We start from the raw sequence: 70,916 nt of genomic DNA on the forward strand, positions 1-70,916 counted from the left end.
CAACAAATAAATGCAACAATACATAAAAAGAATACATTGTGACCAAATGGGGCTCACTGTAGAAATGTAAAGTGGGTTCAGCTTTTGAAAATTAGTCAATGTAATTAATCATTAAAAGACTAAAAATGTAAAGAAAAAAAAAAAAAACAACTATGATTGTGGTAACCAACATACAAGAGACTCTGAAATCCCTACCTCCTTGTATTCTGTCAAGGGGCCCCCTTCTACTTATACCAGGATTAGTCTGTGTTACCTATAGAATAAGTCACTTCCTGAAAAAGAAAAAAATTACTTCTAGAAAAAGACTAATGAACGACAAAAATAATTATGCAGAGTTAAATAAAGCCATATGCACAAGAGCACATATTAAAGTGTTACCTGTAGACGTATATGTTTCCATATAAAATCCTAGGAAATAAAATCTGCATTGACAGAAAGCAAGATGGGTGGTTGCCTAGGAATGGGTAAGGAGGAGAGGGATTGGAGGGCAAATCAGAAAACTTTGCTTTCACAGATGCAAACATGTTATCAAAACTAACCGAATTGTATACTATAAATAAGTACAGTTTATTGCAGAAAATGTAGGTCGCTGACAGTGACAGTAGCCGTAAGAGACACAAATACGGGAATCCTGAGAATTTCCATAAGCCCTCATACCGAAGCCACAGTGATGGAAACATGTGGATATACCTTTACAAGAGTCACATTCCCTACAGTTTGCTCCCAATTCCCTATTAATCAGTGTCCCCGTACCAATCAGGATTCCTACCTAGTCTTTTTAGGGGACAGGGACATCTTCCTACTAATAGATTTCAGGGCCATTCGCAGGTCTCAAGGGGCCAAGTTCTCCTCAAGAAAATATGGGAACATAAAACATCCCTCTGGAACAAGGGAATCAATTCAAACTGCTCCCAGAACACCAGACTGTCACAACAACTGCCCACTACTCGGGGTGACCTTGATTACACAAATAATCTTGGAACACAGGCCAAAATATTAGACCCACCAAGATCAGTATTCTTTCACAGACAGCCTTGAGCAGTGATGCAAGTTAGACTAAAACTAAAACGAGAGCTGTTCTTTGCCATTCTGCTACCACCACTGAGACGCATTTGGAGTTCTCACAAAACCTGTTCCTCCCTTCATGCCGGCAGAGCCCAATCCTGTTCTCAGTACAACCCACAGAGTGAACAGAGTCCCTAAGACTAAAGGTAGTTGGAAAACTAAGGTATTGCTTGCAAAAACAGAACAGTGTGAGGCAGGCAATTCCCAAAGTAGGTGACTTGGAGACTGGATAAATCCATCGTTAAGTGCAAAATGGGACTAACAAAGTCCATGAAAAACGGAAACCCTCTCTGCAAACAGCCAGCAGAACAAAGCTTGCAAGCTTATGACAAAACTGAGTCATGTCCTTGCTTAAACCAGCTGATGGAGGCAAAGGCAGGAAGGAGTGAGGATTTTTAATGGGCTCTACTACTGAGGATTCCCTCTAGGAAAGGGAGGAGCAGCAGAGATCTGCCTATCAGAGCACGTCGGGGTGACTTGTGCAATGTGGGACTCTGCCCTTCCACACATGGCTGGTTTTTCTTCAGAGACACTGGTGGCCACAGAATTCTGGCAAAGGTCCTGGGCATGTTATAAAGTACAACACTGTACCAGAAAGCTTCTGACTCAACCTCCCCAGGGTGGATGTTTAAACGTATGAGGTTCAACTTCCAGCTGATGGCTACTCACGGAAGGCTAATCTCAGAGCTTCTCTTTAGTGTCAGTTGCTATGTTGCACAAGGAAACGGTATACTCCCTACTATACTAAGGCCTTTCTCCAGTGTGAACTTTCCAATGTCGGATGAGGGAAGCTCTTTGCCTGAAGGCCTTCCCGCACTCACTGCACTTATATGGCCTTTCTCCAGTGTGAATTCTATGATGCTGAACAAGTACATGTTTGTGGCTAAAGGCTTTTCCACAGTCGCTGCACACATAGGGCTTTTCACCATTGTGAACTCTCTGGTGCGCAATAAGGTCAGAGCTCTGGCTAAAGAACTTCCCGCAGGCAATGCACTCATAGGGCCTTGCCCCAGTATGGACGCTCCAGTGTTTAATGAGTCTGTATTTGTGACCGAAGTATTTCCCACATTCGCTGCACTCGTAAGGCCTTTCTCCAGTGTGTATGCTCTCATGCTGAACAAGTGTGGATTTGTGGCTGTAGGCTTTCCCACACTCGCTGCACTTGTAAGGCCTTGCTCCAGTGTGGACTCTCTGGTGTACAATAAGGTTGGAGCTGTGATTGAAAACTTTCCCACATATGCCACACTCATATGGCATTTCTCCAGTGTGGATTCTCTGGTGCTGAGCAAGTATGGGTTTGCGGCTGAAGGTTTTCCCACATTCGCTGCACTCATAAGGCCTTTCTCCAGTGTGGACTCTCTGATGCTGGACAAGTGAGTCTTTGCGGCTGAAGACCTTCCCACATTCGCTGCACTCGTAATGCCTTTGTCCACTGTGAAAGGCCTCCGCACATTTGGCGTTACCGTTTGGCTTCCAATTGCTATGAGGGGCACGGTGCTGGAAAATGCTTGAGCTAGTTGGGAAGTCCTTATAACCCTTCCCGGTCATAAAAGGCATCTCCAATGGTTCGACAGGGCAGCTGTCCACAAGCAAGGTGCCGCCCTCATTCCCTCTGAAGGGTTCCCCTCCACTGTGCTGCTTCTGGTGCTGAAGGTTTGCACTGAACCAGAACTGTTTCCCACATGCCCCACATGTGTATGATTTCTGCCCAGGGTGTGTTCCCTGGGGCTCAGCCAAGTGCAAAATGTCTTTCAAGAGTGGGCCACAAGTCTCACAGGGGTGGGCCTTCTGGGTAGAAGGGCCTGCCTTGGGAGTCCTGACCTGTGACACACCCACAGAAACGTTCTGCTCAACAGCTGTCTCCTCGTCCTCCGTTCCATGCCGAGAACCTGAAAGCAGACAGATGCTGGTGAAGTGCAAACCGACACTGATGGGAAGGGCAGTCTCATTACAAATGTGTGTCTAACAGAAATAAGATCAGGGTCATAGGACGGCTGTCAGAACAAGAGGCCCAAGCTCCAGACGAATAAAGAGCTGCTAACCAGCAGTTAGCATCTAAAGATCATAGGATGGAAGAGGCCTTGGCTGGGGCAGAACACAAATGCAGGGTACAAGCCAGGAAGAGCATTTCAGGGTTTCAGTGAGGCTTTGGCTGCTGGGGACAGTGAGAGCTGTGTAGAAGGTGTGTCTACCGAATAGCTACCACTGAACACCTGATATTTAAGGACTATTTGGCATATGTGCACATCTCATAACCACTAAGTATAGGCCAACGTTGAGGAGCAGTGCAGAGGAACAGGTGAGATATGGAGACACAGGTGGCGAACAGACAGAGGTCAAAGTTCAGAGCATAAGACAAGTGTGTACGTGGGAAACCAAAGACAGAAAGAAACAAACGTGGGAAGAGAGGGTAGGGAATGACCAGAACCCAGCCCTGACACCACATCCTTCCCCGCTCCCACTCCCCAGGGCCACACCCACCCTGAGCCTCTCTGGTCCTGGCTGGAGTAACGTCTGCCCAGTCAGATACCCAGGGCTTGCCGCCCAGCTCCAGTGAGGCAACCCCGAGGGACATGGAAGATTCATATCCTAAGAAGAAGATGAGACAGGTAAATGGCCAGCACTGGTCTGGGTAACCCACCACTCAGAGAAGAAAACTAAATATTATAAAAATAACCTCAAAGTAGGGTCTTACTAAGAATAGCTCAGTGGGCTCGGCTAGTGGTGACCACACTGGTCCCTGCAGTTCCTGGCCCAGGCAGGCTACTGGAAACATCAGCTAGAGGAAGCAGGTAGAAACTGGAACACAGGGGTGCTTGGATCTGGAGAGGGGTACTCAGTCAGAGAGAGGACAATCTCTGATACGGGAAGAGCTAGACGCCCTTGGGGAACAGGGGAGCGGCAGAGCCCAGTCCAGAACACTGGGGTGGGTGTGGGGGGCCTTACCCAGCGAGGCCGTAAGTGCCAAGTTCTCCAGCATCACATCGCGGTACAGGAGCCTCTGAGCCTCATCAAGGAGCCCCCACTCCTCCCGGGAGAAGTACACGGCCACGTCCTCAAAGTTCACCTGCCCCTGCCACAATGGCGAGAGCCAAGTCCATGAGCAGCCTCTCTCCCGAGGACACGCATCTAGGCCCCCACAGATCTCCCCCAAGTTCCTTCCTACCTAATTCCTCAACTCAGAGGAAGTAACGGGGACTGGGTGCCAAAGGTGCCTGCTCTCTCCTAAAGTCCCGTTGAGTCCCCAGGGCAGCAACAGGCAGGTGGTCAGAGAGGCACCATTGAAGCTCTGGGCCTGGTCTGTGGAGCTGCAGTCCCCTCCCCCACCTCCCGCCAGCTAGTTCTCCTGCGGCTGCTACCATCATGCTACCGGACAACCAAAGCTGGACTCACCTTTGTCCTCTAAGTCCCCAGTACCAGGGCCCAGGAGCCAGCGGTTCACACTCCTTTCTACACGCACACTATTCATAGGGTCTCTCACAGCTGTGGCCCCCCACCCAGACACTGGCCTCCACCATTACTTTCCTGGCTCGCTAACCACACTGTTGTGCAAATTCCTCCTCTCAAGCCCACCTACACACCCGCTTCTATTCCTTAGATGTCTCCATCCTAACGCCCTCCACCGAAGTCCAGTCCCGTCTTCAGCAGCTCACCTGACACCTCCACTCAGTGTTCTCTGGCACACGTTAAGCCTCGTCACCAGGCCACAAATAAAATCCTGAAATCTGACCTGAGTTACGTCTATCACTGACATGCCCATCTTGGCTGATGGAACATCTACCCTTCCAGGTGATAAGACCTAAAGCCTCAGGGTTCTCTCTCTCTCACTTCAAAAACTCTGATCCAATACTTGTCCCATCTACACAGCTCCCCCGTGGCCCATCCATTACTACCACTCACCTAGAATGCTGCAGCGCCCTCCTCCCTGGTCTCCTCGTGGCTACCACAGCTCCCTGTACCCTCACCACACACAGTCTGTTCTCCACCTGGCAACCAGAGGGGGCCTGCTAAAACCTGAATGAGATCACCTCCCTCCTCTGCTCCTACCCCACGGCTACACAACCCTCAGAACGGAGGCCCAGCCTGTCAGCGGGCCATCTCAGACCGGACTCCTGCCCACCTGCTCCTGATTCCTACCGCACGTGGTGGAGACCTGCAGTTTCTTGAAACCTGTCATCTCAGTCTCTCCTCCCTGTTGGTTTCCGGTACCTGGAACAATGTTCTAACAGTCACCCAATATAGGAACCCTCCCATATAACCCCTGGCCTGGACCTATAACTCGGGGCTGAGGATTTCTCCAGGGTCCTCAGACTCATGCGCTGGGGCAGTGTAAGCAAAGTGTCGCAGGACACCACAATCCTGGAGACCATGTGGATGGGGTGGGATCGAGAGCACAGACACCCTTCCCTCACCTGCACAGGGTCCATAATTACTTCTGAGTTCGTGGGAACCTGTGGGAAGAGGAGGCTGTGAGAGACAAGAAACCACGAAGGAGCCCCAAAAGCTCACGGCTCCCCCCTACTCCTGCCCCAACACAAAGACCTGGGGCTGACTGTCCCCCCTCTGTGCCTCAGTCTTTAGGGCCACCTAACAGCTGTGTAAACCCGGACTAGGTCTGTCTGTGCCTCACTGTCCTCATCATCTCCTGACCTCCACCCCAAGTTTGTTCCATAATCAGTCTATGAAATACTTTGAAAACCTTCAGATCGCGTCCCTCCCGTTAGAACCTTCCATGGCTCCCGGGGCGCTCAGAATGAAGGCACAGCCCCTCTGAATGTCGCTGCAAGTGTAACTCCTCACACTCCCTGACCCTTTCACAAACCAACGGCCCCAGGTATCCCGCAGCCTCCGGCTGTCGCTCCTCCGAGCCTTCGCACATGCTGGGCCCTCCCTGCATCGTCCTGCCACACCCCACACACCGGCTGTCAGAAACGGGACCCAACCGCCCCTGCTGTCTGGACACAGGGGCCTAACCTGCAGGGACCTGAAGCAGCCCTCATTCGAGCCCGGGTTCAGAAAGGGAAGTCGGGGGAGGGCCCGAGAGCGCAGCACCCACCTGCGCCTCGTCCGTCAGTGGGGCCGCCTCCACCCGAACCTGCGGACCCGAGAAGGCGCAGGGAGAGGAGAGGGTCATTAACGATCGGCGGGTGAGAGGACGCGACCCTCAGGCCCGCCTCAGCTCAGGGGAGACAACGCCTCCTCCAGTGTTTTCCCTCTCGTGTCACCTCTCTGCGAGATGGACCAACCTGGTGGGTTAATCCAAAAGCAAACAAAATGTCCGCTCTGGAAGGGAACGGAAGTCCCACCCTGACGTCTCACGCACCAACGGAAACGCCACTTTCCCAGGCATTCATTGGCCCGGCACCACGGAGGCTCCTGGGTAACGTAGTTTCAGTTTCGGCAGCAGCTACACTGGAAAGGAGCATCCGCGCCACCTCCAAAGCAGAGGCCTCCATAGAGCTGGTGGCGCCTAGAAATTGCGTCATCTTGAGGTCGCTTTCCCTTAAAGGAGCCGTTACCATATTTCCCATCAGTGTAGTCTGCCACACATGTTTGGAGATATTCTCTTTAGGCATAGAATGCTCACCCAAAACTCAGATGGACACCTTGTATGCTAATGTCACTCATATTTTTAGAGCTGGAAGCTAACACTTGTAGCCTGCAGTTCTAGAGTTAGTTTTGTGAGACCCAGCATTTTGGGTCAGAAACAAGGAAAGACTCCAGACAGGGCCAGGATGTGCAACAGGCAGAGGGATATTGGGCGCCGCTGAAGCACGCGGGCAATATTTGTGTCTCTGGTTGCCTCAGAAATCATTCCTCCTGCCTGTATAATCAGTGATTGTGTCGAACACAGGTCTAATACTTTTTTTTTTTTTACAAGGTATTTCTTACTCTGTATACAGAGATGTATTCAATTCCATTTTGGTATCTTACAAATGTCTGAGAGAAAGGCGATTTAGCAAATGTCATTGGCAGTTAGGAGGGCAAGAAGAACAGCTTCTGTGCGTAGGAATTAGCCACAGAACTAAATTTGTATAGGGGCACCTGGGTGGCTCAGTCAGTTAAGCGTCCGTCCGACTTCAGCTCAGGTCATGATCTCACGGTTTGTGAGTTCGAGCCCTGCTTGGGGCTCTGTGCTGACAGCTCAGAGCCTGGAGCCTGCTTCAGATTCTGTGTCTCCCCCTCTCTGTGCCCCTCCCTTGGTCACATTCTGTGTCTCTCTGTGTCTCAATAATAAATAAATGTTAAATTTGGATACACAGTAAAAAATGTCGTTTAAGTGAGTGTGACATAAGAATATTTGAGGCCCAAAGTGATTCATGTAATGGAAAACAAACCCACAGGCAATAAATTTCTAAACAAAATATTCAAGTCCAAAAAAGCTTGATCTCAGATGGAAGGTCTGCAATGAGAGAAGGAACGAGGATCGAGAGAGATGTGCATCTTTTGATTAAAACAAATGCTCAGGGGCGCCTGGGTGGCTCAGTCGGTTAAGCGGTCGACTTGGGCTCAGGTCATGATCTCGCGGTCCATGAGTTTGAGCCCCGCGTTGGGGTCTGTGCTGATGGCTCGGAGCCTGGAGCCTGTTTCGGATTCTGTGTCTCCCTCTCTCTGACCCTCCCCTGTTCATGCTCTATCTCTCCCTGTCTCAAAAATAAAAATAAAACGTTTAAAAAAAATTAAAAAAAAATAAAACAAATGTTCATTATCTATGCAAAATGTGAACATATCCCCCTGTGGAGTTAAAATGATGGGATTCCCATGCATTCCTCCAGATACTCACTGAGAGAAGGCTATTTGCTTAATGTTCTAAATCCCTTATATTTCTAAATGGGAAGAAAATGCATTTGTAATTCTGTTAACTTTAATTTTTTTTTTAACGTTTATTTATTTTTGAGACAGAGAGAGACACAGCATGAACGGGGGAGGGGCGGAGAGAGAGGGAGACACAGAATCGGAAGCTGGCTCCAGGCTCTGAGCCATCAGCCCAGAGCCCGACGCGGGGCCCGAACTCGTGGACCACAAGATCGTGACCTGAGCTGAAGTCGGACGCTTAACCGACTGAGCCACCCAGGCGTCCCATGTTAACTTTAAAAATAGAAGCTGCCAGTTATTTTACCAGCAAAAGATGGGTTGATTTGGGAAAAGAGAATTCCAATCCAGGACAAATAAGCTGCAGTAAAACTGTAGGTGAGTCTGGGGAACGAAGGAGAGACACAATTTCACAGGGCAAAAAGAGGAAAGTTGCGAAGGCTGTTATGAACTACAACTCCATTGGGGTAAACTGGGATTAATAGTATGGTACCTTTATTGGCTGAGCTGTTGCCTGAGGGGATGAGAAAAGTATCTCTACCTTTAGTTGGAGTAGTAGAGTATCAATATGCAAAGTCTAGTCCAGGTAAGGTCAAGTCCATCTCTTCCTTTTGGGTCTGCAATTGACTACAAGTGAGAGAGAGAGTGAGAGCTCCCCCTGTGGAAACCTCTTGACTCCTTTTAGTGAGGTTTCCCATTAACTAATTTTCACAACTCAAATGTATTAATGTATCAAATAGATATTTGTGATTTTTAGCTTAAATATGATAAATAGGATCAGAGCATATATTTTTTTTAGGCTAGAAGAGGAAAAATTTGGAATATAACTTGTTGACCAAGAAAGAAGTCACTGACAATGAAAAACAACAGAGTCTTATTTGGCAATTAGAATTGCAATTCAGGAGACACAGATTCAGGTAGAAACGTGGATAGTGTTCTGAGGAAGACAAGGAAGTGGGCAGAGTTATAGAGAAAAGTTCAAGAGGAGGCACCTGGTGGCTCAGTCAGTTAAGCATCCCACTTGAGCTCAGGTCATGATCTCATGGTTTTTGAACTCGAGACCCATGTTGGGCTCTGCAGTGACAGCTCAGAACCTGGAGCCTGCTTGGATTCTGTGTCTCCCTCTCTCTCTCTCTCTGTCTCTCTCAACAATAAATAAATATTAAAAAAACATTAAAAAAAGATTAAAGTTCAAGAGTATAGTTCCCATTTTCCTCCTGCATATCTTATGTCCCAGTGATTGGCTTTGCTGCGCATCAGGTAAACAGATTTGGATTCGGTCCCACCCCAAAGTCCTGCCCAGCCTACCTGAGGTCGACCGGGACATGTAGCCTATGTTCTCTGCTCTACTGCTCTCCTTGAGGGGAGCGGAGACCTCTTTCTCCTTTTCAAAGTAAACAAAACATTGACAGCTTTCAGGAATGGGACTGTAGATTTCACCCAGAAGGAGTAGCAGCTGTTGAGTCCTACTGACTATATCCCAGAGTCCGCTAAAGTTATTCAAACTATCCAATCCAAGCTTTGCTCAGTGTACCTACCCTGCCTGGCTTGTCCTTCCCATGAGAACCCCAGTAAAGAGTCTGAGCCATCTTTCACCTCTCCTTCTCTGCCTCCTGATCCACCCTGGTGCTTCTCCATGTGGCCCTACATTGCATGGCATGCCTCTTGTTTCTAAGGATTGGAGTGATGGCTTCTTCCTTTCTGAAAATAATTTCTGTGTCTGTATGTCTTACCACAGCTAATTAGATCTAATCCCAGTTACGTTTGGAGACAGTAGATAATCATTTTACCTAAACTAAATGATTAAATTGCCTGTTCTGTCCTCACTGATCCAGTGATCAAATTCCACATCCTTGTGTGGCTGTTTCAGGCTGTTGAGATCATCCATTTGTTTATTCCTGTGACAAAATTAAACTATCTACATAGCCTTTTCTCTTTCTTTACTTTAAAAACTGCTATACATTCAGTTGAGTGTTAATAAGAGATGTACAAATTGTGCTTTTTCTTTTCTTTTCTTTTTTTTTTAGGGAGCAGGGAGAGGGGCAGAGGGGGAGACAATCTTAAGCACACTCCATGTTGAGTGGGAGCTCGATGTGGGGCTCGATCCCATGACCTTGGGATCATCACCTGAGCCAAAATCAAGAGTTGGACAGTCAACCCTCAACAGACTGAGCCACCCAGGTGCCCTTCATGCTTTCTTTTTTAAGTTTATTTATTTATTTTTGCGACAGAGTGTGTGTGTGTGTGTGTGTGTGTGTGTGTGAGAGAGAGAGAGAGAGAGAGAGAGAGAGAGAGAGAGCCACAGAGGGGCAGAGAAAGAGGGAGAATCCCAAGCAGGCTCCATGCTGTTAGCACAGAGCCCAACGTGGGGTTTGATCTCATAAACCATGAGATCATGACCTGAGCCAAGACCAAGAGTTGGATGCTTCATGGACTGAGTCACCCAGGAGCCCCGTGTCTTTTCTTTCATAAAGACCACACCTATAAAACTATCACCCAATGTAAAACAGAATATATAATGTTTCTTAGGCATTCCTTGTCCCTTGCTCCCTTTACATGACCCTGAGGCTCCCTAGAGTTCATCTGACATTTTGATTATCATGCTATTGATATCTTTATAGTTTACCACTTATGTATATTTCCCTAAATGATAGTCTAGAGTCACATGCCACATTGTGGCCTGATTTAATAACTAGTGCCACTTGAGTCTCTATCATTACCTGTTCTCAACTCCGATATTGACTCTAAATTCCTTTCCAGAATCACCTAGCACTTAACACCTACTTCCAGAAAGTCACAGGAAGGAGAGAATGCTTCATCATCTTTTGTTCTCACGAGTGATTCCAAGGCAGTGATGGATTTAGTCACTGCTCAGCCCACAGATAGGGACAGGAGAAGAATTGGGGAAATGAAGACTGGCTCCAAAGAAATGGAACCAGCGGTGAGGGAGGTGCCGGGAGTCCACATACTAAACTGGTGGTGTTTCTTTTACCAGTGCTGCCTGGTGTCAGTAATAGTTCAGCATCCTTCCTACCCGCGGGGAGTTTGCTTTGTCTGTGGAAATGAAAGGGCAGTGGGAACATGGACTAGAAAGGGATGAAGGGGGAAAATCTGGGAGTGAGAGGAGTGTTGGCTTATGGGTTTGAAGCCTATTGTCCTACTTGAACACCAATGTTGGGCCCTTAAAAAGGGAAAGGGCGGGCATCTGGGTGGCTCAGTAGGTTAGGCATCCGGGTTCAGCTTAGGTCATGGTCTCCTGGTTGGTGAGTTCCAGCCCCACATCAAGCTCATGCTGTCAGCTTGTCAGCACAGAGCCCGCTTCGGATGCTCTGTCCCCGCCCCCCCTCTGCCCCTCCCCTGCTTATGCTCTCTCTCTCAATAAATAAATTTTAAAAAACATTACAAAGGGGGGTGGGGTGGGGAGACACACACAGATGTGTGGGGTGAGGCAGGAAGGTGAACACCTGGGATCCCCGACTACCTCCCCACCTACGTTCAGAAGTAAGCCATTTCTCCTCACACAACAGGCGTTGCTTCACCTTCGCTGTCTTTGATATCGGGCATCCCCTTGGCAAGGGAAGTCTGGTAATGTACCATTGGTTCATTCCAAGGAAACCGCTTTACTGTGAGAGTCGCTTTCAGTCCTTCACGAGGAGGAACGCCTGTGGCACCGGATGCTCGGGGAAACTGAAATCCAGGCCCAGCTACAATTTAGGATAGCCTCTGTTGGAGAGTCTGGGACAGTTCTTGACCCAGATTTCTCCAGCCAGCTCTCTGGGCCTTGGCCGCTGCCTCCCCGGTGGGGCGGTGGAAACTACATTACCCAGGAGGCGCTGCGCCCCGCGGCATTCACGCTCGGCCAATGAAAACTGGCGTTTCCCCGCGTGGGGCACGCGCTGGGCGGGACTTGTGGCGCGGCCGCAGGGGCGGGCGTTTCGGGGTGTCTAGGGCCGCTCGGTCTGATCTGAGGCTCCCGGAGGCTGCCCTGGGGCTGGGGCAACGGGAGCGGGAAGCCGCGAGAGTAGGCCGGTCCGAGGCTCGCCAGCTGCGTCCGGGGGTGACCCCGATTCTGGATCGGGGTCGGGGGTGCGCGGGGCCCGTGCTGGTCCTCCTCTCCGGACGCCGTTCCGCCCAGAGTCCGATGGCGGCGGCCGCGCGGAGGGGCCCGGCTCCGGTAAGCGCTGGTCCCCGGGTCCTCCCCGCACATGCCGAAGTACGAAGGGGCGGCCCACGCTCACGACCCTGGGTCGGGTCCCCATTTCTGTCAGCCAGTGTGATGCGGTGTGGGAGGGTCACAGGCAGAGGAGGGTCACAGGCAGAGGGACAGGGCCTGGGGTTTGTCCCCAGGGAACAGCTCGAGAGGGGACGGGTCACGAGTGGAAAGGCAGCCTGAGCGGCTGAGCCTTCGCTCTGAGCCGTTGGTGGCCACGGAACACTGTGCACATAGGAGGGACCCCATCAGTTGCTCAGAGTTTTCAAAGGCGTCTTAGGGAGCACAGAGGGGATGGGGTGAGGAGGGCGGAGCAAGTCCGTTCAGTGGACAGCTAGAGGGTTGTGGCCGGGGCTGGGCCGATGGCAGGGGAGGGGATGCACCGATAGGTCTCAGATGGAGTTTTAAAACTGGACAGAATTTCCTGCTGCATCAGAAGTGGCTGTGAGAGAAAGAAGGGAATGAAGGACCATCAGTGTTTTTGTTTGCTTTTTTCTTTTTTTCCCCTAAATGTTTCCTGAATATCTCGGTAAGGATGGAGATGGGGAAGTTCGTGCAGGAGCACGCTTCAGGGAGAAGAGCAGGAGTTGGATTTGGGACAGGGTAATCCGAGATTACCGAGGTTACCGTGTGGCGTGCAGGTGTCACGTGGGTAGCTTGCTCACTCCCGGCTCAAGTTCTGGGGAGAGGTCTGTGTGAAACCGAGGGCTGGTAGGCATTGTCCTGAACCAGGGCAAGGCCTGGGACTCCTATTTAGGAAGAATTGCCAAGTTCATATTTCAGATGGGCCTGGAGGCGGGGCTGCTTCCAAAGTGGTGGATCCCGTGGTCCCACGTGGTTCTGGTGGGTGTGTGAGTCAGTGGAGGGTTATAGGGTGTAAGGACCCAGGACTGGAAGGGAGACCGAGATGGTTGCCATTCCAGCCTCAGCAGGACCCCCGTGTCCGCTCCTTGTGGAGGAAAGGAAAGGCCAGTCCGGTGCGTGGAGCAGCCCCTCTTGGTGCTTAAGTTTCCGCAGCCTTCAGGGCTGGAGGGCTGAGTCGCTGGAAAGGCCGCATCAGGACTGCCCTTAGGGGAGAGCACAGCAAACAGCCAGGGGCCACCAGGGCTAGTATCTACTCCATTTCCTCTGCCCGAGCTCCCAGTTTATTAACTTGTGACTTTATGTGAGTAAGTGCTTATTTAAACATTAATTGATAAAAATACATACATATGTGTATATATGCATGTGCATACACGTGTACACATACACACGTGTGTATACGCATACATACATCGGCAATTAAAATAAAAATTTAATGAGCTAAGTTGATGTAAGCCCTTAATAACTGAGGGTTTGTTTTTTTTTTAATTTTTAAATATGTTTATTTTTGAGAGTGAGCTAGAGTGCAAGTGGAGGAGGGGCAGAGAGAGAGGGAGACACAGAACCCACAGCAGGCTCCGGGCTCCGAGCTGTCAGCACAGAGCCCGACGTGGGGCTGGAACCCACGAACTGTGAGATTGTGACCTGAGCTGAAGTCAGACATTTAACTGGCTGAGCCACCCAGGCACCCCAATAATTGAGGTTTTAATGTACTGCTAAGCATCTGATTAAAATCAAATGTCTCGAATATCACATTCTATTAGTTAAAAGGCATGTACAAAATACACTTTCAATATTGTCAGTGCATTTTCACTGAAAATGTTGACAAAAGGGGGTTCCTGGGTGGCTCAGTTGGTCAAGCGTCCGACTCTTGGTTTCAGCTCAGATCATGATTTCATGAACCTCAGATCAGGTTCATGAGTTCAAGCCGCAAATCGGGCTCCACACTGACAGCGCAGAGCCTGTTTAGGATTCCCTTTCTCCCTCTGTCTGTCTCTCTGTCTCTTTCTCTCTCTGTCTCTCTCTCTCTCTCTCCCTCCCTTCCTCTCTCTCTGCTCCTCCCCTGTGTGTGTGCTCTCTCTCTCAAAATAAATAAACCTAAAAAATGTTGATAAAAGTGTTAATTATGAGGAGAGTGAGAGTCACTACTCAGTACTTGACACATAGGGATGAGTTTGATATAAACGGTTGCCCCACTGGATGGACACCACTGTTATTCCCATTTCACAGATGCCAACGCTGAGGCACAGGGTGGTTGAGTAGTTGTCCAAAGTCACGCAGCGGGTAAGACGCATCCCTGAGGACCGAGGCCCGGGTGGTGTGAGGCCCTTGAGCGGCCTTTGTGGCCCAACACTGTTGCCTGCCTCTCCCGGCCTTGCTTTTCTGTAGGTTCCTGTTGGCTGCAGATTTGCTTCCAGACCGTGCAGAGGGTCGTGAGGGGTGTCCCTGCTCAGTTCCCATCTACGTGGGCTTCAGGATTCTGTGACTCTTTCCCCACTACTCTCCCCACCCCTCCATCCTAGATCCCTGGACGGTGATCACCTAAGGTCGGGGGCCTGAGTCCAGACTGGGAATTTTACGGATTGGTTCCCATTCCTGGCAACCAGTGGCATTAGGTTTATAAGGCATCACATTCACAGTGAGAAACATTGGAAAGTGCTAGAGGTGAGGCTGGGCCATGAATGCTCACACAACTTTAGGTCTCTGTTGTGTGTGGTGGAAACAGCAGGAAATAGAAATTGGAGCTGGAGTAGTGGCCAGGAGCGGACGTGGGGAGGTGGCAGCCACAATAGTCAGGTGAGTGTTGGTGGCGGCTGCAGAGGCGGGAGATATATTGGAATCTGTGTCCGCTTATCAGTAGGTCTGAGCAGACTTTGTGACGTGGAGGGTGGGAGAAAGAAGTCCAAGAGTCCGCGGTGGCTCCGAGATGTTTGGTCTTAGCAGCTAGAAGCGGGCACGTAGCACCAGGGCCGACTCGGTGGTAAGAGTCATTTTCGGCGGGAATACCGGGAGTCGGGTTTGGGCTGTGTCGAATGGGATGCTTCAGGGACCCTCAGGTGGATGTGTCGAGGGGGCGCCCAGACACGCAAGTCTGGAGCTGAGGTGAAGCGCTCAGATTGGAGACGCCCATGGTACGGACGGTGTGTGGATCAGAATGGAGCCGTGGATCAGATTTGGCAGGAGCATCTTCAGGCCCTGGTGGCGATGCCGTGCGGTAACAAGGGAAGTGGGGTGTGGGGCCAAGGACCAAGCCTTGCTGGACACCTGGGTAGGGGTGGTAGGCTTCACAAAGACTCCTGAGGGAGAACAGTGTCCAAGGGGACCGGGTGTAGGAGTGTGGAGGGTCTGGCTGGTAGCCTGGGGCCATGAGATGGATGTGGAGACGGGGCAGTGAGGTGACAGTGAAGATGGCACCTCTGCTTATTCATCCAGCTCCGGGCTCCCCAGGCTCCTGTTCTGACCTTTGCCGGGACCAGGAGATTAGCTCAAGATCACACGGGGTCTTCGGGGAGAATTGGCCAGCCTTGTGTGAGAGACGGGTGGGCTTCGGCTCACAGAAGTGTCAGAGGAAACTGAGGCGGGTGAGGGGACACCTTTGCAACACGGCAGTGGAGGAGAGCTGAGGGCGTCTGACATCTGTGTGTGGTTCCTGGTGGCTGAGGATGAAGCGAGGACAAGGGCCAGGCAGGAAGGCCTCGAAAGCAGGCCTGGGGGTTGCCTTGGGAAGTCCGGGATAGGATGGGGTTCTGATTACATGTGCTAAGGCATACAGTGGCATTTGGTGAGGCCAGGGAGATGCATGGCATTGGGGGGGGGGGGAGGGGCGGAGATACGAAGGGAGGTGTGGCACAGTGACGTGCGTGTTGGGATGGCTCCAGGCCCTTGTACAGGGGCTGAAGGGAGCACAGTGACCCCAAGTTAGTTGTGTTTGGGAAGCACAATCTGGGGGACTCCAAGTGAATTGTCTGGCAGAAGGGTGACGCTCTGCATGCCAGGCCCAGAACTCAGGTGGCATTTTTCCTGCCCACCTGTTCTTGCTGAGGACTGAACAGTGCTTACTGGGACAGTGAGGAGCAAGCAGGCATCAATGGCTCCTCTGAGGTGAGGACGTTTGTGGGGATGGCTGGAGTCCTGGGAAAGGAGGGTACACATAAACTCAGCTGCCCCGTCTTGACAGGGCTGTGTGACCTTTGAGGACGTGGCTGTCCGCTTCTCCTGGGAAGAGTGGGGTCTCCTTGATGAAGCCCAGAGACTCTTGTACCGTGATGTGATGCTGGAGAACTTTGCACTGATGGCCTCTCTGGGTAAGGTCCTCACAACCCAGTGCCGTGTCCTGGGCTGGGCTCTGCTCTTCCCCTTTCCCTCACGGGCTGGTTTGGCCTTTCCAAAGCCGGACCGTGGGCACTTCTTCCCTGTGTTCTTGAGTAGGTGCTCTGACGGCCTGGGCTCCGTGCACTACCCCTTCTGTTCTTGAGCTGCCTGAATGCTCGCTGCTCCAAAGCCATGCAGGAAAGTTTGGGGATCAGGAGTCTTGCAGTCAGCCTAATGGGTCACACCCTGTCGCCTCTCCCTGGCCCAGGGATGCTGTGAAGGTCCATGGCCGCTCTGTGCCCCAGGCTCTGCCCTGTTCTCTGGCTGACGTGTGGGATGTGCCTATAACAGCAATTGAGGCACCGACAGAGCCACTGCTTGACTGGGCTGTTCCTGCAGGAGTGTCTTCTAAGATTCTTCTGTGATATTTAGTTTTCTTTCCTGTGGTCTGTCATGAGGTGGGTCGCTTTGATCTACCTGTCTTATCTCTCCCTTAGGACTCGCGTCTTCCAGGACTCATGAAATTTCCCAGTTGGAGTGGTGGAGACAGCCCTCCTTGCCTCCCTGTGGAGTCATGACTGCAGCCATGCCCAGAGGTACTTGGAGGGAGGGGCTGGGCAGATGTGAACTCAGGGACGGGCTCAGGTCACACCAGGAGTCCTTGTACGGGACCCTGGTGGTTGGGTGCCGAGGCCCAGGCCACAGCTGAGTTCCAGCTTTTCTTTCTCAGTTGTGCTTTTACCACGTTTACTCTGATTTCTGACTGAGGACCATCCCCTTCCCTCTGCCCGTCCTCCGGATCTCACCTGATCTTCCCCACTGCTCCCTCTGCAGTGTTCCCCAACAGTGGCCTTGTTTTGTGTTTTATGAGATGGTCTGTTGGGCAGGGCCACAAGAGGAGGGTCAAGGGCAGCTCAGGAAAAAGCAAAGTTTATTACGTGCAGCAGGTCCAGAGAGACAGTCACGACACGCTGGGGGTGTGTGGGTGTGTAGGGGGGTCACAAGCAGGTCCAGAGACCGTCACGACACGCTCGGGGTATATGGGGGGGGTCATAAGCAGGTCCAGAGATAGTCACGACACACTGGGGGTGTGTGGGGAGGGGTTCGCGTGGGAGGGAGCACTCGGGGAGTGGGCTCAGCCAAGCAGGGGGAAGCAGAGAGTGAGTGAGGACCCGTGGGTCAGGGGGCGGACGCAAGAACAGGTGTGAGCACATGTCATTTGGAACATTCGAATGTCACCAGGTCACAGGAAAGGTCAAGAAGGGGGACTTGTGACAGGACATCACTTGGGTAGGCTGGTCACCTGGGTGGCGTGCTCACAGCCTGTTTGTGGGGATGTTGAGGCAGCAGGAAAATACAGAAGTTTAAAAGGTTACAATACAATTGAGCCTGTGGTGGCTCAACCCCATCGGCAGGACGAGGTGGGACGGCTCACACTTGCCCCCTGGGGGTGAGGATGTTAGAGGTGCCTGGCGTAGCTTGGTCTAGCCACCCAAGGCAAGCTCTGATGTAGACCGCGGGGAGGGGTCCTAGGCACACGGTGAGGGCTTGAAACCCAGGCCTCAGCCAGACGCTGCACTTAGTGGGGGAAAGCCAGGGGAACAGTTCAGGTACCTCTTGGTTTAAGGGAAGCCGTTGGAAGGTTTTGGTTACATTATGAAAGATTTTTTTTTTTAATGTTTATCATTTATTTTGAGAGACAGAACACGCATAAGTGGAGGGAGGGGCAGAGAGAGAGAGGAGAGAGAGAATCCCAGACAGGCTCCCTGCTGTCAGCAAGGCTCGAGCCCACAAACCCTGAGATCATGACCTGAGCGCAGATCAAGAGTCTGACGCTTAACCGGCTAAGGCGCCCCTGAAAGATTTTTATCTCTTGGCCTAATCTTCAAAGCTTGGCTTATAGCTGTCTAGAATTAGTGATTTACATTCAGCAGGAAGTACCCCGAGGAACACGAACACCTCCTCTCCTGGCCGGTAAACAGTTGTAAGCCAGTCTGTTATCCGTGGCCACGTGGGCTTAGAGACTCGTGGGCTTGTTGCACACGGAACAGTGTTTAGTACAGCCTTTGTCTGTGACCTTGAGAGGCCGCCAGAAGGTGCTGGTAGGCAGTCATGCCGTAATCCCACTTGACAAAGGCTGCTGAACTGGGGCCAGCTCTGGTGTCTCCCGTGGTATGGCCAGGCCTACTCAGATGGGAATAAATGTTGCCTGTTTTGCCTGGGGTCGATAGCAAAGGGGGTGGGTGCCCGGTGGACGAAGAGCTGTGGGGATCCCCAGTGTGAGCACCGCACACTGGCGTACAGACTCCTGGGGTCAGCAGCGGAAAGTACAGAAAGTGGTGTACCCATGAGTTTGGGTTGTAGTGGAATCCAGAGGCGCTGTTACTTGAAGGCTAATGTGCCCCTGAGGAGGCAAGAGCCCTAACGGGGGCATTGGTCAAGCGTGGCTGGTTCCTGGGCACAAGTGGAAGGCCTGTGAGAGTGACGTCACTGTAATGTGCAGCCACTCCCGGGGAGTATAGCTGGGGACAAAGGCAGGTGGTGTAAGCAGACAAGGTGCTTTGGGGGGACCCTTTCTGGGTCCTGAGAGATGGTGGCCGGTGGCCGGGCTAAGCCACTGGTGGACAACTCAGTAAATGTGTGTTGGGTTCCTTGAAAGGCAAAGGCACACGGGCTGTGACTGGTAGTAGGTACTGAATAAAATACACTGCCCAGATCTACCACAGCAAAATAGTCCCTGGGTACCCTTTAGTTCAGTTTTGTTAGGTATTAGAGCCTCGATGGGGGGAACTTAAGCGATAGTTAAGTGGCACTGTTGGTAGAAGCCTTGATGACTGGCCAAACAGGGTTACTGAAAGAGGAAATTAGAAGAATGGCCCCCTCCTTTAGTAGATCTCGAACAGCCCTCTGAAGGCCCCCTTGTTTCAGGTGATACTGTGGTGCATTTACTGCCTTCACCAGCAGGGGCGCCCCCGGCTCTCACTTGGTGATTCTTACTGGCAGGGCCAGGGACTATGGCTTGTCCAGCTTTGTACACGGCTTGCAGTGGTATCTCTGTCTACAGCAGGAAGACTCAAAGCATTAGAGGCCACTGAGACAGGCAGCCGTTTAATGAGGATTGTTGCAGTGTTGACAGCAAGTGCACTTTTGTTGCCATGAATTGTTTTACTGGCATTACCCTGTAGTTTAAAAGGGGCACCTCCTTTAAATCTGAGTTGGGTTGCTTGGAATGATGGTGGCTTGGGCTCCTGTAGTCTGTAAAGTTAGGAAATGTTTATTTTTAGAGTTCCAGTGAACTACCAGAGTTATATGTGGGTGATTGCCCTTGGGGAGTGTGACCGGGCCTGAGGCCCCGCTGAATCCTCACTGGAGAGGCCTTGGCGGCTGCCATTTTCAGAGCTGGAAGCATCCTTGGGTGGTTCCAGAGGAGTGGTTCCCTAAGCCTACAGACCTCTGGGTAATAATGGGTGAGGCTCTTTTAATCTCCTTTAGTTGTTATAATTTGGGGATAGCTTGACTAGTAGTTCATAGGGTGTCTCAGCTGTCAGTAAATGAGGCAAAGCCACATCGCCCAGAAGCAGCATCAGCAAATTGGGAAGGACGGAGCAGGCTGAATAGTGGAGGTGGGGGGGGGGGGGTCTGCATCCTAGGAGGCGGAGTGTGAAAAGTCAGACTTTGTGAGTCATGGCGGGTGGAGCCCTTATGGCCTGTCGGGAAACCCATTCCATCCTGCTTGGCGTGGACATGCCGATAAAATTAAGCAGCTCTGCTGTGAATTGGGAAGGGTGCCTTCCAGAACAACTCCTAGACTCCGTGACAAAGAGGCTCCTCTGGATTGTTCTTGTCTGAATGTTCAAAGCACTGATAGGTCCACTGAACCTTTCTGATTTTTGCGGAGGAGCGTGAGGGCATCCCTGGTAGTGGGATGGTTTTCTGTCAGCCATCTCCAGGCCGTGGAAACCCAAGTCCACGGAGGCAGGGCTTCTGAATCCTGAGGGGTGGGCGAGGTTTCAGATTCCTCACCTGAGGCTTTGGTATAACCTCAAAAAGTTCTAGCCTCTGTCACCCCTGCGCTGACATTGGGGATACCCTATGTCCTCCTTGGGTGCCTTCAGCCCCAAATACCATGTGCGATTGGCCTTGGTGAGCCAGAGGATCCTGAAGTAGATGATGCATCTTCAGCTCTTTGAAGTGATGCCAGCAGCTGCCTCATCTCTGGGGCTCTGTGAACAAGAGCTGCGCGCCCGTAGTAAATACTCTCGGTAACCACTGAGCTCCTTCCCCGCTCCATCTCTTTGCACAGAATCTTTAATAGTTTGGATTTTCAATCTTGTGAAGTTATGAATTTTAGCTTCTAGTTCCCTGTGATCTCCTGTGTTCTTGACCTGCTGGGTCTGAAAGACCTTGGATGCTTCCTTCCTGTGGCCCCATCTCTGTGGGTGACCTCAGCTGGGTTGGAATCCATTGAGGAGAGCTGTGGCGGCCAGATGACCTTTGGGGGTTGGTCCTAGCCCTTGGGAGCAGAGATCGCAGTTGGCAGGCAGCAGCACTAATCGGAACCCAGAAATGTTTCAAAGTTGTTTTACCTTTGTTGAATCATTGGCTCACCTCCTCTGATTATTGGGAGGTGCTAGAATTGAATGTTCCTGCCGAGATCCTGGGCCTAATATTTTGAGCTACTTACCTCCAGGGACGGGACCCATTGATACCCATGGGTTTGGGAGACAAATAGCAACAGCAGCAACACAACACGGTGGAGAAGGGGGGGTGCCCGCAGTACTGACCCTCACGGGGGGCCACGGTAGACTCCCATTGAAGGGGTGCAGATCGGTGGTTGGGTCTGAGGAGGAACATGGACTTGAGTGGGAACGTGAGGAACCTCCCCGTGCTGGTGCCGCAAGCACACGGGAGGCATCTCCCGAAGGTCACCCAGCCCTCCTCTGTTGACAAGCAGCTAATGGCCCACGCCTGACATTCAGTGTCTTTGCTGGCTGCGGGGAGCCTGCCCTTCCACCCGCACCCTCAATCCCCGCGGAGACTTCATAGGTGTTTAGCCAACTATACCAGTCTGCCCCTTAATCAGGGAGCACTGGACACTCGCCCAGCCCCCATCCCCACCACCCTGTTGAGTCAGGCCTGGCAAGAAGTGAAGTCTCGGGGTATTTTAGGAGAATGAACTCCACAATTTAGTGTGGAAAGCCTTGGCAGTGCCTGAGAGGCGACACAACAGCTCAGACCAGCACGTAGGAGCACTGCACTGCCGCCCCAGGTGGTGGAGCCCGTCTGGGACAGCGGGTTAATAAACCGAGCAGTTCCAGACATTTCCTAAATCTTCGCCCTGTGACCAGACCCTCCTGTTTGTGACGCCAACCATTTTGTATTCGCTTGTGGGGCAGGCGCAGGAATAAACAAAATTTATACTCCGCTGGTAGGGAGAGCACAGGGAGGGAGCTCAGCCAGGCTGGGACGTAGAGGCGACCTCTGGGCAAGTGCTTGAACTGGGAGGCAGGGGGGGTGCACAAGAAAAGGAGTGAGGGAATTTCATTGGTGCGTTTGAATGGCACCAGGTCCCAGTCAGGGGCGGGCAGGAAGGGGGACTTGTGGCAGGGCCCTACCTAGTCACACTAGTGCACGTGGTCACATAGCTCACAGCCTGTTTGTGGGGATGTAGAGGCAGTGGGAGAATATGTTTTCAAGGTTACAGTACAGGCGTTCACCGAGTGTGTCATGAGGCATGCACGTATCCTTAATGGTCCTTGAACACCAGCTGTTCAATTGCATTTGATTTCTTCTGGGCCTGGACACACCCTTCCGCACGGTGTTCCCGTGCCCTCAGTGGCCTTGCTGAAGGCCATTTGCAGAGGAATGTGTTGGAGACCCAGCCTACACCCCGTCCTTGTGTCCTTGCTGCTCATAAGGCCCCTCGCCAGTGTGCGAGCCCACCAGGCCCGGCACTGCACAGCAGGCCCTCCCTGGCCCCGAACCCCAGGCCCGATTCTGCCGGCAATACTGTGGACTGATTCCTGGGTGGGTCGGACACGTCTGTAAGCGTGCTCCCCCCTCCCCTGCACGGAAGTGCACACACACTTCACCAGCATCTCTTTGCTTTCAGGTTTGTGGCGTAGAGCAGAGGTCGAGGAAGCGCCTTCTGGGCAGAGCGTTTATGTAGAAGGAGTGTTCAGAGCAAAACTTCAACAGCAGAAGCCGCACTGTGGAGAGAGATCTTTAAGGAGAGAAGAGGGCAGGGAGGGTGGGAAGGACTTCCCAGTTAGTGCTGGTTTTCTTAACCATCAGGTGACCCACAGTGGAGGGAAGCCACATAGGAGCACCGAAGGTGGGGAGGCCTTCCAGCCTGGAAAAAGGCATTATGAATGCAGTGAATGTGGGAAAGCCTTTGGTCAGAAATACTTACTTGTTCAGCACCAGAGACTACATACTGGAGAAAAGCCTTATGAGTGCAGTGAATGCGGGAAGTTATTTAGCCATAAATCAAACCTTTTTATACACCAAATAGTTCACACTGGAGAAAGGCCTTACGGGTGTAGGGAGTGTGGAAAATCCTTTAGCCGCAATGCCGACCTCATTCAACACCAGAGAGTCCACACTGGAGAAAAGCCTTTTACATGCAGTGAATGTGGAAAAGCCTTCAGGCATAATTCCACGCTGGTTCAGCATCACAGGATCCACACTGGAGTGAGGCCTTATGAGTGCAGCCAATGTGGGAAATTCTTTAGCTTTAACTCAAGCCTCATGAAACACCAGAGAGTTCACACTGGAGAAAGACCTTATAAGTGCAGTGAATGTGGGAAATTCTATAGCCACAAGTCAAGCCTTATTAATCACTGGAGGGTTCACACTGGAGAAAGGCCTTACGAGTGCAGCGAATGTGGGAAATTTTTTAGCCAAAGCTCTAGCCTCATGCAACATCGAAAAGTTCACACTGGAGAGAAGCCTTTTAAGTGCAACGAATGTGGGAGATTCTTTAGTGAGAATTCCAGCCTTGTTAAACACCAGAGGGTTCACACTGGAGTGAGACCTTATGAGTGCAGGGAATGTGGGAAGTTTTTTCGCCACAGCTCCAGCCTTGTTAAACACCGGAGGATTCACACTGGAGAAATGCCTTATGAGTGCAGTAATTGTGGGAAATCCTTTAGCCAGCGTTTCAACCTCATTCAACACCAGAAAGTTCACAGTGGAGAAAGGTCTTGAATGCAACTAATGTGGAAAAGCCTTTTACCAAAGGTCTGCTCTGATTCAGCAGTGGAAGCTTCAGTCCAGATAGGCTGATGCATACAGTCAATGTGAAGAGTCTTTTGGCTTCAGCCACAGACTTAACCTTGTTGGGCATCAGAACGTTCACACTGGAGAGAAGCTTTAGGAGTGCAGTGCACGTGTGGTCTCACGGGCATCCTAACTTCAGACAGAGGAGCTCTGCACGTAGCCTTCGTGAGGGAGCCACAGTGGAACATCACTCATCCAGCTATGCTGACATACTGCCTCCTGAGAAGGTCGGCCTCTGCCTCGGAGCTCCAGGAAGAGGGATTCCCGTGTTCCTGGATGTATCCATTTGGAGCAGAGTTCTACCTCTGTCACTGGAATGGGGAGAGGTAATGGTCTTGGTTCAGATGTGACTGGCTCTTGCTGTTCTTACTGAATATTAGGTGTTCTGGAGGAAATGTTTCCTTGTTTGCAGTATACCCTTAGGATCATTTCCAGAGACTTTAAGTTGTGTTTTTATAATTTTCCCCAATTTTAATAAGCAGGCCCACAAAGTTCCTCACACTGTCGTGCAGGAAGTTGATCTATTTAACTTTGTAAGAACTTGCCAAGTTGTGTTCTAGATAGTTGTGACATTTCATATTTCCTCCTAGAGTATATTCGATTTCCAGTTTCTTCACATTATTGCTGACCTTTGTATGTAAGACACAGGCCCTTTATTCATTTCAGCCACTCTAGTAGGTGTGTGGTTTTACCTTGCATCTCTATAGTGAGTCAGTGTTGAGCATTATTCTCTGTGTTTATCTGCCACCCATGTGTCTTCCTTAGGGAATTGTCTGTGGTTTTTTGCCTACTTTTAGAAAAATTGGTTGGTGTCTTACTATTTTGTGATTTGATATATTCTACATAGATAGAAGTTCCTTATTTGGTATATCTTTACCAGTGTTTTCTCACAGTCTGTGCCTTTGATTTTCATTTCTTAAAAGTCTCTTCCCTAGGGCAGAATTTGTTAATTTTCATGAAGTTCAATTTATTTGTTAGTGACTGCACGTTTGGTATTCTCTTCTTTTTCTTTTATGGTACTATATCTTGTCTGTAAATAAAAGTCTTTCTGAGTATACTGGAGTCTTATCAGTCTTTATCCAATCTTGTGAAATCTTTGTAGGTTTAAATGTAGATGAAGAATTCAATGTATGTAGATGTACCTGTGTACATAACCCCTATCTCTTCTCGGCCTAGAAAGCAGTGGCACTGCAGTAGACATCAGCATAGTTAGTGGCCAATTATTGTCTTGTAAATGTAATTTTTCAATAAAAAGAACCCACACTCGGAAAAGAGGCTATGTTCAGGTTGGCGGCAGGAAAGGTACATGAGCCTAGGAAATATTCTTCAATTAGCCAAGAAATGCTCACAGAATGATGTTGATGTATTAGCTTTCCATTGCTGTCCTAACACATCACCACAGACCTATGGCTTAAACCACACAAATTATTTATAGCACTGTGGGTTGTAAGTCCTACCCAGGACCTACACAGGACAGGTCTCAATGGGCTAAAATCAAGGTGTTGGCAGGGAATGTGTTCTTTTCTGGAGGCTCTAAAACAGATTGTTTCCTACTCTTTTGAGTTGTTGGACAGTTTAAGTTCCTTGTGGTTGTAGGACTCCTGTCCCTGTTTTCTATGTAGCTGTCAGCTTAGGGTCAGCCCTGGAACATTTTAGAACTTTTACAGCATATGTAAAGCTGAAACAATACCAATTGTGCACAAGTCTTCCAAAACAAGGTTCATACATTTCCCAACTAATTAAGTGAACCCAATAATAACATGATACTACATATGGAGAATAATATTAAGACAAATTACAGAGCAATACCCACATTAACATAGATACAGCAAAACCTTAACAAAAATATTTTGGGGGTTGGGGAGAGGATGATGTGGCAGAGTAGGAGGACTGTAGGCTTGCCTTGTCCCATGAATACAACTAAATATCAAATCATCCTAAATACTCCAGAAATCAACTTAAAGACTGGCAGGCAGAACAAACTCCACAACTGAAGGTAGAGAAGAGGCCACATCAAAGAAGGTAGGAAGTGTGGAGATGTGGTCTGGGAGAGAAATGGATCGTGGCTGACATTTGTGGGGAGAGAGCCATGGTCACAGAGAAGGGCAAGAGACAGACTAGCACATGGGAAAGCATGGGGAAAATGAATCCCCATAGCAATTAGCTTGGAAAGAAAGAGGGGCCAAATTTCATGAGTACTTGCATCCAGTAGGGCTTAAAGCCTGGAGTTCTAAAAGTCAGCAGGATCACATAGAGACACGAGGCCTTGGGGCTGCTTTTGGAGAAAAGGCAGAGCAAACAGCCTGTGGACAGTAATCCGAAGAATGCCTGGGGCACAGAGTGGGGAGGTTATTTGCTCATCTTGTAGTGTGTCCCAAAGAGGCAGAATTCATGGAGAGATCCCTGCAGGAACAAAGGAACTGGTAGATGCCATTTCCCTCCCCCACCCCTTGACATAAACACAGGGACACCTGCGAGAACCAGCATAGCACAGACACTTGCTCACTTGCTGCCTAACTTGTTTACACCAAGCTCAGCACCCTCCATGGTCTGGTAGAACTACCCTTCCTAGTCATGATTGCCTTAATCCTAGTGGAGTGGGCCCCCTCCCTCAGAAGACTGGCCCACATACCTGCCAATACTGCACCTCCCAACCTGGGAATTTTGCAGGGCCTCCGTTCCAGTGACAGTGGCGACAGGTCTTATTTCACAGGCAGACGAGAGCACATCTAGTTAAAATGTGCTACATTCAGGCCAAGGATAAAACATTACCCACAACAGGCAAATAATCTGTAGACGACTAGCTGGAAGGATAAAGCACCCAAGAGAAAACAGCAGAACACATACAGCACATATGATGAACACTCGGAAGTACCAGGCCCTGGGGGAAAGGGGGACACTATGCAGCAGGGCACTACAAGACCTCTTACTTATAAGGCCCTCAAGAGCAGGAGACCTAGTCGACTTTCCTAACAAACAGAAATAGGCACAGAGACCTAAAATGAGAAGAGGTACCAAATGGAACAGGATGAGTCCACAGACAGAGATCTAAATGAAACAGATATAAGTAACATGTCTGATGGAGTATTTAAAGCAATGATCATAAGGATACTCACTGGACTTGAGAAAAGAGTGGAAGACATCAGTGAAACCCTTAATACACGGATAAAAAAAATTATCAGAAATGAAGAGTGCAATAAATGAGATTAGAAACATGCTTAATGCAATGAACAGCAGGCTGGAAGAAGCAGAAGAAGGAATTGACCACCTAGAAGAGTAATGGAAAGTAATCAAGATGGACAAAAGAGGAAAAAAAAATATGCAAAATAAGAATAAACTTAGGGAACTCAGTGACTCCATCAAATGTATTAACATTTGCATGGGAGGAGGAGGAGAAAGGAGAAAAGGGGGCAGAAAAATTATTTGAAGAGAATAAGGCCATATATGACAAGCCCACTGCTATCATACTTAACAGTGAAAGCTGAAAGCTTTTCCTTTAATGTCAGGAAAAAGAACATCCACTCTCACCACTTTTATTCAACATAGCATTGTAAATCCCAGCCAGGGCTATCAGACAGGAAAAAGAAGTAAAAAGCATCTAACTTACAAAGGAAGAAATAAAACTGTCACTATTTGCTGACAACATGATTTTATATATAAAAAAAATCCTGAGGGGCACCTGAGTGGCTCAGTTGGTTAAGTATCTGACTTTGGCTTGGGTCATGAGCTCACGGTTCATTAATTTGGGGCCTGCAGTGGGCTTTCTGCTATTAGCACAGAACCTCCTTCAGATCCTCTGTCCCCCCTCCCTTTCTGCCCCTCCCCTGCTCACATGTGGGGTCTCTCTCTCTCTCTCAAAAATAAACATTTTAAATCCTGAAAACTCCATCCAAAAAAAAAAAAAAAAAAAACCTGTTAGAATAAACAAATTCAAATTTGTTAAAGTTCAGCAAAGTACAAAATCAATATACAAAAAAGTCGTGTTTTTATACACTAATAACAAAATAGAAGGAAATTTAAAAAGCAATTCCATTTATAATTGCATCAAAAATAATAAAATACCTAGGAATAAACTTAACCAAGGCAGTAAAAGACCTATATACACTGATTACTATATAGGACTTTGATGAAAGATGAAAGAAGACATAAGTAAATGGAAAGATATTCTGTGCTCATGGATTGGAAGAAATAATGCTGTTAAACTGTCCATATTACCCAAAGCAATCTACAGATTCAATGCAATCTCTATCAACATTTCAATGGCATTTTCCACAGAATTAGAACAATCCTAAAATGCGTACAGAGCCACAAAACATCCCAAATAGCCAAAGCAATCTTGACAAAGAAGAACAAAGCTGGAGGCATCATGCTCCCTGATACCAGACTATTACAAAGCTATAAGTAATCAAAACAGTATCAGGGGGCATAAAAACAGACACACAGATCAATGGAAGAGAACAGAGCCCAGAAATAAACCCACATACATATGGTGAATTAATTCACAACAAAGGAGCCAAAGAGATTGAAAAAAATATCTTCAATAGTGTTGGGAAAACTGAACAGCCACATGCAAAAGAGTAAAACTGGATCACTACCTTACATGATACATAAAAAATAACTCAAAATGGATTAAAGACTTGGCCATAATACCTGAAACCATAAATCTAGAAGAAAACATATGTGGCAAGCTCCTTGACATCAGTCTTGATAATGATTATTTGGACCAGACTCCAAAAGCAAGAGAACAAAGGCAAAAATAAACAGGTGCAACTGCATAAAACAAAAACGCTTCTGCACAGCAAAGGAAAGCATCAACTCAAGTGAAAAGGCAATCTACTAAATGGGAGAAGATATTTGCAAATCATATTTTTTAGTATGGAAAATACATAAAGGACCCCTACGAGTCAACAATGAAAAAGAAACCAAACAATCCAGTTAAAAAAAGGGCAGATGTGAATAGACATTTTCCCAAAGAAGACATACAGGCTCAACATCACTCATCATCAGGGGCAAGGAAATGCAAATTAAAACCACAATGAGCTATTCCTTCTCACCTGACAGAATGGCTGTTATAAAAAAGACAAGAAATAACAAGTGTTGGTGAGAATATGGAGAAAAGGAAATCCTTATGCACTGCTGGTAGGAATATAAATTGGTACAACCACTATGGAAAACAGTATAGAAGTTCCTCAAAAATTAAAAATGGATTCACCATATAATCCAGCAATTCCACTTCTATTTATCTGAAGAAAATGAAAACACCAATTTGAAAAGATACATGCAACCCTATGTTCATGGAAGCATTTACAATAATGAAGATGTGGAAACAAACTGTGTCCATTGATGGATGAACGGATAAAGATGTGGTGTGTATACACAATGGAATACTATTCAGCTATAAAAAAGAAGGAAAGCTTGCCATTTGCAACAACATGGATAGACCCTGAGTGTATAATGCTAAGTGAAATAAATCATGAAGACAAATCTGTATGTATGATCTCACTTATATGTGGAATTAAAAAAAATGAACTCATAAATACATAAATTGGTGCTTGCTAGAGGTGGGGGTTGAGAGGGTAGGCAAATGGATAAAGAGAGTCAAAAGGTACAATCCTCCAATTATAAAATAAATCATGAGGATGTAAGGTACTGCATGGTGACCACAGTTAACACTGTATTACATATTTGAAAGGTGCTAAGAGTATATCTTAAAAGTTTTCATCACAAGAAAAAAATGTTTTGTAACTGAATGGTGAAGGATGTTTATTAGACTTCCTGTGTTGAACATTTTTCAGTATATACAAATATAAAATCATTATGTTGCACACCTGAAATTAACTTGTGTCAGTTATATCCCAATAAAGAATAAGGTTGTAATTACTCATTGGTAATGATTGTCTACTCTGAAAAAGAAAAAATAAAAGCAATTATAGTTAAGCAAAATCAGCAAGCTTACTTATACATATATAATGTTAACTCATTTCGATACAGAAAATTCTGTATAACAGAAACAAAAACTTTAAAAATGTATTTAAAATAAAATATGCCATTTAAAATAGCAAAATATGAAGAATTAGGAGTAATCAGACAAAAACATGACTATGACCTTCAAATATTCTCACTAAGTCATAGCGTACTTGCTTAAGGTTTATAATACATGATTTGTATCTGTGCAATTATCTAATTGTTTGCTTTGCTTAAGGTTGGCTGTCACCCAAATAAAACTTTCTCCACATCAGGAACTGTGCTTTCCATGTGTCACACTATCCTGTTCACTAGTGTGCAATACTAAGATATTTAAAAAATGAAGTGATTTTGAGAAGGTACCAAAAAAAAAAAAAAAAAAGCCAACACACCACTTACATCAAAACTTCATGAGGACAAGAAACAAAACAATGACAGAAGTAGAGACCTAATTAACACAGGTGAATGAAATCAGTAGTAATAAAATATATGGCAAATCCCATCCAGGAAAAAGTAAGATGAAAAAAGGTATATATGAGTCACTGGGTTTTGTCAGAAGAAAACTAGGCTGGATTAACATTAGGGAAACAACCCGCACCCGCACAGTTGCTTTTCCTGTGTGCAGACGTGAGGAGCCTGTAAAGACTTGAGTCAGAGGACCTCCTTCCACGGCTCTAAACCCTTCCACGGCTCCCATCACCCTCAGAATAGAGATCCAGCTCCTCACGGGCCATTCCACTGCTGATTCCTGTCTGTCTGCTCTCCTGTTGCTGCAGGCACAGCATGGATCTGATGTCGCGAAACATTCCTAGTTTAGTACCACATCCAAACCTCTGTTCTTGCCAGTTCTTGTTCCTGGAAACCATACTTCATCTTATTGGGTCCCAGAAACGGGAGGACACACAAGGCCCAGGGTGTCGCCTCCAGGCACCTGGAGGAAGGAGGACCGGTGCAGGCCCAGGAGAGGCGCGGCCAGGTGAGGGTCACGGCTCGCCCAAAGACACAGAGATGGGTCCCATTCTCCTCCCCTTCCTTCCTCCCTCCGCCAGCCTTCGTGGGAAGACCGGCCACAGCCTCTACGACATCATTAGAAGTGTCACCCCCACTTCCACAGGAAGTGCCATTCTCCTGTGTTGTTATTGGAGGGGTCCTTACTGCCCACACACAAGGCACAGCCTACTGGGTAATAATTTCCGTCCTGCACATCGCCAGCTTAGGATGGGCGGTTCCCATTCTCCACGAAGTTGGCAAACAGCCCCACAAGGGATGCTGGGAAATAATGCTCTATGGCTCCAAATACAGGGACCAGGCCCAGATTTCTGTGGCCACCTTCACCTTGGGCGAAGCCCCATCCTGGGATAGCTGTGACAAGAGACTTCTACTTATGTGGCCTTAGGCAAGCCTCCTCAGCCGCCTTCCAGGAAAAAAATATAATTAAAAAACCATACAATAAGTCCTGGGGATGAAATATGCAGCACGGTGACTATGGTTAACAATACTATATAAAAAATAATGAACAAGTTTTAAATTAGGTGATAAAAAGATAACTTGCTTGCAGCATCATTGTGTACTAACATTAAGTGGTGCTCTAATCCAGTGGCTCCCAAACCAGCAGCATTAGTATCACATGGGCCTGTATTAAAAATGCACCTGCCAGGGCCCCATTGTACCCTCAGTCCATGCCTGAACCTCAGCTCTCAAGAGAGCGCTAAATACTGGAGGGGGGGAGCGGTGTGCAAACTGAAATCACTGAGGCTGGAGAAACTATCCCTGTGGAGGAGCACAAAAGAGAAAACACAACGAAGATATAATCTCTGCCTATATTCCAAGGCCCCTAATAGTTCTATTCTTAAAACCATACACAAAGTAGGGGTGCCTGGATGGGATGGTTCAGTCGGTTAAGCGTTCCACTTCTGGTCAGGTCATGGTCTCATGGTTCATGAGTTTGAGCCCCAGGTCAGGCTCTACGCTGACAGTGCTAAGCCTACTTTGGGTTCTCTGTCTCCCTCTCTGCCCCTCTCCCGCTCTCTCTCCGTCTCAAAAACAAACATTTTTTTAAAAGACCATACACAAAGTATACTTGTTGCCAATCACTCCCAATATAATTATGATTCTAGAACAAAGTGGAAGGACCTCTTCAAGGATGTGCTGAAGAAAAAAAAAAACACATGCCAACCTAGATTTCTATATATGGTAAAACTGTCACTAAAGAATACAAAATAATAGTATTTCAAGCCAAAAATGAAGAATTTAATGGAAGATTAACACACATAAAATGGAATTCTAAAGGTTATGTTTAAGAACGTTGGAAAGTAATCTCAGATGAAACACTTGCAATTACAGAAGGAATGAGGACCCAAGAGGGGAACGCATATGCATCTGGCTTGTTACTTGCCTTAAACAAGAATAACATTTCCTTGTGGAGTTAGACTGATAGAGTTAACATGCATAATCTCAACACATATACGGAGACAGAACATGCTAGCTCATCTTCTAAGTCCCTTATATTGCCTGGGAAGACAGAAAAGTATTTATAATTCTGTCATCTACTGTTGTGTTTGTAAATTTTAGCTTAAACAATAACAAACAATATGCTTTTTAAACTAGAATTTTAAAAAAATCTGGATTCTGAGTCATAGTTGTTTTTTTAAAGGATCAGAAAAAGAACAAGGGAGACAAAGCCATAAAATAAGAGGATATATTAATCCCAAATATATCAAATATTACATGAATCATGAAATAAATTAAATTAGTAGTCTTTTTAAAATTTTTTTTAAAACTTTATTTATTTAAGTGATCTCTACATCCAATGTGGGGCTTGAACTCAGGACCCCAGGATCAATATTTGCATGCTCTTCCAACTGAGCCGGCCGGGTGCCCCATTAGTCAGTACTTTTAGATGGTTCAAACCTCCCTTCACAAGGTACTTAATTTTCACCCATAAATTTCAAGTGCAAGTTTTGAATATCCACTAAAGCAAAACTAACATTCTGTGGCATCCTCAGCCACCCCATCTCCACCAAGAAAAGAAACCAGAGGGCGAACAATGTCCTGGATTTGGTTGGTGGGGAACCAAGACCTCATGCCGAGGTTCACCAGAATCTATGAACAAGTTTCTTAAGGCCTAAAATCAGCTGAGATGTTCTCGGGACCTGAAGTATATTTTTACCAGCAAATCCCGTCAGCACATCTCCCGATGAGAAAAGAATAGGGTGGCACAAAGGGGTAACACTTTAGTGAAAACAATTTTAACAAACGTGAACATTTAAGAATACCCGCAAAGCTGACACCAGGTACTTCACAACACTATCCTTTAATCTGAACAACCACCCGGTGAAGTGCATCAGTCAACACTCTTGTTTCACAGATACCGAGGCTGAGGCTTATTAGATCACCATTTACAGAGGAGGAAACTGAGAACCCCCCAAATTCCTGAATGGCCCTGAGTCCTGGCCACTGGTAAGAAGCACAGCTGAGAATGGTGCCCATGGAGAGGCAGGCGTCATCACTGCCCTGCACGGCTTCCTGTGCAAATCTATGTACCTAGGGCCCCTCTCCATCAGAGAAAAAAGGTCATGGTAAATTCACCGCTCATGTGACCATCACGGGGACAAGGAGTCCTGCCAGTTTTCTGTCTGAGAAAGGGAGTCTTCAGCTTCACCTGCTCACTCAACACACTAGGTGCTGACTGAAGACCAGAACACGAGGACAGGCCCCATGTCACATTCCATGGATGCAGAGGGCTTCCTCTTGAGGATCAAGGAGGGAAAGTCATTCCTCGGGGCTCGTTCATCATCCCAATTATGCACATGTCCTGTGCGCTCTGCCTCCTAACACATCCTGAGTCATCCTCTCCCCACCAATTCCAATGCCACCATCCTGGGTCAGGCAATGCCAACGAACTCCTGGGTTACACGGTGGCCTCGTCTCTCTCCCACATCAATTCTCCCTTCTTCAGTTCGCTCTCTACACAGCAGCCAAGGGGGAACTCAGAAGCAAGAACATGCCACTGCCGTGGTGAATCCCTTCCTCAGCCTGCCAACACCGCATCCGCCCCTGTTCTTCCATCTCACCGTCCACCACTCATTTCCTCCGGACACACTGGCCTTCAGCTGCTTCCACTAACAAGGCCAGCTCTCCCCTGCCTCAGGGTCTTGGCACATGCTGTTCCCTTTACCAGAACGTTCTTCCTCATCTTCGAACATGGCTGGGGCTCCTCCATTCCTCATGGGTATGCGTGATCTCACCTTTGTATACCGTCTGCTCCTCTGCCCATGCTTCACAGTTTAACATGGATCTCCCCACTTTTGTAACAAGAGGCGTGTGGGGAGATGACATAACCAAGGTCACCCAGATGGCGATGGGCACAGCTCGGAAGTGCTCAAATTCCAGTATCCCGAGGGTCCAAAACCTTCACCACTTGCACCACTCTTCCCAAAGGACATCTGCCCTCCTTGCCGAAGTTTTGACCTTGATCTTCATTGCCACACGGGGACCACAGGCACATTGCTGCCACAGCATCAGAGTGGCCAAACTACACCTCTACACCTCTGTGTTATCACGCGTGTCTCCCTTCTAGACAGCAAGGCCCACGTCTCAGTCACCCATGTATCTCCACGACACCAGGCACCGTGCAGGGTAATGGGCGTGAAGGATAGGGTTCTCGTGACTCCTGCCCATTGCACAGCAGGCCCCTGTGAACACATAAAGTTCCAGGGGGAGATGTGGACAGTGAGGGGAGAGGGCCCTCTGTCCACTGCAAAGCACATCACTTGTGCTTTGGGACAGACAGGCCCAGGCCTCTTTGCAGGCCACGTGACAGCAAAGCACTCTCAGGTGTGGGAAGAAGGTCCCTCTCCTAAGAACCAAGTCGTGTTTGGGAGCCTGGCCTCCAGTCTCTGAAGTGCCAGGGCCCAGCCACAGGTAAAGGTAATGTCGTAGCCCCAGCAGGAGCCGTGCACACGAAGGAGGACACGTACGCAGGGAAGCCTCGGGTACAAACTCTCAGATGCCAAGTAACGCTCTCCCGGTCAAACGATCCGCCACCGTCGTCACTTTAAAAAGGTCTCTTTCGGAACTCAGTGTGAGTTCTCTGATGTTGACTGAGGCCCGTCTTCCGGTAAAAGGCCTTCCCACATCTCTTACACTTATAGGATTTTACTCCACTGTGGATCTTTTGATGAGTAGCGAGGGTCGAGCGGTAGCCGTAGGTCTTTCCGCACTCGCCGCACTCATAGAGCTTCTCCTGAGAATGACACCTCATGTGTCGAGTTACAGAAAAGCTGTTACAAAAGGCCTTCCCGCACTCTTTGCACTCAAAGGGCTTTTCTCCAGTGTGGGTTCTGTTATGCCGAATAAAATCGGAGTGGCGGGCAAAGGCCTTTCCGCATTCGCTGCACATATACGGCTTCTCTCCGCTGTGAATCCGCCGGTGCTCTGTGAGGTGTGACCTGCGGCTGAAGGTCCTCCTGCACTCGATGCACACAAAGGGCTTCTCCCCAGTGTGAACCCGCTGGTGCTCTGTGAGGTGTGACCTGCGGCTGAAGGCCTTCTCACACCTGATGCACTCATAGAGCTTCTTCTCCGTGTGAACGCCGCAGTGTCCAGTGAGCTCTGCCTTCCTGAGAAAGGCCTTCCCGCACTTTTTGCATGTATAGTGTTTTACTTTAGTGTGAATCCGCTGATGCTGGAGAAGGAAGCGATTCTTCTTAAACCCTTTTCCGCACTCCTTGCACTTGTACGAGTTCTTCCCTCCATGAATCGAGGGGTCTTTCCTTGATCCACGTGATTCGTACTCATGGAGAGCATCTCCTGCAGAGACTTGCTCCTGTAAGTCCTTTGTACACAGATTTTCACCTGTTCCCCAATGACCGCACGCGGGGTTCGTCTCTCCAGGGACAGTCTCCTTGAACGGGACCATCCCTGTCTTCACGGGCCCTCCCTGTTTTTTGCATGGTTCTTCTTGTTCCCTGGCCTCTCCCAGCATGGAAACACCGGAGTCTTCCTGAGTCGGTAACCTGTGGGATAAGCATCCCTCAAACGCGGCTGACTGAGAAGCAGAAGGCTCCGTGGTCCTGGTTTTTGCTTCATCACCTGAACAGAATCCAATACACAAAAGAGGCCCGTTAGCAATGCCAACATCAAGAAACACGATCACCAAGCCAGCGGGAAAACAGTGCCACTGATAACTGTTCGCATCTCTGAAGCTCAGGTTTGTTGTTGTTGTTGTGTGGTTTGTTTTTGTTTTTTGCTGGTCCCTGGATTCTTGACACCCTTAGAGGGACAACCTTGAGGAGAATTTGGGGCAGGGTCCAGAGTGGAATCCCTTTCTCTCTGTCCAGAGGGGAGAGAAACGAAGACACCACAGGCTGTGTTTGTTCTAAGAAAGGACGTCACGTGTTGTTACCAGGAACGCAGGGAAGGAAGGGGACATCTAACACAGTCCAAATGAGAGAGAGAGAATTTGGGAGGTGTCTTGAGATCTGAGTCGTGAAGAAGCAGGAGCCAGCACATATAGAAAGTAAGAGGGCACTGTGCCCAAAAGGAGGCAGAGTGCACAAGGTGCCAAGTCGAGAGAGAGTCCTGATGCCTAGGGAGCTGCGGGGCACGAGGATGGCAGAGATGCGGACGGTGCCACAAACAGGGTGCCGATTCCAGAGTCTGGAGGGCTGAGAGTAAGGGCAGCCATCGCCACTGCCAGGACAGTGCCCACAGGGTTCAAGGTGAGGAACACATTAAATCTTCTGTGTGTGAGGAACAGTGCGGGGACTAAACAATGGAAGAAAGCTAGTAGAGAAATCTGAAACATTTCAAGATATTAAAGAGATCTATACAAATGGAGAAATCAATAACAAAGTTGTAAATTCTCCTCAAATCTATCTTTAAGTTCATTACAATTCCAGATAACATGATTTGCCATGAAACTCAACAAGGTGATTCTAGAATTTCCATGGAAGAGTTAAGGGCCAAGAATATCACTGAAACAAAAATAAGGCGATGGGGCTTGCCCTCCCAGTCCTGGGGTTATGATGAAATTACAGGCCTAAGAAAAACTGGCAACAGGAAGTAATAGCCTCATGAACAGACACAGCTTTCACACTCCGCAGAGATGACACAGCAGGTCACTGGTAACAGTGACAGACAACAAGTGGGGCTAGAAAACTGGTTTCCCACATGCAGAAAAAAGTTATTCCATTTCTACCGCACATCACACACATCATTAGTTCCAGATTAGCAAGCAAAAGAAAATGAGTATGTTTTTGACCTTGGTGTAGGGATATTTCCTAGCGAGACATGAAAAGCAGTAATCACAAAAAAAAAAAAAAAAAAAAAAAAAAAATTGACCAGAGTAAACAAAATATGAATTTATTTTAATCAAAAGATACTTTAAAGAATATTTTTTAAAAGCTAAACTCCAAGAGAATACAACTGCAGCCCACAGTATGGGTCAAAGATTAGTATCAGGAATATAAAAAAAAAAATCTGACAAATCAAAAAGGGAAGAGCAACCATCTTCACAGAAAAATCAGAAAAAAAATCATGAACTGACATTAATAAAAGATACACATGGCCACTAAACAAATGGGGAGTGTCACTCCACTTTCTTAGTAATGAAGGGCTGCAAAACAAAACTACACTGAGATATTTTTTATACTCATTTGACTGACAAAAACTAACGAGGCTGGTAATAGCAAATACTGGAGAGGATGTAGATCCATGGAATCTCTCAGATACTGCTGGCGAAAGTCAAAATTACTATAACCACTTCAGGAAACAACTGGGTGCCACCTTAACGTGCCAAATCCCTAGTCACCCAAAATTCCACTCCCAGGAACGTTATCATGAGAAACTCACACACATCTGCACAAGGACACATGCATAAACATTTTCATGGCAGCATCGTGTGCAAGAGGGAAGAGCTGGGAAAAAGTAAATGTCTAAAAGAACAAATACTTTGTGGAATATTCATGCAAGAGGTTATTTCCCAGGCAAAGAACATGAGTGAACTACAGCTATATATGACATGTAATATATAACATATAAATATATATGTAACATATAATATATAAATATATATTGTAGACAATAACATAATACTGAATAAAAAAGCCAGTCCCAGATGACTACAGAGTACCCTTTCATTTTCTTTTGAGAGAGAGAGAGAGCACACAAGCACACAAGCAAGGGAGGGGCAGAGAGAGGGGGAGAGAGTCTTAGGCTGAATGCCCAGTTCAAGTCAGGCTCAATCTCAGAACTGTGAGATCATAACCTGATCACAAAATCAAGGGTTGGATGCTTAACCGACTGAACCATCCAGGTGCCCTAGAATACCCTTCTGATAAAGTTTAACAAAAGGCCTACACAATATATTGTCCAGGTATGTATACACACATACACACACACAGGTATGATAAAATGATTTTAAAAGTACTGGCTCAAACATTCAGATGACACAGAATTACTGAAAGACACAACATACCAAAACTGAGATAAGAGTAAAGAGAAAATCTGAATCCCCTACATCCACAAGGAAACGGATCTTTTAATGACATAACTTCCCACAGGACAAGTAATGAATAGTAAGTGTGAATTCCGGAAAATGGTGATCTCTGTGCTGGAGGAATGGGGATCAGAGAAGCGCATCGATTTCAGTGCTATGGTCCTGGGAGTCCCCTCTAAAGTGCATCCCATTACAAAGAGTAATGAGAGGACACCAAGCACTGACGAGAATGTGGGGCAACAGGAACGCACAAACGGGGCTGGTGGTGTGTGGGATGATCAATCATGCTGAAAATTGTTTCATAATTTCTCTTAGAGCTGAATATACACCTATCCCATGTCCAATCCAGTCCAGTCCTGGGTATATGCCTAACAGAACCTCTCACAGCAGTGATGTTCATAACATCCCCACCCCAAAAGAAACAGCCCAGATGTCCATCAACAGGAGAATGGATAGACTGCACTATATAACTACAATGGGATATTACATAGTATGAAAATGTCAATCTCCAAACATTTGCATCCATACGAATGAATCTCACAGACATACTGATGATAAACACAAGAGAGGCAGAAAACATACTGTGAGGCTCCATTTATATCCATTCAAGAAGTGAAACTCACCGATGGATACCTTTGTAGGAGGTGACATAGACTAGTAGGACTAGTAGGGCTTACAAGGCACCTCCTAAGGTCTGTATCTTCACCTGAATGGTTACTTGGATTTATTCATGTGCAAAAACTCATCAAGTTAAATCCTTAAGATTCATGCACATCAATATGTATAAATTATACTTCAGAGAAAGAAAGGAAGGGGGGAAGGGAGGGAGGGAGGAAGGAGGGAGGGAGGGAGGGAAGGAGGGAGGGAGAATGGGATATATGGAAGTTCAGTGTAGACATTTCTCCCTAGAATGCAACATCTCCTCTAAAAAGTTTGTTGTACACATAGTCACACCAATCAGTCAATTCTAGAGCTAAAGAAGGAGCTCCCAAGAAGGCAGGAGAGGGTGTGACCCAGTCCCTGGCGCAGGAGCTGGCCATAGCTGGGGGTGAGACCTCTTCCTGGTGGGGGGCGGTGAGAACAGAGGCTTGAGGCAGCAATCAGATGCAGATGAGTCTGAAAGGGTCGAGAAGCAAGAAGAAGTAAAGTCTTTATTTCTGACATGAGTCTGGCCGTGGGCTGAGCCTCAGTGGCTGAGGGCGTGGTGAAGGCTTAGAATCGGGTGGGCGGCTGGGAGAGCTGGTGCAGAGGACAGCTGGGCAGAGGCACAAGCAGACGGGGGAGACCACAGGTGCGTCAGCAGCGTGCAGATGAGAGAGGACAAGACAGGCGGACCAGGGTGCCAAGGCTGGAGCTTAGGGAGGGTGTGGTGGGGACAGACTCAGGAGATAAGGGCAGTGTAAAAGGGGCAGGACCTGAGGATGGCTGCATGAGGGGTCTGATGGAAACAGGTGCTGAGGAGTTGTTTTCTGGCCTTTTCAACTCAAATGGCAGGGCTGTTCACTAAAACTGATGCCCCCAGGGAGGGCCCAACAAGAAACTTCCATGGAATTTCTGAGCAGCTGTGTTCTAATGGCTCTGAGTCTGTGGGTCTCACCCTACCTGTATCTCTACAGGGGAGGCCTGGTTCTCACCACAGGTCAGTTCAAACCAGAACTCTGGGGTGAGGCCTGGGCGTCAGGAGTTTTCCAAGCTCCCTGGGTGATTCTGGTGTCCAGGGAGTGACGAAAGTCCTAGTCTCCGTCAACCTGCAAATGGTACCCCCATCATTGGCCATCTGAGAAAGACAGGTGACTTAAGCCGGTCGCTTAGTCAGGAGAGATGACTGCAGGGGGAGGAAAAGGGAGAACAGGGGGTCAGCCTCAGTAACTTGCCACAGTCCACAGGAAGCCAACCTGGGATTTGACCCCAGGCCACCTAGGTCCAAAGCCCAGCCTGCTGAGCACTGCACTGGGGACAAAATGGCTCCTGGGCCTTACGTGGGGCCAGCAGCTGGGAGAAAGTGGGCTGTTCAAGTGGGAGGGGGGATGTGAGTGGGAGGTTTTAACTGTCGGGAGCCAGGGACAGTGGGAGGTGCTGACCCGGTGATTCCCAGACTGGCACGTTGCAGGAATGTAAGGAAACTCACACAGGGACCTGGGTGAATGAGGACATTTACACCGACATCAACCAGCGTCTCCTCTCGGTGTCATTTCACAAAGGAAAGGGCCTTTACCACAGGGGAAACAGGATGGCATTTGACCATTAAGGGCCATCTTTTACATTAAGCTTAACATTTTGGCTTCCTGACAAGCTCCCTGCAATGGTGGTCTTTTCCTTACACGGTGGGGCAGGGGAGCCTGCTGGGGACTGGGAACACTGCAAAGGTTGACCCAGTGGAAGTCACACCAGTAGGTAAATGAGTAAAACATGCACTGGGCTGGATACTTCATACTGTGCATTTCACACATGTTGCACACCCATGCCTGTGCACTAAAATAATATTAGGAATATGACAAGATCACTGAATAACACGTAAGTGTATTAAACTAATCACAATAAATTGTTGGCTCCAAAATCTGATGATTGCCTTTGGGCAAGAGGTCCCCAGCGGGGAGAAAACTGGGTTCAAAGTCAGGCAGCTCTGGGGAAACATCTCACCTCCCAGGGATGTTGTGAGAATTCAATGAATGGAGCAGGGCAAGTGCCCAGAAAAGGCCAGACACGTGTCAGTGCTCAGGGGACATTGGCCATGACAACTCATTACTAATGGCTTCTCTCAAAAGCAAACCACTTTTCATTTCTTGTAAATCAATGTCTTCAAAGGGGATCTCACATTACTCCAGAAAATGGAAAACCTTCCTTGCCATGAATGAAAGGTTACAATCAAAACACAATAAAGAAATCAAAATAACGATAACAGGTCCCAGCGAGCTCAGCAGCCTGCTCGGGGCTACGAGCTGGAGACTATTGCCTCTGCTGAAAATGGACACTGGCAACAGTCGTGACAGGCATGAACGAGTCAGCATTAATAACTCAGCATGAACTGAGACATCTTCCTGATGAGAATCAAGAGGGAAATGGCTTTCTCAGGGTGTGCATCTGTGTCGTCTAAAACTATCTGCCACCCCAGCACAGTATGGCCCACACCAGCAAAGGATGGTCTAGGCTGAAGCAGCTTTTTCATTGAGTTTGTGTTGTTTATAAACGGACAGGCGACACTGAGGGCAAACATCCACTGGGGCCCTGCCTCACTCTCCCCCCTTCTTGGAGAATCAGCCCACGACCATGCTAACATGCTGTGGGGTTACCTGACTCAGACAGCCGGGCCAGTCAGCAACCTCTGGTGGGAATCTCTAACAGGCGCCCCAGGTGGAGCCTGTGCGGGGCACTGGGCTGAGAGGGTGAGGGGAGTGTGGGCTCCAGGGGTTGCTTCACGCTACACAAACACAAACACCTATGCAGAGAAGGCAGGACACGAACACACAGACAAGAATGGAGATGAGAAATCCAAGGGGCTCACAGAAGAAGAATGAGGTGTCCACTCCCACCAAAAGCTGCTGTGAAAAGACAGTGGTGTGTGCAGACCCACAGAGAGAAGCCAGGACGAGAGCCCCGGGGCCGTGGAACAACCGTGCTTCCTCCCACGTCCTGAACCCATTCTCGGGGCACCCCAATCCCTGGTTCTGCCAGGCACCTCACTTCCATCTGCCAGGGGAACTAGGTTTCCTGCCTAGTGATTCCTGGTGGAGACAAAAGGAGAGTGGGCAGGAGGAGGTGGGCCCAGCACACGGCGGGGCCTGTGGGGAGGACGGCGAGCCACTCGGAGCCCTTCTCCACCAGCCGGGCCTCAGGAGAGAGGAAGGAACCCAGGAGGCTGCAGGCCCCCGCGTGGAGGTGAGGAGAAGCCTTACCCAGCGAGAGCAGGAGCCCACAGGTCTCCCTCATCACCCTCCAGTACAGTGTCCTCTGTGGCAGGTCCAGTAACTCCCACTCCTCCTGGGTGAAGGTCACAACCACGTCCTTGAGAGTCACTGGTGCCTGGAAAGTCACACACAGTAGCGTTAAGTGCACCGGGGCCGTTGGGAGGAATCAAAGCCTATAACTTAGTCACCAGTGAAGGTGCACGGAGACCCAGCCCCGAACTGAGGACTCTGGAGGGCTGAGCTCTGAGCTGGGTGTAAGTGGGGGGCAGACACGGCTGACAGAGAAATCTTCAATGGCAGATGCCATGGAGAATGACACAGACAACGGCGTTCCCGTGAGGACCCTGGGGGCAGAAGGTAAGTGGTCTGGGATGTCAGAGGACCGGGGAAATACTCATGAAGACAATTCCAACCCTGAGAACAGAGGTAGCAGCAGCTGGTCCTCCCTGGTCCTCCCCGCATGCCCATCCCTAGCCGAGGGCTTCACGTGCTATGGCAAAGGGATTAAATGTCCCCAGGTCTGGAGCACACTCCGAAGCTTGAATTCAACCTTGAATCACCACTTGCCTGCTGCCTACCTTGCGGAAGCCACTTCATTCCTCCGAGCCTCCGTTTCTTCCACCAGTACAAGAACAACTCTCCCACTTTATCAGATTGAGAAGTCGAGAGAAGACATTCATAAAGCCAACACTAGAGTCTCTGGCTCATGACAGCGCTCTGTACATTTTGTTAGTGAGTCACCCTGAGAGTCCCCAGTCTACATAGCAGAGGTGGGATCTGAACCTAGGACCCTCTGGCGAGGGTCCGTGGCAACCCTTACGGCCCTCCATCACTACAGGTGAGGCACTGCCAGGAACTGTTGCTGTTTATCTGCCTCCGCCATCCCTGACCATACATCCGCGGACATGGGCAGAAGAATGGAGCCGTCCTCTTCCACCTCACGGGAGGCACCATCCTGGGAGCGGCAGGGCCTGGACCAGCTCCCCACACCGGCTCGGGCCCCCCAGCCGTTCAGACCCCCACAAGATTCCACAGTGAGGTATCGGTCAGTTTTCCCTTCCAGAGTCCTGACGGGATATGTCCCTGAGGCACAAATACCGTGAGAACCAGGGAACCCAAGCGGGTGAGAATAATGCCCTTGTGGCCATAAGAACACAGGCAGCAGTGTCTGACTGGCTGTGATGTCTGTCCTGGGCAAGGGTCAATGACCACGCGTGCTCCCTCCTTGAGACCCATCTTAGCAGGTGGGGGGCACATGGCAATCACAATCTCGGGCCTCCTTGAACAACTCTGTCTTCGCAGCCTCTGTCCACAACGTTCCCTCTGTCTGGGATGGCCCCTCTTGCCTTCCTTGTTTCCAAGCTCACCTGCAGGAGAAATCTCTACCCCCCCTCACACAGATTAATTTAGGTGTCATCCTCAGGCCTCCCCAGCCCACTGTGGTTGGGAACTGGCTCTGGCAGCCAATGCACAATGTGTGAGTTTCAACTACTTAAAAGCTGTGTGACCTTGGGTAGGTAACTTAACGTCTGTGAGCCTCAGGTTCCTCTTCTGTAAAGCAGGGATGATAACAGAACCTAACTCTGAGGAGGTAGGAACTGAATGAGCTGAAACATAACTGTCCCTCAAACCAAATCGAGGGCCCAGTGAAAGTCCGCTATTATCACTGCTTCTTATGATTATTTTTCCTCTTTGCACCTCAAGCACCCTGGAGAATCTCAATCCAACACTCAACTCTGCACAAAAATGCTAGCGCCTGAGCACGTTGACCAGGGGGTACTTTAGCGAGAACCTGAAAGACAAAGAGGTGGCATTTGAGCAGAGGCCTGAGGAATGCACAGGGCTGCCCCGCAGAGCTCTGGAGACAGGATCCAGGGCAGATGGCACTGGCAGGGCAAGGCTGGAAAGTGAGGAAGAGCTGGGCAAGTGGAGGGTGGCATGGCTGCAGGGCAGTGGGATGCAGAAGAAGGGAAGGGAAGACACGTGTGTGCACACAGAGCAGTCGCACTGCACCAGGCCACGGCGGGGGTTCAAACACAGATTCTAAGTGGGATGAAAGCCCATCCGGGAGTCTCGCTCATTTTCCAACCAGCTACTGAGGCCCTGTTCCAGCTATGGCCCCGTCAGAGGCCTGGCGCCACAGCAGCAAACAGGAATCCCAGTTCCCACTGGAGAAAGATCCCAAACTAGAAACTAAATAACTGAGCGAGACGATGCAAATGGCCCTACAGGTTCTGAGGCCAAGAAACAGGTGAAAAGGCTAGAGTGTCAGAAGGAAAGCTAGGGATGGCCTCTCTGAAGACAGGCCACTGGAATGGCTGGAATGAAGGGAGGAGGCCACGCGAACCACAAATGAATATGACAACTCCTAATGGTGACTGGGACTATGATCGGAGTGAATAGAGTCATGTGCCCGAGAAAAACCTGGAGTCTGTCGTGTGTTTACATCTAAACGCACATCACACAGGGTGCCTGGGCGGCTCAGTCAGTTGAGTGTCTGACTTCGGCTTAGATCACAATCTCACAGTTTGTGAGTTTGAGCCCCGCATCGGGCTCTGTGCTGACAGCTCAGAGCCTGGAGCCTGCTTTGGATTCTGTGTCTCCCTTGCTCTCTGTCCCTCCCCTGCTCGCACTCTGTCCCTCTCAAGGATAAATAAGCATTAAAAATTTTAAAGATAAATAAATAAATGCACATCATGCTCCCGCACACTGCCAACACTGAATCTTTAACGCACATACTTTTCACATAAGAGTAAATGTCTTTAGGGACGCCTGGGTGGTTCAGTCGGTTAAGCATCTGACTCTTGATTTCGGCTCAGGTCATGATCTCACAGTTGTGAGATGGGAGTGTTGGCTCTGGCCTGGGGGTGGAGTCTGCTTAAGATTCTCTCTCTCTTTCTCTCTCTCTCTCCCCCCCTCCCCTGTGTACTCTCTTTCTCTCAAAAAAAATTTTTTTTAAATAAAGTATCTTCAACAGAAAAATAAACTTACCACTGTAAGTGGCAAGCCAGCATTGCTTGTAATAAACAGACAGCAACTATAAAGATGAACCCAGTGACCTTCCTGGGTGCCCAGCCTGCCCAAAGGCCCTTTTCATGCCAGCAGGGAAGCAAAATTCCAAAAATACTGCTCCCACTGTGAGTCTTCCCCTAGGTTCTCTCTTCCCCAGTTCTCAGCTGAGATAGGGGAAACCCTGGGGCAGGATTCTGCTGGGGTGAGCCCCGAAGACCATCAGAGAACATGGGACTCTGCTCCCTGAAAACAGTGTCCAGGGTGATGCTACCTGGGCAGTGTTGGACTGGGGTACACACATCACACACATGCCCTCTGATCCCCTCAAGCCATGAGGAGGCAATGTTGATATTCCCATGGATCCCCAGAGATGGAAGCCAAGAGCACTGACCATACTCCTCCAGGTCATGGCCCTGGGAAAGGCATGGCCATATGACCCCTGAAGTCTCTACACTGCTGCATGAGCTCTTTCCTGAAGCACAGTTCACTCAGACGGTGCAGGGATGGGGGAATCCTGAGAAGCATCATTTCTCTCTCACTTGCGCTGCCATGAGGACAAGGTCAGGGCAAAGGCCTCCTTGGATCCCAGAGATCACAGAAATGAATGGCCACAACCGGCACTTCCTGGGCATTCCCTAGGCGGGCTGTGCCACATTCAGTGCCTCCCACATCTGCCTCCAGGACCCCAGAGGGAAGACCTGCAATGAACCCCATTTCATGGCCAGGGAAGCAGACTATCCCACGGCGGGGCAGGGGCAGAACCTGGAGATGAACCCAGGCGGTAGGCTTTGGAGCTTGTTCTGCACACCACGACACACGCTCTGGCTGGGAGGAAGGCTGAGGGTGACGGGGGGAGGCAGTTCCGGGTACTATGTGGGGGGTTGCAGGGAGTCTCCACTCACCCCGAGCCTACTCTCCCCTCCAGAGCTAGAAGAAGCCTATTAAAACTGGACTCCAAATCCTCCGTGGTCCCCACCATGGCCTCAAAAGAGGCCGACTCCTCAGCCTGTTACTCTAGACCCGATTCCCAACCTAGTGCTGTCTGTTCCCACCGGACAGATTGCGCCCTGCTCGGCCTCACCTCCCCGCATCTGCACCTCATGGTGCGTGTGCCCGGGACACCCTTCCACACCTCACTGATTAGCTGACGGAGTGGGGGACCCTTCCACAGGAACCTGGCCTGGCTTCGGGACACCAGGGTGGCCCCCAAACACAATGGCGTAGTTAGGGGAAGCGACGAGACCCAGGACACCACCACCCTGGATGTGGAGGTGCCACAACTGCGTGGTTGGGAGTCCACAGGGCCTGGGGGGGGGGGGGGGTCACCCACTCACCTGTGCTGGGCCCATCTGCGCCTGTGCAGCCGCCGCGGGACCCTGTTCGTGGATAGTGGGCCGCAGTGGTGGGGAGGCCGCGGGGGGTCCCAAGGGCTCCTGTGACCCATCCCACGCACCCTCAGCCCTGCCTCGGTGCAAAGGGGACATGACGCCTCTCCTCACGCCTCCCAGGTCCCGCGGTCTCAAGCCCGCCGAGACTCCCGGAGCTGCGACCCGGTGCACAGACGCAGAAGCACCCAGGACGACGCCCACGAGGACGGCGCCTTGGGTCTCGCGTGACGTGGAATCCCCGCCCCGCGCTGCCATTGGCCCAGCGCTACCGCCTCTTGGCGCTGAGCCTGCCGGGCAATATGGTTCCCGCAGCTCCGCCTGCTGCCTCAAGGGGCGCCCTTCTGGAAATCTCAAAGGACCAGCGGAGCCTGCGTGAAGGCCTCTGGGAAATGATGTCACCAGACGCTGGGGGAGGGGCGCGGTTTCTTCCCTTCTGAACCCGCTCCCGCGCGGTTTCTGCAGCGTGGCTTCTGCGATCAGGAGAAATGCTCGCGCCCGTGGTTTCATGTGTGCCCAAAGGCTGGGCTCCTGAAGGGACACACCAGACCGTGGTATTACTCAGAAAGGGAGTCTGCCGCTCAATTAGCCTTAAGTCACGTGACCAGGGCGCTGTCTCCTTTTCCCTCGGGAAACAGTGTTTTCCCTGCCGGTAAACTCACGGATTGTATCCATATCCGATCCAGCCACAGCACTGTCTCATCACTGGGGTGTTTCTTAATCCACATTCCAAGACATATCCCATTTCTTTCCTACTGTGAAACCTGAGATCTATTTGAAATGAAGAGATATTTGCCAAATTTCATTTTCTGCTGGGACGGTGACTATAGTGGTCATGGCCAGAGAGTGTGTAGAGAGTGGCCATCTGGGGACACCTGGGTGGCTCGGTCAGTTGAGCTTCCGACTCCTGATTTGGGCTCAGATCATGATCTCACCGTCATCCGATCGAGCCCCACATTGGACTCTTTGCTGAGCTGGAGCCAGTTTGGGATTCTTTCTCTCCCTCTCCTCTGCCCCCACCCGGCCACTCTTCTGCACATGCCTCTGAGCGCTCTCGCTCTCTCTCGCTCTCTCTCTCTCTCTCAAAAAAAAAAAAAAGAAGAAGAAGAAGAAGCCATCTGAACCCCGAGATAAATGTTTGATCTCAGTCTGTTTGCTGTAATTGCAGTGATAGTATCTGCCAGGGAGATTGACATTACTTCTGAAAACTATTTGTGAAAAGTAAATTCCTCCCTGTCAGTTTTCATCTGCTAGCAAGATTATGCACTATGTTACTAATTACCTCATGCTATGCATTAACACTTGTTCAATAAAAACTCACTTTGAGAAGGCGCATTGTGGTTTCATTATATGGCATCTATATTACTGAGGAGCTGCACATGATTGTGGTTAATGTCCTCAGATCAGGATGTGGCTTCTCCTCCACCAGTCAGCTTATATGTGTCATGCTTAATCAAGGATGACTCAGGGGTTGTGTCCCAGCTGGAAGGATGGATTTGTCACTAACTAAGATGGGAAGGGGTGGTGGTAGGCAGATGAAAGAGCTTGGAAACATGAGGATCTCACTTTTGAACATATTTTGTTTTATTAGAATCTATTAAACCTCCAAGTGAGGCAGACTGTGGACATTTCAACATAGAACTCTAATTATTTTGTAAAAAAAAAAAAAAAAAAAGTCAGCATTTTTTAAATTCACTGGTAGACTGACTTCTAGAATGTCCATAGCTCATGACTTCTTGGCCTTTTGGCTAAGATCCAGTGTAGAATGTCCATAGCTCTACAATCCAGACTCCCCCACAGAAGAAGAAATTAATTTTCAGAAATAACACAAAGTAAAATGTGTCACACATGGATTTATGCAGTTACAGGTAATTCCAATGTTTAAGAAAAAGTAAACACAGAAGCAGTTGAAAGCTGGAGAGTATTTAAAGACTGCTTGACCTGGAGTAACAAAAGGTCTGCACCTATGTTTCAAAGTAGGACCACCTACTTTGAGTGTAACATTTACACTCCACCAGGATCAGGCTGGCAGATTTCAGATGAAGCCACATCCTTGTGTGGCTCCTTTCCTTGCCTCATTCTCTGCCCTTCCATTTTTCCTGATAGTTTCTTCTCAGTAAATCTCATATCATTGAACCCTGTGCCAGTTTCTGCTTCTACAAAACCCAACCTCAGGCAGGACGCATTTGGTCAAAACCTAAAATATTAAACATGTGAAACATATCCAGGATGTTAATGTTTCTTTTCCATAATAAGATGAGCAAAGGAGAGCAAGAAGAATTGCTTAGATGTGTCCTGAGGGTGAGAATGTGACGGTGAATCTCTTTGTGGGGTGGGGGGGAAGGGGTGTCCTTCCCTAGTCAATACCTGATGAGCATGGGACGTGGTGTTCTCTGCTGTGTGACTTTATGTCTGGGATGGATCTCAAATCCTTAGTAAAACAAATTTTTTGGTAACAGCGAAAGGATTAGGGAAGAAACAAACGCCCAATGATTTGTAAAATCTAAATAGATAGAACATAAATTGTGAAAGTTAGTAGTATTTTCTTGAATTATACTGAAAGATGGTTTTTTTATTATGTACACATAATCAAAATGAGTCATTTTATTAAATTTATTTTAAGTTTATGTATTTATTGTGAGAAAAGAAGAGAGCAGGGGAGGGGCAGAGAGAGAGGGAGAGAGAGAGAATCCCAAGCAGGCTCTGCACTGCCACCACAGAGTCCGAGGTGGAGCTCAAACCCACGAACCTCGAGACCATGACCTGAGCTGAAACCAAGAGTCAGATGCTTAACTGACTGAGCCACCCAGGCGCCCCAAAAATGAGTGATTTAGAGCATATTTTATCCAATTAAAACTCCTTTGCAGGTGCCTGGGTGGCTCAGTCAGTTAAGTGTCTGAGTTCGGATCAGGTCATAAGCTCATGGTTCATGAGTCTGAGCCCCACATTGGGCTGTCTGCTGTCAGTGCATGGCCCATTTTGGATCTTCTGTCTTCCTCTCTCTGCCTCTCCCCCACTTGCATGAGCCCTCTCTCTCAAAAATAAACATTAAAAAAAATCCTTTGCATCAGAGTAACAATTTATTATTTATACAAACAATAACTATTGTTTACATAAATAATATTCATTTTTATTTATTAAAAATTTACTATTTTCTTAAACCTTCAAATAATTCTATCATGTAAATCAGCTTATCTCTCAAATTATTTACAACATAGGCAGTTAGTTAATCCAAGGAGACTTCAATTCTTTTATGGTAATATTAATGCTGAAATGGCAATTATTTCACTCTTATTTTAAGTTTATTTATTTTGAGAGAGAAAGCGAGCACACAACTGGGGGAGGGGCAGAGAGAGAGAGAGAGAGAGAAAAGGAGAGAGAGAGAATCCCAAGCAGGTTCCACAATGCTAGCACAAAGCCCTATGTGGGGCTCGAACCCATGAACCTCGAGACATTACCTGAGCTGAAGTTGGACATTTAACAGACTGAGCCACCTAGGTGTCCCTCACTCTTATTTTTTTTTTAATCTTTATTTATTTTTGAAAGAGAAAGAGAGAGAGACGGAGAGAACGAGTGGGGGAGGGGCAGACAGAGACAGGGGACAGAGGATCCGAAGCCAGTTCTGTGCTGACAGCAGCAGCCCAATGCAGGGCTTGAACTCAAACCGAGAGATCATGACCTGAGCCGAAGTTAGACCCTCAACCCACTAAGCCACCCAAGCGCTCCTTCACTCTTATTTTTATTTGGATTGCTTCATTATCCCACAATAGCCAAACTGAAAACAGTTAATCCTTCCAGATTTGATGTCTGGGTGTTTTGAGTTTAACAAGTCATTAGGTCATAGTTTTCATTCCATTCAGGCAGCTGAATGGACAGATTTGTGCTGAATGGCAGCTTACATCGTCCCATTAATATGTTTCTTCTAGGCAGGGGCACCTGGGTGGCTCGGTCAGTTAAGCGTCTGACTTTGGCTCAGGTCATGATCTCATGGCTGGTGAGTTTGAGCCCCACATTGGGCTCTGTGCTGACTACTTGGAGCCTGGAACCTGCTGCAGATTCTGTGTCTCTTGCTCGCTCTCTCTCTTTGCTCCTGTCCTGCTCATGCTCTGTCTCTCTCTCAAAAATAAATAAACATTAAAAAATTTTTTCAAATATTTTTATTCTAGGCAGGATTGCCAGATCTCAAATGGCTGTGTCCCACCCTAGATAGTTCTTTAATTTTGGCATTTCCTTCTAGGGCAGGTGTTCTCAAACTTTAGGGACACATCAGAATCACTGAAGAAGTAGGAAAGAACGCAGAAGCCCTTAGGCCATTGAGTGAAGAAAGGATCTAAGCATTTGTGTTGACAGCAAGTTGCCTAAGTCATTTTGAAATGACATGGTTTGAGTACCTCGGCTCTGTGAGGATTACAAAGTAAGAATGAGGATTAAATGAGTGAAAACACATAGAGTTTTTAAAACAGTACCTGAAGTTTCTGAAAGTCCTTATTGCTGTTAACGCAGTAATAGAATACTCTGAAGGTGGTTACAAATAGGAAAGAGCTCTATAGATTGTCAGCTTGCAGCCTGTATTTCCCAGAAGGCTTATTGCAAGTCCAAAAGAAAGCACAGGGTGGAGGATGAAACCTCTAACCCAGGTAAAGGAAGGAAGGAAGTCTTACTTCTTGAAGCAGCAAGGTACCACCCTAGACAGGTCTCCTGGAGACAGGGAGATTCTTTTATAAAGTGAAGTCACAGACAAGGATGAACTTCTATCATCAGGCCAACTTCCTCTATAGACAGTGATTCCATTTCCTGTCGGGTACTTGAGTTCCTAGCGTTAGAAACATGCTGAATGAGGGGCACCGGGGTGGCTCACACTGTTAAGTGCCTGACTTTGGTTCAGGTCATGATCTCGTGATTTGTGAGTTCCAGCCCCGCATCGGGCTCTGTGTTGTCTCTCTCTGCTTCTTCCCCACTTGCACTCTTGTCTCTGTCTCTCTCTCTAAAAAATAAACACACACACACACACACACACACACACACACACACACACACACACAAAAGATAGAAAGAAATACGCCAAATGGGAGAGAGCTGAATTTCTGAGGCTTGGAAAGGAACTTCAGGACTACAAAAGTGGTTTGCATTGCATTGCCAGGGATACATAGTTTCATTGTTGACTAGACACCCAATTACAGTCATCAATTGTGAAGTGACACCATATGAAAGAGTTCAAAACCAGCCTGACTCCTGAAGGTCAGTGGAGAGAATGTCAGATATCCTGAATATACGTCTTTCTACCTCACACGTTCTCCATCTGCCCCTTTCCTTTCTTCTTCTTTTTTAAAAAATGTTTATTTATTTATTTTTGAAAGAGAGAGAGAGAGAGCACAAGCAGGGGAGGGGCAGAGAGAGAGAAAGAGGGAAACACAGAATCCGAAGCAGCCTCCAGGCTCTGAGCTGTCAGTACAGAGTCCGATGCAGGGCTCGAACCCACAAACTGTGAGATCATGACCTGAGCTGGAGTCGGACACTTAACCGACTGAGCCACCCAGGCGCCCCCCTCCATCTGCCCCTTTCTTTTCTTAAGGACCCAGTTCTGGCGTCCAGCCTGCACAAAAGTCCCAAACCCACAAGATAATTCCCAAGCCCAGGGTGATATACTTGGCTGTTGTTGGCCAAGGATAGCCACTGATAAAAGAGAAGTCAACACTTAATCCTATGACCACCTCTGACCCCCTAAATTCCCACAATTGACTCCATTCCTTTCATGTGGTCTTTGATTTCCTTGATTCTTCCCTTGACCCTTCCCCTATTGGCTGAGCACTGACTGACCATCACAGCTTTGATGTGATGTGTGAGGAGAGGGTTGGGAAAAAGAAGAAAGACTCAGGGCCACGGTTACTTCCTCAGTGGAAGCTGCTGGAGGTGGGAGTATTTGGCCCCACCGGCAGAGATCCTATGTGGTCCATGGATACTGATTAGTCAATTCCACAAGGGGAATTCAGAGAAAAATTTTGCTCAGCAGGAGGTCAAGCAGAGGGGAGTTAAGAGAGACCTTGCACAATATTTGTAGTTACATTATAATCTTCTGGGAAGAGTCTTCATCCGTTGTAGATAGCCTTCCTTCCCTGGATTCAGGGGAGGGGGCGGGGGAAGCAGAGTAGTGTATCAGTATGAATATTCACTTTCACTGTGTATATATATGAGTCAATTCAAAATAGTCATAGAAATATCATTTTAATTTATCACTTACAAAATTAAATTTATGAAATCACTAGTATAATAAAAATAGATGATAGAACTGGAACAAAAAAGCAACACACTAAGAGAAAGGAGAAAGGGAAGAACTGGGAATCACAGGGAAAATAAAACGATTTTGTTTATTTATTTATTTATTTATTTATTTATTTATTTATTTATAAAGGTTCATTTGAGAGGGAGAGAGAGAGAGTGGAAGGGACAGAGAGAAAGGGGAACAGAGAGAATCCCAAGCAGGCTCCATTCCATCAGCATAGAGCCCGATGCAGGGCTCGAACCCATGAGAACTGCGAGATCATGACCTTAGGCAAAGTTAGACACTTAACCCACCAAGCCATCCAGACGCCACCATAAAATGATTTTAAGTAAGAGACAGTAAGTATATCAATAGACATACGGCAGATTTCTTCCATCAATTTCTTTTCATCGTCGTCTTATAGATTTCAGTGCCCAGGTCTTTCACCTCCTTGGTTAAATTTACTCTTACGTATTTTATTCTTTTTGATGCAATTTAAACTGTAATACTATTTAAAGAACTATTAAATTTAAAATTAAATAATGTGTTAATAATGTCAAATAAGGAGAACTGATATTTTTACCCAAGTTTGAACACCTTAACTGACCTGTCATTTTTTAAAAAACAAATGTTCGGCTGTCTTGGCCTGTCCTACATGCTTACTCTGAACCCTCCGTCACCATCCTTTCTTATTTCATAGTCTGCTTCTCTCCTCACCACTTGACAATCTAAACACACAGGATTTCTTCCAGTCCTTTGAGGCTCCATGGGATCTTTTCAGGCAATTTTCTTTGTGTAAGAAAGAACTGGACTGGACCCAATTATGTTTCCAAAATATGTTTAAAGAATACTTTAAAGAATGTTTAAATACTTCCATGTATTTTCATAAGACCCAAGGTGAGAGATTTCCCCAAATTCCTTAAACTTAGAAATGTCCTTCATTTACACTATTTCAAAATTCTCTGCACTTCTCTGAAGATCCTAAAACAGAGAGAGTAATATTTGTATACTTAAGCATGTGATGTTCATTTTTACCTCTATTATAAGACCACGGGCTATTACTGGCCTTGTTTGCCATGACATTGTCTATCACACAATAGTTAATAAAATGCTAACAAATGTTTATATATTTTTGAATTTTTTTTTTTTTTTTTTTTTGAGAGAGAGAGAGAGACAGAGCTCAAGCAGGGGAGGGGCAGAGAGAGAAGGAGACACAGAATCTGAGAAGCAGGCTCCAGGCTCAGAGCGTCAGCACAGAGCCCAATGCGGGGCTCGAACTCACGGACTGTGAGATCATGACTTGAGCCAAAGTTGCACGTTTAACCGACTGAGCCAGCCAGGCACCCCAAGGTTAACAAATGTGCAAATAAATGATTAAATCCCATTAGAAATCTCATAGCATTGAAGCCAGATTGGGACAACAATTCACCTTGCCCTACAGACAAAGCAGAATTGAGAGACTCGAGTGTCACTGACCATGAGCACAAAGGGGCTGAACGCTGGAAAACACGAGGAGACAAACCCAGTGCTGTTCACCATCCACTGGCCTGGATTTGCAACCAGAGTCATCCAAACAGTTAAAATAGCATAGATCGAATAAAAGGTAACCAAGAAACTCACCAGGACCAAGATGGTGTGTGTGGCTCTGGCCTCGTGGGAAGATCTGGGGGAAAGGCTGTTGCTGTGAATGTGTTGGACTTGCTGCTTGTGCTTGAGCAGGACAAAGACCATGGAGCCACTGACCCAGACCATGAAGCTCAAACCCATATAAAAATATATGACTGCAAATAGTACGTTAAATCTCCCTACCTCATTCCAGGAACTTTATCCATTTCTCGTCACACTAAGGTTTTTGTTATTGGATGGACCGTTTACTATTAGAGGAATAAATGAATTTATCCAGAGATGTAGGGTCCAGCAGAGGAAACAGCAGAAGCCAAGGAACTTTGGGGATCTAATCTTGAGCTCCACCCACCTACACATACTAGGGTTCAGCTTAATAGCCTGGAAGTCATTGAGGAGACATATAGTGCTGGAGGAAACCCCTGTGCTCACTCTGTGATAATAAAAGACAAGTTTATATGCAGCAGCATCCAGGAAATTTTGGGATCCAAAAGCCACCATTGTTTGAGGGATCCCTTTGGAGAAAAGGATGATGGAGTTGGCTAGGACCAGTTGGTTGAAAATCGGGTCTGTGGGTCTCAATTTGTGTCCAGTGAGCAAAGAGAAGGTATAAAGACCAAGGAGGGATGAATTTCCTAGGATCCCATCCGCAGTCTGAGTGAGGAAGATAATCCCCAGTTCCAATGTGCCAACACCCATTGCATCAATATCTAGGGATGGATCTTAATTGAAGTCAGAAGAATGAGAGCAAAAACAGTAGCAATAAATGCCTTGACAACACTATGCAGAGTACTTTTCACCACTTATCTTAAAACTTATTTCTCACTTTAAGTGGGTATTAACATTTTATGCTTCGTGTGTATGTGTGTGTGCGCGCATCAGCATGCAATTAACTGATGAACTAGACTAGAAATAGCCTCTTGTAATCATCAAACTTGCTAAGAGATTCTAACTTAATTATTCTAATGACTAAAATGAGAGAATAACGGTGCAACACGACAGAGGTGCCCATTACCACTACAGTGGCAATCATATTACAATATACAAATGTATCAAATTAACATGTCGCACACATTAACTTGCACAATGTCATATGTCAGACACATTTCAATGAAAAAATAAAATCCATTAAAATAGAAAGAGAAAGAAAACTCTGCCGAGTGAGCACAAATGAACAAATAAATGAAAGAAATAGCCTCAGCGTCCATCTATAAGTTTCTGGGTTCATGAATGAGGGCAAGGACACTCAATTCTCAACAGCTATGGGGGTGAGGCCAGGAGATCTTTGCATTGTAAGCCAGTCGGCATTGTTTCAATCTTTATTCCAACATGATCGAGAAATTGGGAAATTTTTGAGCATAAAGCAAATTTTATGTCTGTTTACAGGTGTTTTTCACCTGCAAGAAAGACAGGATGAATGCAGAAAACTGCCCTCTGTTGAAGCAAGCCACGTGGCAATGCAGAAATGGACACCAAGACACAATGCAAACGTCTAGCAGGCACCTCAGTTCACTGTGGAGTAGAGCCTCGTACATCCACGTCCAGTGCTCCAACTTTCTGCCTGATTTTATTTACGTGGTTTTTAAAATGAGGTGTAATTGTTACCCAACATCATATTGCTTTTGGGTGTACAGTAAAATGATTTTATATTTGTACGTATTGCAAAATAATCACAATGAGTGTAGCTCCCATCCCTCACCATACATAGTTATGAATTTTTTTTCTGTGATGAGAACTCATGAGATCTGCTTTCTTAGCAACTTCCAAATGTACAATATAATATTATTAACTGTAGTCACCATGCTGTACATTAGTTCCCCATGACTTATTTTGTAACTGCAAGTTTGTTCCTTTGATTTCTCTTCACCCATTTTATTTTTATTTTTTTGTTAATTTTTTTTTAAATATTTATTTTTGAGAGAGAGAGAGAAAGAGAGAGAGAGGGAGAGTGTAAGCAGGAGAGGGGCAGAGAGAGAGGGAAACAGATGCCCAAGCAGGCTCCAGGCTCTAAGATATCAGCATGGAGCCCGACTCGGGGCTCAAATCCACAAACCGTGAGATCATGACCTGAGCAGAAGTTCGAAGCTCAACCGACTGAGCCAGCCAGGCACTCCACCCATCTTTTTTTTTTAACTTTATTTTTGAGAGAGAGAGAGCAGGGGAGGGGCATAGAGAGAGGTGAGGAAAGAGAGAATCCAAGAAGGCTCAGCACTGTCAGTGCAGAGCCCAATATGGGGCTTGAACTCACGAACCGTGAGATCATGACCCGAGTGGAAGTCAGGCACGTAACCTCCTGAGCCACTAAGGTGCCTTCACCCATTTTGCCCATCCCACACCCACCACTTCACAATAACTCAAAAGCCGTAATCCTTCTGACCTGACTTCCACATGCAAACTTCAGCTTTTTAAAGTACAGTGTGGTATTTATTACAGTATTTGTGGTATTTCTTAAATATTTAAAATGTGTACAAGTGTTGCTATATTTACTAGGCTTCTATGTTCTTTTTTACACCGATGACATTTTTGAATGTCCCAATAAGCTCTCTGATTTTATTTTAGATTCTGTATATCTTAGTGGTTTTTAGGAATATATGCATGCATCAAAGCAGAACTGAGGGGCACCTGGGTGGCTCAGCCTTTTGAGCAACTTCCGCTGAGGTCATGCTCTCACTGTGAGTTCGAGCGCCACCCCCCCCCCCCCCCCCCCCCCCCCCCCCCCCGCGTTGGGCTCTGTGCTGACAGCTCAGAGCCTGGAGCCTACTTAGGAGTCTGTGTCTCTCTCTCTCTCTGCCCCATCCCCCACTCTCTCTCTGTCTCTGTCTCTCTAGCTCTCTCTCTCTCCCTCAAAAACAAATAATAAAAACCCTTAATTTTTTTTTAATGTTTATTTATTTTTTAAGAGAGAGAGAGCGCGGGAGCAGGGGACGGGCAGAGAGAGAGAGAGGAAGACACAGACTCTGAAGTAGGCTCCAGGCTCTGAACCGTCAACACAGAGCCGGACATGGGGCTTGAACTCACAAACTGTGAGATCATGACCCGAGCCAAAGTCAGACGCCTAACCGACTGAGCCACCCAGGGACCCCCGTAATAAAAACACTTTTAAAAATTAAAAAAAATAAAATAAAAAGCAGAACTGATTCTATGGAGTTTTCTCCAGGATATATTCTTAAGGGAAAAAGGCATAGTTCAGAACAGTGTGCAAAGTATGCTATATTTTTTCAACCAAGTAGAAAATTTTAAATAAAGGAAGAATGTAAACAGGGTGGAGAAGCAGAAAAGAAAGCTTATGAAAGTGTCCTGCATTTTATCTTACACTTCATGTACAAATTTAAATATTTTTACATTGTTTTTATTCAATGTCAAATCAAAATGATTATCTAAAAATCCATAAAATGAGGGGCACCTGGGTGGCTCAGGTGGTTGGGCCTCCAATTTCAGCTCAGGTCACAATATCATGGCTCATGAGGTCGAGCCCCTTGGCAGGCTCTCTGTTAACAGCTCAGAGCCTGGAGCCTGCTTCGGATTCTGTGTCTCCCTCTCTCTCTGCCCCTCCCCCACTCACGCTCTCTCTCAAAAATAAATAAACATTAATATAATTAATGTTATTATTAATATTATTAATACATAATAATATTAATAAAATAATAAAAATCCATAAAATGAGAGGCAAAATGAAAGAAAAAGTGAGCTTTATTGTGTGTTGGACTTGTGGCCGAACCAGACAAAGAAAAAGCTTTCAAATGGCTTTAAATCCCAGAGACACACACACATACACACACATGCATGCACACACGAATCACCTGCGTAAAAGCTGTGAAATCTGAATAAGATCAGAGCATACTATCATTGTTATGCAAAATGCTACCATTGGAGGAAACAGTAAAGTGTACCTGATCTCTCTGTATTATTTCTTACAACTGTACGTGTATGACAAGTTATTTCTATAAAAATTTCAACTGATAAAATCCCTGAGGGATACACACAATGCAAAAATACCTGCAAAATTATCTTAAAGCCCTGTCCACGATCATTTGTTGGCAAAATCCATTGGTATTGATAGGTTACAAAAAATCTACATATTAAAATTTGGCAAAATTACATCAATATTATGTAACTAAAAACATAGAAGCAAAATTTAAAACTCTATTAAAATATGAAGAAATAAGTAATATCAGAGAGAAGTGGTAGCCCAAGATAATATTCATAAAGATACTTTGCAATGTTATACTATGGTTCCAATCTTATTGGGAATATTTCTAACATTTCTCAAGTTGTTATCCAATATAAAAATAAATAAAAATGGGAGGAGAATGAAGGTGGTGGATACCTACAAATGCTTTATGTCAAAAAGCAAAAGTCAAAACATGGCACAAAACAGGAGGCATAATAAATAAATACATAAATATGGATATACATGTATTTTTCCTGATAAATATAATCCATTTCTGGGGAAATTATATATTTATTACATGATATTAACTTATCTGGAAATAGAAATAGAGGTTTTTAAAAAAAAATTTTTTTTTAACGTTTTATTTATTTTTGAGACAGAGAGAGAGAGACAGAACATGAACGGGGGAGGGGCAGAGAGAGAGCGAGACACAGAATCGGAAGCAGGCTCCAGGCTCTGAGCCATCATCCCAGAGCCCGACGCGGGGCTCGAACTCACGGACCGCGAGACGTGACCTGAGCTGAAGTCGGACGCCTAACCGACTGAGCCACCCAGGCGCCCCGAAATAGAGGTATTTTGACCTCACGATTAGAACTAAATATTTAATTTGTAAAGAATGTATTTAATTCTTTTATATATTTAAGATGTAAAGAATGACAGGGGCGCCTGGGTGGCTCAGTTGTTTAAGCATTCAACTTCGGCTCAGGTCATGATCTCGCCATATATGAGTTCGAGCCCCATATCCGGCTCTGTTCCGACAGCTCAGAGCCTGGATCCTGCTTCAAGTTCTATGTCTCCCTCCCTCTTTGCCCCTCCCCTGCTCACGCTCTGTCTCTCTCTCTCTCTCTCTCAAAAATGAAATAAACATTAAAAAAAATTTTTTTAATGTAAAGAATGGCAAATCCTTTAGGTAAAAATACTGGAATGTATTTTTATAATACAGGTTGGGAAATCATCACAATACATAGTCCAAGCAGACGGCATTTTAATTTCATAATAATAATATAAAATATTATTAGATATTAAGCAAATTAAATTAAGCACAGGAATATTTAATTAGTTAAAGCATGTAAGAGGAAATATCAACCATAAGTCAGTAACAAACTAGTTAGACTACTAAGACCAAAAGCAATTGATTGCAATGTATATAAACAGGCAGTCCTCGACAGATGCATTCAGACACAAAATACGTTCGTCTCATACATGATGATAAGAATGCTAATGAAACTGAAAAGGACGATCTATTATTTTCAGCTCTAATATATATCAATTTGTCAAAATCATTTTTCTCTGATCCAAAATTTTACTTTTCGTTCCTATCACAACCCATAATTAATTAAATATGATCTAAGAATTGGAGTTCATTAAGGTGCTGGAAAATCAGAAGGCACTTAAAAACTTTTCGTACTTTCTTTCACCTTATCCAGTTTGACTCATACCTTTTACCTCAAAAGCAGTCTTTTTTTTTTTTTTTTTTTTAAGAATCTAAAAAGTTATTTTTCCCAGAGCAATTTCTTTTGGATCAAGGGAATTAAGGTCTAATTTGTTTTGATAATCTTATTTCAGTTGCCTTCCCCATAATAAATACATTATGTAATTAAAGTCATTAGCGTTTGGGGGAAGGAAACTGAATGAACAAATGTAGCAACCGATTGGGGACTTCTGATCTAGCGATCATGTGTGTCCCACTGATGTCCCAATGAAGGAAGGAATTGGCACAAGGCCAGTCAGGGGGTCATCCTCAGAGACCTCAGTGATTATGTCCATACAAATGAGGATCTGGAAGGAGTTTCACGAACCGGTAGTAATGTTCTTTCTAAGTGTTGAGGAGTATGGGAGGGAGGAGGGAGCTGGTGTATCAAAGTGAATATTTAATTTTATACACATATGGATTTGTTCAAAATATTCATATGAAAACTATAGTTGCATGACACCATTTAAGGTTGAAATGGAAAACACAGGAAATCACTAGTGTAGTGAACATAGTTTCATATAAGGGCAAGTGTAGGGATAAAGGAGAGAAACAGGACTCATACTCAAGAAGAATCACAAAATGAAGTGAAATAGTAAAAACATGTGTCAATTAAAAGTACTGTGGGCGTTTCAAATGTGTGCACAAAACAGAGAACCTGACAATTATGACATTGCTGAGTTATAATAGATCCCTCCGGCCCCTGAAGACCCTCAGGGATTTGAAAGCAATAAAGACTCCTTATTTCCCCCAATCATAGGGGTTCTGTGGACACTCCAATCATAGGGAGGGTCTAAATTAAGGTCTCCTGCTCCTCTAATGGAGTATCTGGTCAGAATTTTTTTTCTTTTTTTTTTTCTTTTTGCTTGAAAAAGAAGTATCTTTAAAAAAATTTTTTTTAACATTTATTTATTTTTGACAGAGACAGAGACAGAGTGTGAGCGGGGGAGGGGCAGAGAGAGAGGGAGACACAGAACCTGAAACAGGCTCCAGGCTCTGAGCTGTCAGCACAGAACTCAATGTGGGGCTCGAACCCACGGACCGCGAGATCATGACCCGAGCTGAAGTCGGACGCCCAACCGACAGAGCCACCCAGGCGCCCCAAAAAAGAAGTATCTTTTAAATGGGACATATATATGGGTGCAACCATACTATAGCTAAGAGATTTTACGGGGGCGGGGGGCCGGGAGGGCAGAGAGAGATACAGAAATGGGTCAATCCACAAGGGTAGCCCTTGGGAGGGGGGGGGTGTGTGTGTGTAAAGAGTGTCAGATTAGCATGACAAAAGGACGATTAAGGTGCTTGAAAAATCTGTTTAAATGGCAGGAAAACATTTACATTTTGAGATTTAAACTCCTAATTATTCTTTTTTCACATCCCCACAATCTTTCTGCCCTAGCCATCTTTACACAGTATTTGCACCTTCTGCACAGATTTCCCTGCCTAAAAGAGAGATATGGTTCACAATCTTCCACTGATGATACAAATTTAGAGACGCCATCGAACACTCCATTTAGCACACCACGCCCCTGCTCAAACAAACCGCACAACCACACGCACATGCACACACTAGCGGCGGATATCACACAAGACACGAGGTATCCACTCAGAGTGGGAGCCTGTCTTCTTTACTTTGTGACAGTTCTGTATCTTAAAACCTTTAGAGGGGGGCGCCTGGGTGGCTCCATCGGTTAAGCGTCCGACTTCAGCTCAGGTCACGATCTCGCGGTCCGTGGGTTCGAGCCCCGCGTCGGGCTCTGGGCTGATGGCTCAGAGCCTGGAGCCTGCTTCCGATTCTGTGTCTCCCTCTCTCTCTGCCCCTCCCCCGTTCATGCTCTGTCTCTCTCTGTCTCAAAAATAAATAAACGTAAAAAAAAATTAAAAACAAACAAAAACAAACCTTTAGAGGGAATGCTGTTCTGGTCACTGGGTTTAGTGAGAAGCAAGTGAGAAAAGTTTCAAAACAATATAACCAGGGAGAGAGGGGAGATGGCAGGTGGCCCTGAGGCAGTTTGACAAGACTGGTGATGTGCCTCTGGTTTCCTCAGCAAATGTCTTTCCTGTTGGTCTGTGTTTGGTCTTATGTACCCTATCTACTGTCTATCTATCTATCTATCTATCTATCTATCTATCTATCATAGATCATCTTTTTGTCTATCATATTTCTATCGTTTTTATAAATGTTTAATTATTTACTTTTGAGAGAGAGAGAGAGAGCACAAGTAGGGGAGGGAGTAGAGAGAGAGAGGGAGACACGGAATCTGAAGCAGGCTCCAGGCTCTGAACTGTCAGCACAGAGCCGGACCTGGGGCTCAAACCCATGAGCTGCAAGACCGTGACCTCAGCCGAAGTCAGATGCTTAACCCACAGAACCACCCAGGCACCCCTCCTATTTCTATCATTTATCTATGTGTCTGTATAGCTATCATCTACCTAAGACTCCCCCCCCCCCCCCACTTCCCAACTCAGCCAAATTTTTGAAGAATGATCCTGGATTTCCTAAGATAAATATTTTCTAAGAATCTGATACCTACCTGAAAAGAAGAGCTATTTACCTGATTTAGGTTTGCTCCCGGGACAAGGACGGCCGCGGCACCGTATGTGAAGTATCTTAACAGGACATATATGCCAGAGATAAAGGCTTGGTCTATGACCTCATGCGCTTGCTGGGAAGTGATAATCATTTCACCTGTAAGTGCAGTGACAGTTTCTGCTGGGGAGCAGAGACTAACTCTAATTAATCCCCAAATAACTCAAAAATATTTGGGATTGTGGAGATGACTGAAAGCTATTAAAAGTGCTTAATAGGATATCCATCAAATCCCATTTTGTAGGTGGGGCGAACCTACTTCTGAAGTAATCAAATCCTAACGGAATGTGGAAAGAGTAGCATTTTATCTAATCAGTGAGAAAAAGAGGTTGACCAAATGTCTGTCTGGGATCCATAGCCAGTTTTCAGGCTTTGTTTCCAGAAGATAATTCCTCCCCATTCCTGGGAGCACTGAGGGCAGTGGAATTGAAAGAAAAAACAGTGCGAGGGGCGCCTGGGTGGCTCAGTCGGTTAAGCGTCCGACTTCGGCTCGGGTCATGATCTTGCGGTCCGTGAGTTCGAGCCCCGCGTCGGGCTCTGGGCTGATGGCTCAGAGCCTGGAGCCTGCTTCTGATTCTGTGTCTCCCTCTCTCTCTGCCCTTCCCCTGTTCATGCTCTGTCTCCCTCTGTCTCAAAAATAAATAAACGTTAAAAAAAAATTTTTTTTAAATAAATAAAAAAAAGAAAAAACAGTGCGAGTAGAGTGAGAAAGTGTATCCAGAGTTGTGCAAATAAACAGGGTATCTGGGGGGTGAAATTTGTTCACTATTTTAACAAATATTTATTGTGTTCTTTATGGGTTTTAGGCACGTTTCTAGGTGTATGGAATAGATCAGTGCACAAAATAGAAATAGAAATACTGGAATTTACTCTGGTTGATGGAAAAGACAACAAACTGCATCTGTGATATTAAGTCACATCATACATCAGAAGGTGATGGGTCCCAGAGAAACAAAAAGAGCAGGGTCCAGGTGATGAAGAATTCAGGGGTTCGGATGGGTTAAAGTGACTTGGCTGTTGATGTTTGCGCTCACAGTGAGGATGATGTTTGAGGAAATAGTTTCCGTGGTGCAGGAAAACACACGTATTCCTTCCTTTCCAGTTGTCACATATCAATTTTCTTGCCCTATTGCCCAAAATAGGATCTTCAGAAAAATACTGAAAATACTGAATGAGAGTGCAAAGAGCAGCCATTCTCCTTCTGTTTTAATCTCATGGGAGTATTTTTTTTTTAAGTTTATTTATTTTGAGAGAGAGAGAGCACGTACAAGCAGGGAGGAACAGAGAGGGAGGGAGAGAATCCCAAGCAGGCTCCACATTGTCAGCACAGAGCCCGATGTGGGGCTCAAACTCACGAACCACGAGATCATGAACTGAGCTGAAATCGAGTCGGAAGTTCAACTGGACTGAGCCACCCAGGCACCCCAGGAATATTTTAATAATGGGCTATGAGTTATGATCTTTGCAGCAATATTTTGTGGATGTTATTTAGAAGACTAAAGAAGATCTCTTCCATCTCATATCCTTATATGCATATGTGCTTGTGTATGTGTATGCATATGCATAGATAGTTTCTGAATATATATGATATTTTTGAAAGTATGTATATATATATATTATTTTTTGAACATTTTGAAAAGTATGTTAGGAACATTGTACAAAGAGCATCAGCCAAAGCACACATTGGTGTATATTTCTTATATGAATTTATATTATCCTACATAACCTACATATCCTACATAACATATCCTACATATTCAAAACCAAGTAATGTAATAATGATACAACAGTATTACTTAATTCACAGGCCATACTTAAATTGTGTCAATTGTTCTATTAATCCCCTTTACAGCTAATTTTTTTCAGTCCAGAGCCAAGTCCAGTATCAAGAATTGCATTTATTTGGGGCACCTGGGTGGCTCAGTGGATTAAGCATCCAACTTTGGCTCAGGTCATGATCTCGCGGTCTGTGGGTTGGGGCCCCACATCAGGTTCTGTGCTGACAGCTCAGAGCCTGGAGCCTGCTTCGGATTCTGTCTCCTTCTCTCTCTGCCCCTCCCCGACTCATGCTCTGTCTCTCTGTCTCTGTCACTCTCTCAGAAATGAATAGACATTTAAAAAATTTTAAAAAAGGGAATTACATTTATTTCTGATTTGCTTTTATTTTCCATTGATCCGAAACAGTTTCTTACTCTTCTCTTGAGTGTTTTTTTTCTTGTTTCTAAAAAATACAGACCAATTATTTTGTAAAATTTACCTCAGTCATGAGGTTTCTTAACAAATCATTAAGTTTCAGCATTTGGGAGGCTGGAAAACCACAGATGCATTGCTGTGCCCTTCTCAATGTGCTGTACTGGGAGGCGTGTGATGTCTGTTTTCCCATTATCAGTGACGGTAACATTTTGCTTTGTTATGATGATGTCCCTCTGATATCCCTACACAGAAGTTACTATTTTTCTGGTATTGGGTGCCTGGGTGGCTCAGTCGATTAAGCGTTCGACTTCAGCTCAGGTCACGATCTCGTGGTCCGTGAGTTTGAGCCCCGCGTCGGGCTCTGGGCTGATGGCTCAGAGCCTGGAGCCTGCTTCCGATTCTGTGTCTCCCTCTCTCTCTGCCCCTCCCCCATTCATGCTCTGTCTCTCTCTGTCTCAAAAATAAATAAACGTTAAAAAAAAAATTAAAAAAAAAAGAAGTTACTATTTTTCTGGTATTGTTGTAAGTCATTAGAGAAAGGATTCTTTGAAAATATATAAAAATTATTTTCCTCATTGTTTTATATTCTTTTAAGAAATGGTCCATCAGGTGTGGCCACAAGAGGAAACAGAGAAAGGCTCAGGAAAACAAAGTTTATGACACTCACACGGTCTAAAAACAGGACCATGCCCCTTGAGGCGTGCCACAAGGGGCTACATGGGCAAAACACCAGGGTGGTCAGGAACAAGAGGAAGAGCTAGGGCATGACCTTTATAGGGGTTTCTGGGGGGAAAGGCAAGGCAAGCCAGGCACACGGCTTAGGACTGGCCAGTGTGGATGAGTTCGCGCTTTGGGCTTTCGAAGTGGCGCCTAGACGCCTCTGCTTCCGTCTGGAGAAGCATATGTAATGGCTCCTCTTGGGTCACTGCGCGTGCTCTTTCCATCCATGTTCCCTAGGGTGCTGTCTTGCCATCCAGTGGATTTGTTTTATCCATTTTTCTACAGGACACCTGGGTGGCTCCGTTGGTTAGGTGTCTGACTTCGGCTCGGGTCATGATCTCACAGGTCGTGAGTTCGAGCTCCACATCAGGCTCTCTGCTGTCAGCGCACAGAGCCTGCTCGGAATACTCTGTCTCCTGTCTCTCTCTCTGCCCCTCCCCTGCTCGTGCTCTCTCTCTCTCTCTCTCTCTCTCAAAAATAAATATTTAAAAAAATAGTTGCATTTTCCTAAGCTGTATTATCTGTTCAGGCTGCTTGCCATCCATCTGTGAGTAGGGTTAAATAGTGTCTTTCAAAAAAGATGATGTCCAAATCTTTATCCCAGATACCTGGGAAATGACTTATTTGCCAATAGGTTCTTTGCAGATGCATTTTATTTTATTCTTTAAATTTTTGTTTTAGAGAGAAAGAGCAAGCAGAGGAAGGGGGAAGAAGGAGAGAGAGAGAATCTTAAGCAGGCTTCATGTGCAGCAGGGAGCCCAACATGGGGCTCAATCCCACAACACTGGGATGACCTGAGCTGAGATCAAGAATCTGACGCTCAACCGACTGAGTCACCCAGGCACCTCTTTGCAGATGTGTTTTAACTAAGAATCCTGGGGAAAGATCATCTTGTATTTAGGGTGAGCCTTAAGTCCAGTGACTGATGTCCTCATAAGAGAAAGGAGAAGAGATTTGACATACTCAGAGACACAAAGGAAAAGACCACGTGAAAATGCATACAGAGACTGGAGAGATGTATCTGCAAGCCAAGGGATACCAAGGATTTCTGGAAAATACCAGAGGCTAGGTGAGAGACATGGAACAGATTCTCTCTCAGAACTTCCAGAAGGAACTGACCCTGCCAACCTCTTGATTTCTAGAACTCGAGAGAACAGATTTCTTTTGTTTTGAGCCCCCTACTTGGTGGAATCTGTTACAGCAGCCCCAAGGAAGATAACAAACCTTTTCTCTTCTTCCTGGAAAACACACACTGTGGTGTGGTCAGATGGCCAATGAATATTTCTCCTCAGTATCTCTCTCCTCAGGGAAGACAGACTCTGGTTCTGTCAGGCCAGCTAGACCCATGACAAGTTCACATAGGGTTCTTTTAGACCATTTTGGTCACCGATAGTTTGGCCACCAGATCTGTTTTTGCTATAGACTGCTTATTGCTGAGGTGATATTTGAGTACATTTTATGGGCCTAAAATGCTCAATGTTCTTAGGATGTCATATGGGAAGTGATCACCCCTAATTCTACCTTAGTTTGCATATACCAATAAGCTTCTCATAAGAATGCACATAAATAGGCCACTATGGCTATGGTCACTAAGCATAGGAGCCCACATAGCCTCTGACGCTATTTGGCAAGTGTCGTTTTCCGTGTTCCTCTATCCACAAAACATGGACTAAAACCATTAGGGCACATACTGCCTCAAGCCAGACACAGAGAGGATTTTATATCCAGTGTATCTGGGTACCTTTTTCAATGGCTCCTCCCTTTGGTTGTAAATGCCACAGTGACCTCTGGTTGTTGTTGAACACAGTACTTCTTGGGTGTGATGGAGAGGCAAAAGTTCCTGCATGCTACTTCCTAAAAGGGTTCTCTGAAATAGACATAGCCAGAAAAATGGGTATTAAAAACAAAACAATATTAGAATTATTTCACATTTTAATCTGTTAGTATCAGAGGCACATAACATAGATGAATCCAGATTGTATGCATCTTAAGAACATTGGGATCAGTACTGGCCTTTCAGCTTCAAGCAGATGAGAAGATACCTAAGGACAAGTAGTTTCACCGTTATGATCATCTGAAGATCAAAGCGAAGGTATAATATTATTCTCTAGCTCTCAGCCTCTCACAAGGCACCAAATTAATGTTAGCTGTTTTCCTTTTTGCAGATTTTCAGGTCATTCTTTTCCAAAATTTCAGTAAGAGAATTTCTCAGTTAAGTATTACACCCATTACGATAAAGAGTTTGGGTAAGAGTGAAGCAACATAATTTTCATCCCAAAATTCCTACACTGAACCATGATTGCACCTGCAAGCCACCTAGAGTTTCATTATCATATACCTTGTTATGTTGTCTTTTTAAAAAAGTTTTTTAAACGTTTATTTTTATTTATTTTTTTTTTAATTTTTTTTTTAACGTTTATTTATTTTTGAGACAGAGAGAGACAGAGCATGAACGGGGGAGGGGCAGGGAGACAGGGAGACACAGAATCGGAAGCAGGCTCCAGGCTCTGAGCCATCAGCCCAGAGCCCGACGCGGGGCTCGAACCCACTGACGGTGAGATCGTGACCTGAGGTGAAGTCAGACGCTTAACCGACTGAGCCACCCAGGCGCCCCTAAACGTTTATTTTTGAGGGAGAGAGAGAACGCGAGAGAGAGTGCACATGAGCAGGGGAGGGGCAGAGAGAGAGGGAGACACAGAATCTGAAGCAGGCTCCAGGCTCTGAGCTGTCAGCACAGAGCCCAACGTGGGATTTGAACTCAGGAACCTCGAGATCATGACTTGAGCTGAAGTCGGACGCTTAACCGACTGAGCCACCCAGGCACCCCTGTTATGTTGTCTTTTAAAATTTTGTCAAGCCTATTTTTTAGAGCAGTTTTAGGTCCACGGCACAGTTTGGTGCTGTCAGTGTTCTGGATTTGAATAGGTATCTAGTGGTATCTAGATGCTTGATGTGCATTTCCCTGAGACATATGACAGGGAGTATTTTTTTTATGCTTATTTGGCATCTGTGGTATCTTCTTTGATGAGGTGTCTGTCAAGGTTTTTGGCCTTTTTTTTAATCGGACTTTTAACTTTCCATCAGCTAGTTAAATTATGGCAATGCACTGAGAATCGGTGTGCATGATTCCTAATGAAGTTTCTTCACTACCTACAGGCCATTTTTCCCATAAAAAAAGAAAGCAACCTTAGGTTGATGGGGTTGTTCCAAAAAACCCTGGTTCTCCTTTCGTTCTTAATTCTCTCCTTTGCTTGGCAATGTTTAATCAGAATTGATTCTAAAGGGATTAGAGATTTCTCCTTTGTGTAATCATCACATTTTAAAAATAGATCAAGGATGCAATAAGTTAAGGCTTTCATCCTGGTCCTTTGACAATCCGAAGAGTTGGTTGGACAGCCAGACCACCGATTGCTTACAGTGATACATTAAAATTTTTATTTTTTTAATGTTTATTTTTTAATTTTATTTTATTTTTAATTTTTTTTAACGTTTATTTATTTTTGAGACAGAGAGAGACAGAGCATGAACAGGTGAGGAACAGAGAGAGAGGGAGACACAGAATCTGAAACAGGCTCCAGGCTCTGAGCGGTCAGCACAGAGCCCGACGCGGGGCTCGAACTCACGGACCGTGAGATCATGACCTGAGCCGAAGTCGGACGCTAACCGACCAAGCCACCCAGGTGCCCCTGTTTATTTATTTTTGAGAGAGACAGAGGGAGAGAGAGACACAGCATGAGTGCAAGTGGGGGAGGGGCACAGAGGGGAGGGGGACAGAAGACCTGAAGTGGGCTCCGCGTTGACTACAGTAAGCCAAATGTGGGGCTTGAACTTACAAACCTCAAGATCAAGAACTGAGCTGAAGTTGGACGATCAACTATCAACTGACTGAGCCACCCAGGAACTTCTATGCATTAAAAATTTGAAAGCTAGGGGCGCCTGGGTGGCTCAGTCCATTAAGCGTCAGACTTCAGTCCAGGTCATGATCTCATAGCTCATGAGTTTGAGCCCTGCGTCGGTCTCTTTGCTTACAGCTCAGAGCCTGGAGCCTACTTCAGATTCTGTGTCTCTCTCTCTGTCTCTGCCCCTCCACCACTCTCTCTCTCTCTCTCTCTCTCTCTCACTCTCTCACTCTCTCAAAAATAAAATAAACATTAGACAAAAAAAAATCCCACCACCCTATCTCAACAAAGAGTCAAAGCCAGACATCCAGAATTCCTACACATAGGACTGAACTTTTCCACTCCAAGGAAATAAACTATCTTATGCAAAATAAATACACAACATGCTAAAATTTGTGGGATGCTGCTAAAGCAATTCTCTGCAGAGGAAGCTATTCTACCAAAGGTTTTAGCTAGATTAGTCAAGGTAGAAAAAGGGACACAGAGTATCCAGTTTAGAAACAAACAAGTAATACTGTGTCTATTAACAGAGGACATGATAGTCTATGGAAAGAATCCTATGGGATTTACAAAACCCTAGAAACCAAAACATAAAAGGAAACTGCTAGAACTATTAAGTGTTATTCTACGTAATGGGTATGAACAACTGCTAATTTAAAAAACACTGCAGTCTCTAATAGCATCAGATATACAAATACTTAGAAATAAGATGTGTAGGGGCACCTGGGTGGCTCAGTCTGTTAAGCATCCAACTTCGGCTCAGGTCATGATCTCGAGGTCCATGAGTTCAAGCCCCGCATTGGGCTCTGTGCTGACAGCTCAGAGCCTGGAGCCTGTTTCAGATTCTGTGTCTCCCTCTCTCTGACCCTCCCCCACTCACGCTCTGCCTCTCTGTCTCTGAGAAATGAATAAACCTTAAAAAAAAAAAAAAAGAAAGAAGATGTGTAACTTCTCAGAGATGGTCAAGTAGGATAGGGAGGAAAACAAACAAAAAGTAACAATTCAGGGTTTATTCACATCCTGGGGTAATAAACAAGAGGCCAGGAAGGGAAAGAAGGGGCAGGCTCCTTCCATGTCTCATTTTACTTCCCAGAACTGCACCCAGTGAGGGTCAGATGATTAGTGCAGACAGGGGATCTCACTGCCAGGGAGCCCTGAACAAGACTCCTGCTGTTGGGGCACCTGGGTGGCTCAGTCGGTTGAGTGTCCGACTCTTGGTTTCGGCTGAGGTCATGATCTTGTGATTTCGAGAGTTCGAGCCCCAGGTGGGGCTCTGCACTGACAGCATGGAGCCTACTTGGGATTCATTCTCTCTCTCTCCCTCTCTCTCCCTCTCTCTCCCTCCCTCCCTCCTTTCCTCTCTCTCCCTCTCTCTCCCTCTCTCCTCCACTAGTGCTCTGTCTCTCTCTGTCAAAAATAAATAAAAATGTTAATTTTTTTTTTTTAAATAAAGACTCCTGCTATTTAACAGACCCCGTGGATGGAGGAGGAAGAGGGTATGGGCTAGGAGTACTAGGAGTGCTGACTACTAAGTCAGAGTGGGTAAAGGGTCTTCACCCCCCCACCCCCACATAAGGGAGTTTTGGTAGAGATGCCTGAACAGTATCTCAGTGGAGTCCTGTCTTTCCTCGCACATATAAAAAGGCCTCTGAATGGAGGTGCCTAGGCTAGGAATGCAGATA

The 70,916-nt window shown here is 46.7% G+C and overlaps 4 protein-coding genes across 8 annotated transcripts in view; 1 reads left to right on the forward strand and 3 right to left on the reverse strand.

Annotated features, from left to right (window-relative positions):
- ZNF772 (zinc finger protein 772) overlaps nt 1–6,361 on the reverse strand; it is a 7,260-nt gene extending 899 nt beyond the window's left edge. Inside the window, exons 1-6 of one of the 5 annotated variants that reach the window (XR_002076638.2) lie at nt 6,122–6,361; nt 5,478–5,516; nt 4,012–4,138; nt 3,547–3,654; nt 379–2,954; nt 1–272 (exon numbers count right to left, since the gene is read on the reverse strand). The exon at nt 1–272 is cut by the window's left edge and continues 899 nt beyond it. Coding sequence is in view for 4 of the 5 variants with exons in the window: in XM_019436933.2 (XP_019292478.2) it covers nt 1,810–2,954; nt 3,547–3,654; nt 4,012–4,138; nt 5,478–5,516; nt 6,122–6,199 (1,497 nt within the window). In the remaining variant the exon portion in view is untranslated. Of the gene's footprint in view, nt 2,955–3,546; nt 3,655–3,760; nt 3,880–4,011; nt 4,139–5,477; nt 5,517–6,121 lie in introns of those variants that run through there. The other 4 variants (XM_019436934.2, XM_019436933.2, XM_019436937.2 and 1 more) reach the window with 4 other exon arrangements.
- A 5,433-nt stretch (nt 6,362–11,794) lies between these two features.
- Nucleotides 11,795–29,422, forward strand: LOC109259360 (zinc finger protein 773-like). The gene is made up of 4 exons (XM_019436967.2): nt 11,795–12,052; nt 16,128–16,254; nt 16,759–16,857; nt 22,374–29,422. Exons 1-4 carry the CDS (start codon nt 12,020–12,022, stop codon nt 23,468–23,470), a joined length of 1,356 nt encoding a protein of 451 aa, XP_019292512.2. The 5' UTR covers nt 11,795–12,019; the 3' UTR covers nt 23,471–29,422.
- Nucleotides 29,423–32,307: 2,885 nt separating this feature from the next.
- On the reverse strand, nt 32,308–46,383 carry LOC109259361 (zinc finger protein 805-like). Its single transcript, XM_019436969.2, has 3 exons — nt 46,258–46,383; nt 41,900–42,026; nt 32,308–35,599 (listed from the first exon to the last, which is right to left on the reverse strand). The coding sequence occupies exons 1-3, from the start codon at nt 46,270–46,272 to the stop codon at nt 34,563–34,565; spliced, it is 1,179 nt and encodes a 392-aa protein (XP_019292514.2). The 5' UTR covers nt 46,273–46,383; the 3' UTR covers nt 32,308–34,562.
- A 7,609-nt stretch (nt 46,384–53,992) lies between these two features.
- LOC109259337 (vomeronasal type-1 receptor 1) lies at nt 53,993–54,889 on the reverse strand. The gene is given in 1 exon segment (XM_019436894.2): nt 53,993–54,889. A coding segment is annotated over 1 exon segment (897 nt).
- Between the last annotated feature and the right edge of the window lie 16,027 nt (nt 54,890–70,916).

Source organism: Panthera pardus, unplaced genomic scaffold (assembly GCF_024362965.1).
Source record: "Panthera pardus isolate Hobbes unplaced genomic scaffold, ASM2436296v1 HiC_scaffold_18, whole genome shotgun sequence".
Classification (NCBI taxonomy): Eukaryota; Metazoa; Chordata; class Mammalia; order Carnivora; family Felidae; genus Panthera; species Panthera pardus.

Bases quoted from the DNA above. Each gene is read 5' to 3' on its own strand.
- LOC109259360 (XM_019436967.2), top strand. From the start codon at position 12,020: ATGGCGGCGGCCGCGCGGAGGGGCCCGGCTCCG. The intron at 12,053-16,127 runs GTAAGCGCTGGT...CCGTCTTGACAG, and splicing joins CGCGGAGGGGCCCGGCTCCG to GGCTGTGTGACCTTTGAGGA. The intron at 16,858-22,373 runs GTACTTGGAGGG...CTTTGCTTTCAG, and splicing joins GACTGCAGCCATGCCCAGAG to GTTTGTGGCGTAGAGCAGAG.
- LOC109259361 (XM_019436969.2), bottom strand. The intron at 35,600-41,899 runs GTAAGGCTTCTC...GATTCTGTTCAG, and splicing joins TGGGCTCCTGCTCTCGCTGG to GTGATGAAGCAAAAACCAGG.